The sequence below is a fragment of the Rhinoderma darwinii genome, chromosome 13 (genome assembly GCF_050947455.1).
Source record: "Rhinoderma darwinii isolate aRhiDar2 chromosome 13, aRhiDar2.hap1, whole genome shotgun sequence".
NCBI classification, from domain to species: domain Eukaryota; kingdom Metazoa; phylum Chordata; class Amphibia; order Anura; family Rhinodermatidae; genus Rhinoderma; species Rhinoderma darwinii.
In genome coordinates, this window is record NC_134699.1 from 54,188,396 (window position 1) to 54,260,484 (window position 72,089).

The 72,089-nt window shown below is 43.2% G+C and overlaps 1 protein-coding gene across 1 annotated transcript; it reads left to right on the forward strand.

Moving 5' to 3' along the window:
* The first annotated feature begins 4,349 nt into the window (after nt 1-4,349).
* NOTUM (notum, palmitoleoyl-protein carboxylesterase) lies at nt 4,350-39,032 on the forward strand. Its single transcript, XM_075846713.1, has 12 exons — nt 4,350-5,020; nt 21,066-21,384; nt 23,867-23,919; nt 28,156-28,251; nt 28,457-28,517; nt 28,633-28,691; nt 30,775-30,877; nt 31,328-31,519; nt 32,021-32,121; nt 33,982-34,129; nt 34,214-34,261; nt 38,284-39,032. Exons 2-12 carry the CDS (start codon nt 21,086-21,088, stop codon nt 38,582-38,584), a joined length of 1,461 nt encoding a protein of 486 aa, XP_075702828.1. The 5' UTR covers nt 4,350-5,020; nt 21,066-21,085; the 3' UTR covers nt 38,585-39,032.
* Nucleotides 39,033-72,089: the final 33,057 nt, after the last annotated feature.

Below are 72,089 nucleotides of genomic sequence, written 5' to 3' on the forward strand. Positions count from 1 at the left end.
TATGTTGCTCATGTCTCAAAATTGTGGGTGGATTGTTTCTGATTTTAAGAGAGAATACTCAGTCAGGCTTCGTTCACATCTGCGTCTGACTGAAACAAACGGAAACCATAGGTTTCCGATGGCATCGCCGTGGATTTCAATGGTGACGGATCCGGTGCCAATGGATTTAGTTTGTCTCAGTTGTGCAAGGACTCCGTCATATTGACGGAATGAATAGCACAGTTGACTACGGTATTCCATCAAAACGATGGAACCCTTGCAGAACTGAGACAAATGGAAACCATTGGCACCGGATCCGTCACCACTGAAATCAATGGTAATGCAAACGGAAACCTATGGTTTCGGTTTGTTCCCATCAGGGTCACATTCTGATGGGAAGCTCAGTCGGAACGGAAGCCTGACGTAGATGTGAACGAAGCTGTACCATACGGTGTATTCTCCACTATATTCTAAGGCCAACGAAAATAGTGGACAGACGGGTAGATTATTTCTAAAGTTAAGCACTGACCTAAAGATTCACTGTTAGTCAAACAATCCAATAGTGATGCAGTAGTACAAAAAAACTTCCCATGTTTCAAGTGCATTTTTACATTGACTGCAATTCTTGTGAAAGTCAAAAACATATAATGGGATGGGCCTTAGGACTTTTCCAAATAATGGATGTCAGATCCACTATATTTAATGGCTATTTCTAAACCCTTCAAAATTTGCTTGGGAAGATTTGGATCCTTTATGAAGGTACCTTGAAAAGTGAGCACCAGTTATATTAACGTTTGGGGTTAAGACAACCTTTATAGAGGTTTTTGCCTTTAAAAAGTTCTCTGAAGTATTTCAGTGGTATTATTGGAGGATAGCGAGTGGAACAACCATCGTTGATAACACTTTTGAAGTCAGTGGATTTTCCTATCAGATGCTGTAAAAGAGTTTTAGCAGTGGTGGTAAATCCTTTAATGGTAAGAAAGAAATATTAATGTATACTTCTAGTAGACAGGAACGTAAAGGGGTTGTCCAGGCAAAGGGAAGTTTTTTATACTGATGACCTATCCACAGGACAGGTCATCAGTATATGATATGTGGGGGTCCAATACCTGGATCCCGCACCGTTCAGTTGTTCTGGCTGCCTCCGGGCACAGATGTTATGCAGTGGTCGGTGCCGGAAACAGATGGCTCTGTAAACTGTATAGCGGTCCTGCTGCAGCTTTGCTCCTATTCACTTGAATAGGAGAAGAGCTGCAGTAATACAGCACCGCCGCTGTACTGTGACCAGAGCTAGTGACTGCCACATTCAATTGTATCTGCGTCCTCAGGACGCAGATACAATTGAATACTATGGTGGAGCAGGATGCTAGCTCCCTGCCCTGCTGTTCACTAGGCTACAAGCCACGTTGGGCTTGCAGCCTAAAAGACACTGGGACAGGATCCCTGCGCAGGCCGGCACAATGACGTCACTGGATCATGTCGGCCTATGCTAGGCTTCCATCTCAGCATCCCATAGGCTGCAAGCCTGACATGGCTGAGGAGCAGCTACGTTCGTGCGGGAACGGGGTGCTCGAGTACAAGTTTTTTTTTTATCTACAAGGGGGGGGGCTGTGTTGCACTATCTACAAGTGGGCTTTGTGTGGCACTATCTACAGGGGGGCTGTGTGTGGCACTATCTACATGGGGTGTGTGGCATTATCTACAGTGCTGTGTGTGGCACTATCTACAAGGGAGGCTGTGTGTGACACGGTCTACAAGGGGGGGCTTTGTGTGGCACGATCAACAAGGGGGGCTGTGTGTGGCACGATCTACAAGGGGGCCTGTGTGTGGTATAGTCTACAAGGGGGGTTTTGTGTGGCACTATCTACAAGATGAAGTGTGGCATGGTCTACAATGGGGTCTTTATGTGGTACGATCTACAAGGGGGCTGTGTGTGGCATTTTCTGCAAGGCGGGCTGTGTGTGGCACGATCTACAAGGGGAGGCTGTGTGTGGCACGATCTACAAGGGGGGCTGTGTGTGGCACGATCTACAAGGGGGGGCTGTGTGTGGCACGATCTACAAGGGGTGGCTGTGTGTGGCACGATCTACATGGGGAAGCTGTGTGTGGCACTATATATACGGCGGATGAGGAAGGGGTGAAGTGCTAAAAAAAAATTAAAATATCAGTGCTGAACAGTTACAATTTTCATAACCCTATAACTATACAGCCTAGCTGTATTTTTACATTGCACACAGAACTGAAAAATCATCATGGTCAGGTGGGTGGGGGGGGGGGGGGGCAGTGGTTGTAAAGTTTGCTATGGGGCCTAGTCTTTCCTAGTTATGCCTCTGCATAGAAATGCCATAGTTGGCATTCAGCGCTTGCTTTTTGAAGTCCTCCGAACGGGCAGATGAAAGATACATAACAAATCTTATAATATAAAAGGTGAAACATGTACTTTAGGTATTGGATTGGGTATTTCTTTGTCCTGATAATCAGTCAATAATGTGTCTGATCAGCTCAAACATACTGGAGCCTTCTCAAATAATGCTAGTCCTTCAAGGGCAATTCTGTCACTAGACCTACGGGTCTTCCGGAGTGGCGAAGAGATAAGCATATCACTACCCTCCTTATAAAAGTATGCTAGTATGGTCATCATGATTAATTGTGGCCCTGTGGGCCTTGCCCTAAGTAAAAATATAGAACCTTCCACACATACAGGCTTCCCCAAATTTCTTTGTTACGACGCAGCTAAGCAGATAAGAAATCCTGATGTGTTTTCTGTATCTCAATGATAATTTGCAGTCCCCACCATGACCCAAGTTATCACTCTTTGTATAAAATTCGCCCACTTATAAACAAACTTATTTTTGTATTCATATACCCCTAAGAAAAAAAAGTAATTATGGAGCCAGTCCCAGCAGGGACAGTAGATGGCTTTAAAAAAAGGCTTAGATAATTTCCTAGAACAAAAAAAAATCAGCTCCTATGTCAATGTTTAGAAATTTTGTTTCATCCCTTGGTTGAACTTGATGGACATGTGTCTTTTTTCAACCGAACTAACTATGTAACTGTATGGGGGCAGCTATGAGGGCATTATACTGCATGGGGGCATTATATTGTATGGGGGAATTAGAGGGAATTATACTGTATTGGGCATCTATGGGGGCATTATATTGTATCAGGCAGCTAAGGGTGGCATTATGCTGTATGGGGTAGCTATGTGGGCATTATTGTAATGTCGGGGTAGGGAGACAGACAGGTGAGCCCTAATCTACCCACCACTCAGTCCCTGCCTACTTGCACGGCCCGTCCTAGGCGACGGCGTACAACTGGGCGACGGTCCCTACGCTCAATAAGTGCACGACAGACAAACAGACAAGGGTACACAGAAGCTAAGGGAAATGGGGAAGTTGCCCACGGCAACACCGTGAGCAACAAGAGTAGTGAACGAGCCGAGTCAAACCAGGAGTGTACGAGGTACCAAACGCAGAGTAGGAGCGTAGTCAGTAAAGCCAGGGTCAATTTGAAGCAGAGGTCAATAGTACTAGCAGGAAGAGCAGAGCCAGGAAACAAGACAGAATCACAGGCAAAGGAAGAGCAGGAAATGAAAGTATAAATAGACTGAGGGCGGGAGCTAGAACCGTCTGGCCAGGCTGTGATAGGTTCTCCCACTCCTCAGCCTACCAGCCTGAGTGGTAGCAGATCGAGTCACTCTATCAGACCTAGGAGCAGATGCAGACGGATTAACCACGGGCGTCGACACAGAAGCTGTGTCTGGCAGATCCTTTACAATTATACTGTATGGGGGCATCTGTGGGCATTATACTGATCGACTATTCGTGCATTATACTGATCGACTATTCGTGCATTATACAGTGTGTGCGAATTAGAGGGCATTATACTGTATGGGGCATCTATGGGGCATTATACTGCATCGGGTAGCTAAGGGTGGCATTATGCAGTGTGGGGTAGCTATGGGGCATTATACTGTATAGGGCGAACTGTGCGGGCATTATACTGAGCGACTATGGGGGCATTATACTGCCTGGGAGCAGCTATTTGGCATTATACTGTCTAGGTGGCACTATGCGGTATAAGACTGTGTGGGGGGCAGCTATAGTGGCATTATACGATATGTGTGTGTGGGGTTCTAATGGGGCAGTATATTGCTGGGAGGCACTATGGGAGCATGATACTGTGTGGGCTGAACCGGGTGTGTATGGGCGGGGACAGGGTGAGGTATGGCTTAAAACGGAAAAAATTTGCATCGGTTGTCCCTCTTTGCGATTCTTGAAAGTTGGGAGGTATGCATGCAGCATCCCAGGGTCAGTGAGCGTGACCACCTGCAGCACCCAATTTCAGTGTGATCACCTGCAGCACCCCAGTCTCTCACAAGGCACCCTCACCCTCCTGTTCTATTAGATCAGTATTAGCTCTCCCTCCTCCCCCCTGCAGTCCTCCCCTTGTTTCCCGGGACGGATGTGGGACGCACTGATCTCATCTCCAGCTCTTCAGTCCTTTGAAACTTTTCATCTCCTCTCAAATTACTTCCCATTTACCCGCAAAAGACCAATAAGTGGCTGCACCCTGATGACTTTAACGGCTCCTTAATGAGGAAATGGCAGGAGGGGGAGGTCACAAAGGGTTAATTTAAAGCCCCCTCCTCCCTCCTTGCAGTTTGTAAATGTGTGGAAGTGCAGTGTGTGAGGCTCACAGTAGTTCTCCTGCTCCCTCCAGTCCTCACCTCCAGCTCCATCTACATTATATGATTATTCTTGAAGAGGGGATCACATCACTTTTCCTCCCACCTCAGCCCTGCATAGGTGGACTGCTTCAGAATCAGCACCAGGCTTTCTAGTATTGTCTCTCCTTCCATCTTCACCATCTTCTGGAATGTCACTGGCTGGATATTACCCTGTGTAGCTTCTCCTCTGCCAGCACCTGCCCTTCTCTGCCATTGCCTTGGATCTCACTTAAAGTATAACTCTGAATCAAGACTTAAAGGAGGACAAGAAGACCTCCCATAACACAAGTTTCAATATTTGCAATCCAATCGGTAAATATTATTCTTGTTATTATGTATCAGTACTGTCACTTCTACAAATTGTAGCACTGTTTAAAGAGGACCTGTTGATTTTATTAACCATGCGGTACACCCTACTGTGACTTAGGAGCTAGGCTTCTGCTTCAGGTAAGGGTTGTGGTCTGGAGATTACCCACAGTGTGTTGGCCATTGCTTTCCCTGCAGGGGGAACAGGAGTGTGGTCCAGCTATGATAGATTCTTTCTAAATCTGTCACTTTTATTGTCTTGACCTGTAACACTTTAAAATATTGTGACCCTTACAAAATACGTTACTTGCTATGATACAATCTTTTTTGTGTGACTTAACAATGTCAAGTCTATGCGCCATTTATTGGTGCTGTAAGGTGGTGTAAGTGTGCTATGTAACGGTGACCATTTCTGAAAGGTAGGTAGCTGTCCCACAAAGAGGTGTACTTCACATCATCCACTATATTTACTAACGATTTCCAATATTTCCATCGCACTTATGCTATATATATATATAGTATGATCTACAGGAGTTGCAGAAGCTAGTAGGAGTGAAGTAAGGGTCTAGGTAATTACAGAAAGGATGTTTTAGGTGCAATGATACCTTTTAGGCTCAGTTCACATGGAGTCGGAATCTGCGACTTTTTTTTTCCACGGGCGGCTTTTGGCCACTCGTGGGGAAAAAAAAGCGCCATTACCTTTTTCTCGCCGTGGTTGAATCAATGGGAGGCAGAAAAAACCTGCGATACTAGTCTCTGAGCTTTTTTTGCTGCGTTTTTTGCTCCCGGTCCGTGAATTAGGTTCAATGGCTGCAGGCGAAAAACATTGCAAAAGAAACATGGAAAATATGTGCAAGCAGTTCAAAATCTGGAATTCGGAGTTAGATTTTCTTTTTTCTGCCTGCAAAAAACAGTATATTTGTAAACAAGATGATTGATTTTTAGGACAGTTTTCACTCCTGGGCATTGACTGTATAGTATATGGTATTGTACGCCTACAGCCCTTTACTATATGCAAATCCTGGCACGTGAATTCAAACCTTACATGTACTGTCAATACCCACTGTAGAGCTATTATGGCACTCTTAGCATGCGCTTCCCAAACCCTCAAAGGGATCCTATACCTTCAGCAAACAAAACTGTTCAACAATGTGCTGTAGCTCTCAAACTTCAGAGCCAGTGTCAAAATCTGGTTACTGAGTGTTAGTTGTAGACTGTGGCTTCATGCTGTGGAGTCTTTACACCATCGCATCCATACAGGATACTACAAGGATGCACTGCATGGATAGAGATCAATATACATAGTTTATCCTTTTTTACGTTTTTAGTTTTCCCGCAATCGGATTTGGTCATATTTTACACTGAGCTTTTCATAATGCTCGTTCTCTTAACTCCTGCTTGAAAAAAGCAGAATACCCCTTTAAGTAAATAAAGATCGTAAGCTAATCGTGCACTTGGCTAATTCCAAATCACTGATCTTAGGGACTGTGGTTAAAGGGAAGGACAGTATATTTGTATGCCTCTCATATAGATGCGATACTTGTATAGAATCCTATGGCTGTTCCCCACATATGATCTAGATGAGTGTATGTAAATACTGCCCACCACATCCTACGGGCACATTTTACGATAGCCCCAAATAGCCTCATTTGTACTTCATATTGCTTATCACAAGTTTCCTGCCATGGATGACAAAAATGGATCTGTCTACAGGTGGATGTCCTTTGGCTACCTCTGGATTCTAGTTTGGATACCTTCTATTCAGGTATCTCCGTCTCCGCATAGTGCACAGAGTGGCACCTTCACATCTCTGCTCTATTGAATGTGCATATAGCAGAAACGATTACTCTTTTTTTTTTCGGGACCCAATCATTTACAGTGAGTCCTCATCAGCTAACATCTAGACCATCCCTTTAACTAATTCTGTGAAAGCTCCTAGCGGGAGGGTATTTATGTAGAAGGTACTGTAGTTTAATAACATTACCATTAAGGGCTCTTGCACACGACTGAGTGCCACTGGGGCCGTTGTTCATGGCATCTGAGTAGCACCCGATAGTTTTCATGGGCCTATCCACTTGAGTGGGTGAATCGGGTCCGTGAAATAGGATCTGACTCTCCGATATCTTTCCACGGATCATTGACGGGACTCAGGCAGCACACGCTGTCGTCTACATGAGTTCTAAGTGACCCTACCATGGAAGCTCCTTAGGGAAAAAAACTGTTTGGCATTTGGCATTGTTTTATCCCCTAACTATAAGGCCGAATTCAGACAGCCGTTAAAGCAACGGCCGTAACCCGGATCCGTGTATTTCAATGGGGCCGTTCACATGGCCGTTGTTTTAGCGGACCGTGTGAAGGGTCTTTGAAAATTAGAACATATCCTATTTTCTTCCGTTGTCACTGATCCCTCGATAGACTCAAGTCTATAGGGATCCGTGAAAACGGGACTCGCAGGTGTGCAATTCGGACGTGAAGAACGGCCGTTTTTCACGTCCAAGTTTGAACTCGTTCGTGTGAATCTGGTCTAAGGGCTCATTCAGACCAGCGTGATTCTCGTTCGTGTGCTGTGCGTTGAAACAACGCACAGCACACGGACCCATTGATTTCAGTGGGGCTATTCACACACGCGTAAGTTTTAAGTGCTTGCAAGTGCGTGAAAAACACATGCCACACGCAATGTTTACTAATGCAAAAACGCAACGCACATGGACAGATTTTTTACGCCCGTAAATCTGTCTCGTTTGTGTGAATATAGCCTAACTCAGACCTTCAGATCTGCTTTGATTTGCATAGTTAGTACGATTGAAAAAAGTACTTATGTCCAAGTTCAACCAAGGGATTTAATTACAAGACACAGGAAGCTTTGTGAACGCAGACAAAAAATATTCAGGAGGTTTCCTCTAATCTGACATGTAATTATATATACAGTAAATTTGTAATTGAGGTGGGGGCAGAACTGAGTAGGCAGGATGCCTGAGGCGTGGTGACAGTGACAGAGTGCTAACATCCCATACAAGTGCTTTGAAGTTGTACTGATGATGCCACGTGTGTGCCATGAAGGAGCCGCAAGGATTATTTGTGGCTGCTCCTCGGAGCTGGTGATGACATGAAGTGGCAGCAGACTGGAGTCTTGTAACAGTGGGGAACATCAGGATGCCATGTGGGGAGAGCGGCTGTCCCGTATGTGTAGTGGATGAGTTCTGGCAGGCGTAGTCTAGATCATGTGCTGTCACAGTGCGAGCAGACTCTTTGTCACCTGCCTCCCTTCACTGGGGTTACCATCAGTCACAACTGTGGCTTTCCAAGTCCATGTACTGTCTGGGAGCAAGAAAGACAACAGTTATTTGAAACCATGCACTCCAATCTGATCACGGTTATTGCAAAATAGTTCAGTATGATTACAGCTCAGAAGGTGACAAAAATAATGAAGTCTCTGTACATTGTCTGATTCAAGGCCCAAAATCGTTGTGAAAACCCAATTTGTTATTACAGATCCAAAGCTGGGTTCATGCATGATGACTACCATTTCAATTCAACTAATATTGTACAGTTATCGTTCTGTTTAGACGGCCAAAATGGTTGAATGAAGGGGATTAGATGATGACCTTTAATATGTATGGGATTAATACAAGTGTAGATTTAGAATGTTTGGTCATAGGATCACATTGTTAAGGCCCTTTTACACCGGCCAATGATCTGGCAAACGAGCGCTCATATCAATGCCCGATCATTGCCCCGTGTAAACAGTGCAACGATTAGCCAATGAACGAGCAAGCGCTCGTTCATCGGCTGATCGTATCGTTTACGCAGCAGAAAATATTATCATTGTCGGTAGCACATCTCCCTGAGATGTGCTGCCGACATGATAGTAATGCATTGGGACGAGCGATCGTAGTAACGATCGCTCGTCCCCATATATTACTGATCATAGATCCTTGTAAAAGGAGCAAACGAGTGCCGATCAACGAGCTGTCTCGTTGATCATCGCTTGTTGTTACGAACCAAAAATTGGCCAGTGTAAATGGACCCTTAATCTGAGGTTGCCAGAGAAGGCCTTTTGTTGGGATACTGAGATGTCCACCTGCAGATGGTTATAAAAGTGACGGACAAAATACTGTTTGTTTTTTTGTGGCCAGCTTATCTGTTTTCTATAACCTAATTCTCAGCTGATCAAGAACATTAGGCTAATGGCCAACAATACTTGAAATGCATTTGCCTTGTTTGTTCACCATGAAATGACTGTCATGTAGTAGGTGAAATGGACATAAATTCAGGTGCAGGGGCTGAGTTTCTTGATTCTCTTGTGTTGGCACACAACTCCAATATTTTCCGACCTGGCTATACATTAGGGATTTCAGACAGCCGTTTTATGAAAGACTTGTCATTCACAGTTGATCTGTGAAGGTTGTCGTTGTGGACGCTAATGCCATATGTTAAAATGACAAATCACCAATTTATATCTGCCTTGATCTGTGGCCTGGTCTGGGCTTCTATTGATTGGATGCAACACTGTCTTTGGCATGAACGACTACAAGACTGCACCGAGAAATGACCGAGAAAATCCATCATGGCCGATCAAGTTTGGTCAGTCGTGAAAAGGGTCGACAGTTGGCAGAAAATGTGGAAAATCATCCTTTCGGCTGTCCAAAATCTCTAGTGTATGTAAGTTACGTTGATCAGGGTCCGGTAGAAAATCCTCTAAACAAATGGTTCCCAGGACTTGGTAAATGGCCAGACCACTTCTGCATCTTTGCCCTTTGCATGTCCATGGTTCTGAATGACTATCTGTTACTCTAAGGGATTATTCAGACGAACGTGTGTAAACTCTGACGTGAAAAACAGCCGTTTTTCATGTACGAGTCGCACCCATGCGGGACAAGTTTTTATGGATCCCTCCTAGACTTGAATCTGTTGATGGGTCCGTGAAAACTGACAAAAATAGGACATGCCCTATTTTTTTCACAAGCCCTTCACATGGTCTGTTAAAACAACGGCCGTGTGAACAGCCCCATAGAAATACATGCAGCCTTGTGACGGCCGTCTTATGGCCGATTTATACGCTCCTCTGCCCATTACTACATTTATGCCTTATTCAATCGGGCAAAAGTTTGTGTCTGCACCCATTTGACAGCATACAGTACTGTAGGTTATTATGGGCACACTGCTGCGGCTAAGGGTAGCACTTCTGATCACAAAATGTAATGAATTTGCTTTTTTATTCCATATGTCATTTAAAGGGGCTTGACAGACTAAGTTGCACTTTAATTCACGTAGAGGTGGTGAAAATGTTCGGGCTTTTAGTTTTACACCTTTTTGGGGAGAATCTTTTTAAGTATTTGCTTCATTCTTTGCACGTGGACACAAGTACGAGGAATTACGCCGCATATTTAGCTTCACCACAATTTATTCCTGCAAAAGAATTTTCCTCAAAGACTACTTCTTTGCACTAATCATTCTGTTGCCCCCTACTGAAGATATGGGCCTCTGTTTACCCTTTCCTTTTCCCCCTTCCCCACACCCACTCCATAGACACTGCTTGTGGTTTGGCGAGAAAAAAAGAGGATGCCAAAAAAAGCTTAGATCAAAGAGGAGCGGCGACACCCAGAACCACAGAAAAGGAAGGGGTGTGGGTAGGAGGATGGAGGAGCGGGGAGTGAGAGAAGCAGGGTAGACATAGTGCGAGAGGGTACTGTGATTAGAGATGAGGAGGTTCTGAGCAGGGACAGAGGACGGAAAAGCTTCAGGAGACTAATTTAATATTTTTGCCCTTTTGCCTTTGTTATTTTATTGTTATTTTTATGGCAGTGTATTGTATGCAGAACTTGGTTGTTGCTTATTTTTTTTTAAAGGTGGTTCCCCAGATGTAGGTAAATAAGGTTTATTTAAAGCAAGTCTCCCTAGGACAATCCCCCTTAAATGAAAGGGTTTTCCATGTGATCATTGTTTGGCTTGTCAATGAGACAATGCGAGGAGTTTGGCTGCCGGAGCCTCTACCATGCCTGAGATTGAGGGTTTTTTTAACGGTTCCTACTATCAGGGTATGTCCACAATAGGCATAAACACTGTGGATTTTGAGTAACGAATTTCATTGCGGAAACTCCGCAGCGTATTGCAGCAGCAGAGTGGATGAGATTTAAACAAATCTCATCCATGCGCTGCGTAAAAAAAATATGCCAAAACTGTTATAAATTGACTTGCGGTACGTTTTTTTAATGTCTATTTATGCTGCGGAATCGCTGCTTCTCTGTTGTGGATTTTAAAACCTGCAACAAATAGCAGATGTTACTATTTTTGTGCGTGGAAAAGCTACGATTCTGCCGCAAAACATGCAACTCAGAAAACAATAAATCTTATACTTGCCTAGATCTCTCTGCTTCTGCGTCCAGCATGGCCTCCAGGGATGACGTTTCATCCCATGTGACTGCTGCACCCTATCAGAGGCTGCAGCCATCACGTAGGATGAAACGTCATCCCAGGAGGCTGGGCTGCTGGACATCAGAGGGACGTGTCTCCATGACTACGGGTAAGTATAGTTTTTTTTTTTTTTAACTTGCTATTTTCCCCAGTGGTCATTCCGCACGAAAAACTGCACCACAATTTGGTGCAGTTTTTCGGACAGAATTCCCTGTGGGGTCCAGACTGAATACGCTGTGTACTTGCACCCTTAGAGAGCTTACTGCGGGTGGGCAACATATATTACTCACATTTTATTAATGCCCTAATGAGACTGGTGTGGTGCCTGATGTGGTGTTGAGGACCATGGCTATGGCTAGCGTTTGTGTACATGCACTACATACATGAACTTGGAATTCCCTTTTAAATATGTACGCTGGGCCCCCTCCCCGCAGTAGTTCCGTTAGTCCCCAATATCTGGCGTCAAGGAGATTAAAACTTGCTATGTACTCCATGCACAAGATGTGTTTGATGGGCCTCTTTTCATATTGTCCAGGAATAAACTGAACCAAACCTGGACAAATCTTAGCCAGTTTGGGAGCCAACTCCAGATGTAAGGAGCCAGCAACTAAACTTTGTATGACTGGGTTCACACAACCTGGTTGTGGAGCAATTGTTGTACTGTCAAAGCCTCACGTTGGCACCCGCAATGTGCCCTCTGTGCTGGCAGCAAGCTATGTACGAGCCCATTGCCAGCTGATGCATGTAGCTTCCTGCATCGGCCTCTCCTAGCGGAGACTGATGTAGATCATTGTGTGACAACCACTGTACCTTGTCTATGCTCAACAGGATCAGTCTGTGACCGCTTGGAGATATGGAGCATTATCCTGTCCGTGACTACATTCAACTCCATGTATTCGGCACTGGGTGGAGGCATGTATTATAAAGTGCAAGAAGGAAACCCTGTTTGCTTTAATGACTGGGTTTTGCCCAGCACTGGGTTCAATTATTCCAATGGACACCAGTGGTCCTATACAACAGGGACCCATACGTGCTGCTGCTCTTGGCACTGGTCAGAGGATGCCCCTCTGTAACCACAAAATGCCCTAATAAGACTTTTTAAAAGGGGTTGTTTAAGACCAATCTTTTTTTACTCAATCCCGTAGAACCCTCATTTTAGTTAGTTTTTTTATGACCTAAGTCTATGACCTAATATTTCCTCAGGTTGTTGTTTGCTTTATATAGATTCCCCTTAATGGTGATCATTCAATGCTCACAATTTCCTAGAAAATAAACCGTTTAAATGAATTTTGCAGTGCACAGATCTGAAAAAGTCAGGGACACAAAGTCTTGCACCACAAGTATAAGTGAGGTTTGCTTTTTGCGTAGTGAGTAATGTACGGAATTTGAATAATTGAGGACGGTGATGTGTTTTGAATATGGATAAGGGGAATATTTTGCATTGTACATAGAGGAGACTGTGATTTGCTCAGTGATTAAGGGATGAAAGAAGATGGGAATTTGCATGGGAACTGTGATTTACATAGTAAAGGAACAGGAATTATTAAAATATTTTTATACCAGAAGAGATTAAAGGGGTTCTCCACTACTGGATAACTGATAACCTATCCACCAGATAGGTCATCAGTACACGATCTGTGGGGTTCCGACACCCGGACCCCACACCGTTAAGCCGCTCCAGCTGCCTCCGTGCACTGGACGTACATGCCGGAAGCAGTTGGCTCCAGCCACTGCATAGCGGTCGGCGCTGCAGTACTGCAACTTTGCTCCTATTCAGGTGAATAGCACCAAAAGAGAATGTGCCCCAATATATAACTGGTCAAAACCAAAGTCAACTTAAGCACCAATGCAAGCGTTCAGTGTTAAATGATGCAAACCTTTCAAATAAAATAGTTTTTTTATTGAGACATAATTAAAAATACAAATAGTAGCATCAAAGTAAAACTTAAAAAAGAGTCCACACAGTGAGGAAGTACTGAGTGGGCTACTGGCCATAACATCTATACCATAGTATAGTACATTGTAGATAGTCAGCAATGGTAAGTCAGGAGACAAGTTTAGAACTAATGAAATAGACCATCATAGTAGATAGACAGTAATAGCAAAGTAACCAAGAAATGAAAAACAAGTAACAAACCATGCAGCTACACAATGAGGGAAAGAGTAGCGATGTGCCAGGAGCCCACTTACACCCAACGCGTTTCGCCACCAGGCTTCCCCCCCCAGATTATAGCGTATTTCTGGGGGGCCCAGCAGGGGGACACTGTGCTATCCACGTATTGTCAAGGGCCCTTCTGGCAAGTAGGGGCTTTCCAAAGCGAGAACCCCTTTAATAAAGTTAGCAGGGGGTATGAAGTAGGCAGCACTTTTCATAGGGAACAGGAGTAAATATCGGACAATTGGCTGCGTTCCAAATATTAGTCAATATTCGATCAAAGTTTTGGAATTGCCCAGCCAGAGCCCAGACCTGAATCCCATTGAAAATCTGTGGCGTGACCTGAGGAGGGCTGTACACAGGAGATGCCCTCGCAAGTTGACAGATTTGGAGCACTTTTGCAAGGAAGAGTGGGCAACAATTGCCACGTCAAGATGTGCCATGCTGATAGACTTCTACCCAAAAAGACTGAATGCTGTCATAAAGTCGAAGGGTAATTCAACAAGTATTAGTTTAACGGTGTGCATATTTATGCAACCACATTATTTTTGTTCTTTATTTTTATTTTTCCCCCTCTAAATGATTTCAGTTTGTTTTTCAATACAATTGTAAAGATTATAGGTGACATTAAAGGTGGAAAAATTTAAGAAATTATTCATGTCGGACTGATTTTAACAGGTGTGTGTATGTGTATATGTGTATGTATGTATGTATATATATATATATATTTTTTAATTTTTTTTTTTTTTTTGCAATGAACAACCCCCCCTCCCCTTTTGACCATGATTCTTCATCAGATTGATGCATTCAGACTTCTAGCTTTTGTGGAACACTTTCTTCTGTGTGGGCTCTAGGAGGTGACGACCATTCAGAGTTTTAGTGAACCTTCCTAAATAAAAGTAGTTCTTAAAGATAATTACACAAATGGATCTCTCCATTACGACAGGCTCTGTTTGCTTTATGGATGCTAAAACATTCGTTTCAGAATGATAAACTTTTTTAAATAATAATAATTATAACCGAGAGAATAATGACCTTCCCTTCAGGATTTAATGGTCCTAAAAAAACCATAACAAAACAAAAGCACAGTCTAGAAACTTGCAGCCATAAAAAGGAGAAAGTAGAGTAAAATTGTGGAGGTAATCAGCATCCCACTGATCTGGCCATTGTTCTACAGAAAAGAACATTTTCTACTGGTCTTTGTGATACTACGGTATTCACTCGGTACAATGAAAAGGTTTTGTAATGTCTTATAGCAAGAGTACAGAAGAAACCTAAAATGGTATTGTAGGTTGTCCATGGTGGTCTAGAGGAGGTGTTCATAGTGAACTGGTTTAGTTGTGTCCACACTGAGGGCTTCTACAAACATGCGTCCACTTTACAGACTTAAAGAGGCTCTGTCACCAGATTTTGCAACCCCTATCTGCTATTGCAGCAGATAGGCGCTGCAATGTAGATTACAGTAACGTTTTTATTTTTAAAAAACGAGCATTTTTGGCCAAGTTATGATTATTTTCGTATTTATGCAAATGAGGCTTGCAAAAGTCCAAGTGGGCGTGTTTAAAAGTAAAAGTCCAAGTGGGCGTGTATTATGTGCGTACATCGGGGCGTGTTTACTACTTTTACTAGCTGGGCGTTCTGATGAGAAGTATCATCCACTTCTCTTCAGAACGCCCAGCTTCTGGCAGTGCAGATCTGTGACGTCACTCACAGGTCCTGCATCGTGTCGGCACCAGAGGCTACAGTTGATTCTGCAGCACCATAAGCATTTGCAGGTAAGTCGATGTAGCTACTTACCTGCAAACGCCGATGCTGCTGCAGAATCAACTGTAGCCTCTGGTGCCGACACGATGCAGGACCTGTGAGTGACGTCACAGATCTGCACTGCCAGAAGCTGGGCGTTGTGAAGAGAAGTGGATGATACTTCTATACACAACGCCCATCTAGTAAAAGTAGTAAACACGCCCCGATGTACGCACATAATACACGCCCAGTTGTACTTTTACTTTTCAACACGCCCAGTTGTACTTTTGCAAGCCTCATTTGCATAAATACGAAAATGGTCATAACTTGGCCAAAAATGCTCGTTTTTAAAAAATAAAAACGTTACTGTAATCTACATTGCAGCGCCTATCTGCTGCAATAGCAGATAGGGGTTGCAAAATCTGGTGACAGAGCCTCTTTAAGGCCCTATTACAGCGGCCAATTTTGGCCAGTGCAACAAGCGCCGATCAACTAGTCATCGTTTTTCGGCGCTCGTTTGTTCTGGTCACAAGGAGCTATGGATGGGGACCAGCGGGTGTTACTCTGATCGCTCGTCCTCATACATTATTATCATGTCGGCAGTTCGTCTCCCGGTTTACCAGGGAGATGTGCTGCCGATGACGATAATTCATCCGTGAATTTTTGCATCTTATGCTAAATAAAACTCTAATGTGATTTAAGTCCAGCTCAGAAAAAATTCTAGTTGTTGCGACCATAATACAGACCCAGAAATGCACCCATATTACTGCTGTCTGAAATGGATCTTCGTTAATCAGTGGAAAATTAAAAAACTAAGGGGAGAGATGAAGGATGGAGATTATCCGTAAATATAAATATTGGGAGAAGTAACTTGAAAGATGTTGACGAACAACTTAATGTGTGGTTTATATGCATTGGCAGGGTCACGTGTCCATCTTGGATTAAAACTGTTTGGCTCAATGCAATGGATGGCTGTCGACGACTTACAGTTGATAGTGGGATGTCTGAAGGGGAATGGGGTTAGGGTGGGTGAGTGATGTGATCCTGCAAATCAAAGGAAGTTTGTCCCAAAGGGTGCGTACAGATTTAAGGTCCTTTTACACCGGCCCTTTCTGGCCGTAACAACGAGCGCTAATCAACGAGACCGCTCGTTGATCGGCGCTCATTTGATCCATTCACAAGGAGCTATGTATGGGAACGACAGTTCGTTACTACGATCGCTCATCCCTATACATTTCTATCATGTTTACACAGGGAGATTTACTGCCGACAACAATTATATTTTAGGTTGCCGAAACTATACGATCAGCCGATGAATGAGCTTTTGCTCGAGCATCGGCTAATCGTTGCCCTGTTTACACAGGACGATCGGCAACGAGCGTTCTATGAATGCTCATTTGCCCAATAATTGGCCTGTGTAAAAGGGCCCTTGAAGTGGGATTGGATTGTTGCAGTGGACCACCTCGTGTAGGCCTAAATTCTAAGAAACGCTACCACTTAGCATTTTCTTTTAGAACTTCATGCATATGGCAAAGTTTCCATACACCGCCTCTACAGCAACACGCGCAGTCCCTATTCTTTATTATGGAGACATAGGCATCCTTCATGACAGCTAACTCTCAATGCTTCTTCGGTAGAACACCTTCATAATACTGCATAAGTTAAAACATGCCCAATTGTTTTTCATTTTTTTTTTCCTTGTGAATTCTAAATGAAACGTGGGAGAATTGCCATTGCATGAAATTGGACTTACACAGAGATACACAATGATCCCATACATTTCTATGTGTGTTGTATTATGGATCCATATAGCAAGATTCCGTTATACGGTACGTCCTTATGCATACATCCGTGAATTTTTGCATCTTATGCAAATTTTTACATTTTACTCCTATTTTTCCTTTTTGGAGGAGATTTTGTCCGTTTTATGATCTGCACCTCCATTCATGAGCATGTGGTCCATCAGGTCCCTGGGACACTGGATACATGTGACTCCCATAAACCGTGCTTGGATTCGCTGTCTCCACTATATAAAGAGGATGACTATATGTAAATTACTCCAATGAATTCCTCCACCACTCATTTGCTTCCAAGCTTAAAACCTTGGCACAGACTTCAAACGGCTATATTGCGGTGTTTTCCCGTCTACGTATTAAGTAAATCACTCTACTCCCAGAACTGTCTGCGACTGTCCCTACATGATTAAATACTAAACTCTAACTTCTCTCCTCACATGTCTGCACTTCTACACCAAAAAGTGAAAATTACCAACAATATATTAGCAGTGAGTTCTTTATACATGGCTATAAGTTCTCCTCTGTCTCGCTCGCCTTGGATTCCAAGATGCTGAGATATGAGGAGCTGTTTGGTTTTGTGGAGTCGAAACACCATGGAGCTGCTTTGGCTGTTCGACTGCTTGCATAAATTTGTTGTTGACCACAGTACCGCCTATATTTCAGACACCGTCAAAGGAACAGCAGCTCTATGGCCACCTGGCTCTTAGAGTCTATTTACACCTGTATTAGGTCTCGTACATGGATATTTTGCATCAGTATTTGTAAGCCAAAACCAGGAGTAGAACATAAATGAGAAAGTATAATGGAAATATTTCCACCTCTTCTGTGCATTGGCTTACAAATACTGATGCCGAATACTGACCAAAAGTATGCGAGTGTGAGGACTTAGAATTAAAGGGGTTGTCCAGTCCCTTAAAATTAATGGCCTATCCTCACTATAACCCATCAATATCTGATTGGTCGGGGTCCGACTCATTGGACAGGAGTTTTGAAGGGGCCGCGGTACTCGTACGAGTGCTGCTTCCCCTTCGTTCCTTGCCTGCTCGTACTGTGAATCACCGACAAGCTTGTAGCGGCGATTCAGAGTATTACAGCATTCTTCTATTCACGTCAATTCACTGTACGAGCAGATCAGGAATGAAGGGGAAGCAGTGCTTGTACAGGCGCTGCGGCCCCTTCAAAACATCTGATCGGTAGTGGTCCCGGGAGTCGGACCCCGACCGATCAGATATTGATGGCCTATCCTGAGGAGCATTCAAAGAGGAGAAAAATTCTGAAGTCAAAAAGCACTACTTCATCAATATAAATGGTCCTGAAACTTGCTGGTAATTCAGCCTTTAATGGGGTGACGCGTTTCGACACCAGACTGATGTCTTCAGACCTTATACATGATGTACGTTTATTTTGATGAAGTAGCGCTTTTGACTTCCGAATTTTTCTCCTCTTTGAATGCTAAACGACGCAGTGGTGCCTTGATGTCCCATGCTAAACGACGTGGTGGTGCCTTGATGTCCCACCGGATAGGAAGCAACAGCAACTACATCAGTCCTTTGCGCTTAATTAGTGTTGTGCCTGGATACCACGCGACTATCCGATTCCCAGGTCAGGGTTACTCTTACACCTGTGTCTATTTTCACCATTGTCTTTGGGATTTCTGCACCATGAGGCGCTTCTCTTTTTGATGTATTGCAGATTACAAGTATCCTGAGGACAGGCTATCAATTTTTAGGGACTGGACAACCCCTTCAATGTTCTTGCCTGTGCTCTTTGCCTCGAATCTTCCTGGTGAGCTATTCAAGTCTTCCATTACCTTATGCTTGTTTATTGGTTCATGCGTTCAACATTTCGTCTCTTGTTAGAGAGGTTGTATCACCACAGCTGATTTTGCTGGGGCAAGACGCGATATCCTCTGTTTAGGGAAAATGTGGTATTACATAGAAGCCATTCAAATGAATGGCTGCCCTTGTAAAATATGGACGGCCCGAGTCTGCCAAAGCTAGAGAGCCACTTCTTGTAAGCGTGATAATACAGCCTGATACATGCTAATGTAATGAGACAATTTACATAAGATCTTATGGAACACCATAGGATTTCATTCACACCTTGTAACTTATTTAGCACCTCATTCATACATTTTAGCACAGAGCTTTGTTCCGCTGCAGTTCTATTAAGTGGCATAGAACCGGGTCTAGGTGCACCAAGCATGCCCAGTATTTTAACCACGCATGTCGGAGGGGGTTTTTCGAGATCAACGAACAGACGATGTCCCTTCTTTTACTCCCTGGCACTGTTTTCAACAGTAAGTTATTAGTCCTTGTTGACCTATCGATCTCTCAGCAGGCACCACCATCGCACATGGAGTTGGTTTTGTTGATCTGTAAATACTGTAGTACAAGATTTTTGCTGAGCCTGCCCAATATATTTTATTACTTATACTGTAATTGTGATGCTAACTTAAAGGGGTTATGTGGGGGACCAAAAATTATCATCAGTGTACTCCCAGCAGTAAGTGAGTACACAGCTAATATACATTCCAGTCCCCCGACACGCTGATTCTGAGATTTTCATGGATTTTTATAGCGCTGCCGGGGAACCGGAGGTCTAGCTGCACAGCCTTCTTTGATGACGATACGACTTTTCGTCATGTGAGCGGCCCCGCTGTACTCTATGTAATCTATGTACTACTGCTACCGCTTATACATAAAGTACAGCGGGGCCGGTCACATGACGAAGAGTCGTTTCGTCATCAAAGAAGACTGTACAACAGGACTTCGGATCCCCCGGCAGCGCTATAAAATTCGGTGAAAATCTCATAATCAGCGCGACGGGGGATCGGAATGTATATTAGCGAGTGTATCACATACTGCAGGGAATACACTTATAATAATTTTTGGTCCCCACATAACCCATTTAAGTAAAAAAAAAAAGGACTTCTGTAAAATACATCTTTATATAAGTGGGCAGCTCTGAACTCATCACTTCACTATTTCTTAGTAACCGGAGTATTTTAATGAATTCTGCAGCTGCACTCGAAGAATCATTATGAGTTTAAAGTCGTCACTAAATTCCTTGTCTTGTAGAACTGAAGCTTTGTCACCCACTACTAATAGTCTGGACATAATGTCTGATATTCTTTTCTTCAAGATCAAAATGATCACTAATCTAAACAATGGCATTGCTTCATCTCTGCCTGGATCTATAATATTACCTTTAAAAGCTCTGAAAATTGAACCATATTAACCTAATTTTCTTCTAAGGGTGTCGAGCAGCCGACCATACATATTTGATGAGTGGAATATAGGGGCTGTTTATGACACATCGCGACCTTAAATCTTGACAATACTTATAGTTAATAGAGGGGGGGGGGGGGAACCAAGTTCAGGACTCTTATCTGTTAGCCAGAGTAGAGAGCAACCACTAAGAGTGTCTCTAGGTCTGGAGGACCTAGCATGTCCATATATCACATGGACATCCCATTAATTTCAGTAGTTCTGTGTAATGCTCCATTTCTCCTGCGGGGGTGCTTCAGGGGGACTTAAACGCTTGCTGTTTGCTTTCTTTACAGATTACAGCTGATTGATAGGGGTCTTGGCAATGGGATACCCTGTGATCAGCTTGGGGAACCCTTAAAAAAAAAAAAAAAAGGGCATAGTCATATCTGAAAGGAGCTTTCTGCTTTGGGAAAATTGAGTCTGATATTTCAGAATGTGTGACATTTGCTATTCACATTTTGGGAAGAAAAAAATTACTTTCAGACTTAAAAGATGGCAATCCAAATAAATCCCTGGATCAACGAACGGCCCATCTCCAGTAACCTAGTACATATAAATTGTAATATTATTAGTTTCCAGAAAGGCATGTAAAGTACTGTCAGTGGTTCTTGTACGAACACCGGATTAGTTAATTGAAAAGTGATTTAGTATTGTGTTTTTCTCTCTTACAGGGTGGCACTTAGTGCCTGGCATGGCTGGAGGCATCTGTATGACTTTCTTGCTCCTCCTCAGCATCGTTCCCGCAGGGAGCAGGAAGAGCTGGAGAAGACGTGGACAGCAGCTTGTACCCAACAGCCGTGAGCGAACTGAAGGCGAGAGCTTCCCATTGGATTTCACTGCTGTAGAGGGAAATATGGACAATTTCATGACTCAGATTAAGAACCTGGCGCAGTCTTTGTACCCATGCTCAGCACAGCGTTTAGATGAGGAGATGAAATTGCACCTTTTGAGCAATCAGTCGATCACCTGCAATGATGGAAGTCCAGCTGGGTAAGTATCTGGATAACAGGTGGAGGGAATTGTGTGGACCACTGAAATAGTCATATGGAGCATTAAATCAATGGGGGGGGGGGGGGGCGATTTTCTGCCTTTTTTTGGCGCTGATTCCGACACGATTTCCACGTCAAAGTCAGCGCCCAAAAAAACTGAACAAGGCCTAAGAGAAATAATGTTTTTTTGTGTTAAATGTTGTAGCCATTTTTTTCAAAATACTTCCTTCGGGTAAATCATATTGAAGACACACCCTTCCTTGTGCAGCAGGGTGTGCCTGCTTTATGGCAGCTGCAATGAATGGGAGTTAATTGTTACAAATGTATCAGTTCATTAATACAGTCTTCAGAAAGTGGAGTACGGCCCACTCCTCACAGAGACCAAGAGTTGCTGCATACAGTGTATAGCGTTGCTATCCTGCCTTATTTAGGCCTTCGGCAATACAATAGAGCTGTCATCTAGCCTGTATCTAGAGAACTGTAATATTTAAAGATCTTTTTTTTTTGTAGCGTAAATGTCACTTTCTGATGTGATTGAGGCCCAAATCATCAGGTTGTTTTTTTTTTTTTGTTTTTTTAAATTATATTTGCAACATAAATGTAGGATTCTTAACTGAAATTAAAATGTCTATTAAATGTATATGAAGTCTGTAAATATCGCGTATCGATGGGAACATGATCGGCTTGCATGTCATCATAATGATGGGGGTTCAAGATCTGGGATCCCAGGCTAGGCTTGTTTTGAGGTGAATGAAGGGTCTGCATATTTAAGGACTATGTAGGTTTCTGTGATTCCAACTAACTTCAATTAGTCTCCTAAAACCGAGCACCACGGCTCACTCCTCATCCTAGCTCACAGACCCTAATACTATGTGTTCTTGCAACTTGTTTGACACATCAGATCATACTATCATTTATATATATTTTCCCATTTGTAAAGCTTTTATATTATGTGGAATATAAGAAAATAAATATATATATATATATATATATATATATATATATACAGTCCAATAGTAGATGAACACAGCACTCCAATAGTCTCCAGAAAATCAGGCCATGTGCTCGTTGCCTGGGGGTGAATCAATTCCCCAACATCCAATAGAGAAAAACATAGACCACAGCAACGGCACCAGGACTTCAGAGTAGATGAAAGCAAAAGTGGATTTTATTCACCTCAATACACCAACGTTTCGGTTCAACAGGAGAAAGGTTCCTGTTGAACCGAAACGTTGCTGTATTGAGGTGAATAAAATCCACTTTTGCTTTCATCTACTCTGAAGTCCTGGTGCCGTTGCTGTGGTCTATGTTTCTCTCTCTCTCTCTCTCTCTCTCTCTCTCTCTCTCTCTCTCTCTCTATATATATATATATATATATATATATATATATATATATACATACATACATACATATATTAGGAGGTATTCTAGAAATGTAACAGAACTAGCCGAGCATGAAACATGATCTAATTTTCTAACCGTGTCTACTACAATTTGGTCCCTTATTGCTTGGCGACCTTGCGGGCCTTTGAATAACACCCTTTCAATAAGTGGGTCCATTAAATCAGAGGGTGTGTTAATAAGACATGGTTGTCAGAGGTCCACCCTGGCCGCATAGTGTTGTGGCTCATAGACGCTAATCCCTTCTGTACACTAACCCAAAACCCCTAGTTTTTGTAAAGAAGGAATGGATTATTGACTTCCATATGAAGATCTTTCATCCATGTAGATGTATGTACAAGAAGATGTGATAAACCTCATACTCAACCACCACACTCTGCTTTGGTCTATAGGAATGGAGATGTTTCAGATAGCACTAGTGTTCTTAGGTGCTCGAGATAGGGTCCCAACCCAGTTGAGATGTACAAGAAAAGTATTCGGCACACTCTTGGAAAGTGAAAAGAGTATTTTTATTTTCTGTCTTGCCAGTAGCTTATGTGCAACGTTTCGGTCACAAGACATTCGTCAGTTACTGAGCCGTACTGGGGACTGTGTAAGAGTTTAGCTGGCGCTGGAGTGTATAATGGCGGCTTACCGCTAAATGAAGCGCTTGGTCTATAGGAACCCAGAGGAGGATCTGTTATTTCAGTAGGATATATGTATTCCTGGAGAACCCCTTTAATGTGGTCTTGTAACCCCTTTAAGGCCCGTTTCCCTTTGCAGTTTACATTTGGTCTTTGTTTCATATGTTCAACTAAATGTATCTTACTCATATCCGTTTAAAATAAAGTTGTGTGATGGGTATATTGTATATTCTGCAAACATATTTTATTTGGCAAGAAATAAAGCCAAAGTTCTACAAATATAAGCTGTGTGTGGGGTGCATAAGGCCTGTCGGTGTCTGTCTCCTATCTGTATACAGAAATGCTTCAAAGTAAAGTGTATATTCCGTCACGCCATCTTTTTTTCTTTGATAAGTCTCCATTACCTCCTCTGTGCTCCCACCACCACCGACTAAGACTCCATTTATGTTTACTTTCTAGTTACTACCTAAAAGAGTCCAAAGGCAGCCGGCGGTGGCTCGTCTTCTTGGAAGGTAAAACTTTACTTTTATCTTTTTTTTTCCTCTTTACTGAAGATTTTGGGCCTTCTGCCCAAGCTAAGCAAGAGAAAATAAACAGAGTTTGCGGTCGGGAGTTGTAAGAACATAATTTGCCTCCAAAACACGTTCTTGAAGGCATGAGTGACTTGTGAGTGTGACCCGGAGTCAAGGGTTATGACCTGACTTGGAAAAGACTCCTTATCCTGAGTGTTTGTGTTTTACAATTAACACATATCTACATAAAAAATAACTAGCAACCTTTTTGTTTTGTGGGCTTTTTTTTTGCTTCGTTCTTACTACCTCTAAACTTTGGTTGGGTCTTCTCAAAGGGTTCTCCTATCAGTAATTTGCTTTTTAGAATTAATGTAAATTTCACCAGACTAGTTCTCATTATAAAATGCTATTTACTTGTACTATTTTTATATTTTTTATTATTCACTTCCAATGATCAGAGTATTCATATAAAAGGGTTTGCTTCATCTTCCTAGATGCATTCCATTGACAAGCAGGTGCACATCTGCCCTACATCCCCCTCGTGGTGACCAAGTAATACATGGTGATGCCAAGCCCTTCATATCAGATGTTCTTGCAGCAGTTCCCCATTCTGGCTAATACAGGAGGTCCCAAGACCTTCCTCTATGAAGCCCATTTACACTAAAGGCGTTGTCCTAATAGGATAACCCTCTTTTTTAATTTGTAAGATAATAAAACGTAGATATATTTTCACAAATTCTGCATTTTTCTTCTGAAATGTCAAGAACAGAGCTAGAGTGCAACTTTTTAGTTATGCGATTTGCGCAGCTGGAATCAAATAATTCAACCGTTTTGGTTTGATGTGCGCAACTTTTCCATGTTTGAGTCAAACCCGAAGCAAGTGAATGGCATGTGAAATCCAGCACTTTTGGTACCCACTCTTCCAGTGGCGGACAGAGATGGCAATGGGCCCCTGTGCAAGAACAGTATATGGGCCCCTTGGTCATCATAAATCACCCCCTTCTGTTTCTCTTACAATCTATCAGTCATTTTTAGCCGTAAAACTCATTAGCTCAGGCATTTGCAAGCAAACTAATAGACAGAAGAAGGCTGCTTTAAGGAGACAGTGGGCCCCCTTACCTACTAGGCCCCTGTGCAGCTGCACAGGTTGCACCAATGGTATGTCCGCCCCTGCATTCATCTCTACTGGAGGGCGGCTGCTTTTTGACACTACTTACAGCTGCAATTCTTGTGGGTTACCATGATGCTGTCAAATGTGGTGTATCTGTAACGTAGCACCAAAGTGATCTACAATAAAAGAATCCACGCATTCATCTTTGAGTTGTCCTTTTCTATCTTTTCGTTTCTTATTTACTATAGGTTTCCGTTTGCATCACTATTGAATTCCATGGTGACGGATCCGGTGCAAATGATTTCCGTTTGTCACAGTTGCTTAAGGGTTCCATCGTTTTGACGGAATCAATACCGTAGTCAACTGCACTATTCATTAAGTCAAAACTACGGAACCGTTACACAGCGGGGAAACACGGAAACCATTTCACCCTGGATCCGTCACCATTTGGAAACCTATGGTCTCCGCTTGAATTTCGTTCATGGGTTCCCCTGATGGAAAGCTCCAACGGAAGCCATAAACGGAGTCCCGACGCAGATGTGAACGAAGCCTTAGAAAATTTTAAATCAACACAGGATATCTACACAAGGACATCCCATTGTAGTATATACCTTTAAAACCCAATACACTGAGTGATTAAGTAAAGTCATCATCGTAGAAAAGCAAAGAAAGAAAAGGAGGAAATCCAGATACTCCCAGGAAAAAGGAAAGAACAGAAGGGAAAAAAAGGAGGGGATTGGGGACAGAGGGGAAGGAAAAAGTGTTCAAGGACAGGAAAGAGCGAAATAGGACCCACTTATACCATATAGGAATTGTATTCCGCTGAATTTTGGAAAGTGAACCAGTGATGCCACAATTTAAGAAACTTGCCATTCGTGCCTCTGAGAGAGCCAGTAAGATCCTCCATCCTCATAACTTCTTGGATCTTATTAAACCACATTGAAATCAAAGGAAAAGGGGTCTGTCTCCATAGAGCCGGTATGCAGCCCCTAGCGGCGTTCACCAGATGTCGAGCCACAGAACGTTTATATGTATTATGTGGGATGTTGCAAAGATGAAGCAGGAACATAGCAGGAGATTTTGGTGAGAGGAAATCGGTAGAGAGGGGAGGCTGACTCTATACCATCTGGAAAGGATCTTAAATCCTGCCTCCTGTATCATCCTAGAGACTGAAGATTTAGTGTGTGCAATCTATCCCTTTGCTCTGCCCTGAAAGAAATATGTAAGTCCCTCTCCCAATTAAGTATGTAGGTCGGGGCGAAGAACTTGTCGGAGAGATATCAAAACTCCATAAATGTAAGAGTATGGCGTACCGCTCCCGTCGCAAGACACAATGATTTGAAGGGGTTTTACTTCTGGAGTAGTCTGTGTGGTAAGGCAGAGACACAAAAGTGTCTCAGTTGGGCAATTTGCTATGGTCTAAGTATGTGAGCTTCCGTCACTGTCCGCAAAGTCTGAGTGGACATCCAGTCCCCAGCCTGTACAAAATGATGTGCACAAAATTAATTTGAGGAGGTCCAGGAGCCATCACTGGTTGGAACAATGGATTCCTCATTATGGGCTGTAAGGGGGATGGGAAATATCTGGTCTGGGAAAGATGGAAGGGGCTACTTTAAAGGTTGGGCCAAACGTGGGGTGCAAACGGACTGTCTGGTTTCCAAGCCATGGGGTCGCCTGAAGTTAGGTAGGGAGAAATGCTCATTCCAACAATACCCATTGCTTGGAAACGACATTTCTACACCAAGCCACAATCCTCACTAAATGAAATGCTTGATAAAAGGCTCCCAAATTGGAAAGTCCAATACTACCATTACACTTGGGGGCGAGAGAGACAGAAGTATGAGCTACCTGTGCCAATTTCCCTGTCCAGATGAACTTAATGAGCATTGAGGTCAAAGTCTTAAAAAACAGGTTGGGGATATGGACAAGTAGTGCTTGAAAGAAATACAGGATTCTGTGGAGGATGTTCATCTTAAAGATAGAACATCTCCTAAAACATGTGAAAATGGCCTTTGTTCAATTATTCAGATTCATTTTAATAGATTGCAGAAGAAGGGTATAGTTTATCTCGTAAAGGCAGGACAAATCCTCGAAGAGGAAAATGCCCAAGTATTTAAGAGAATCCCTGGCTCACCGGAAGGATAATGAGTGGTCAATATCTGCCACTAGGGATTGTGGGAGGGAGACGTTTAGTGCTTCGCATTTAAGGAATTTATTTTACATTTTGACAGAACGGAATACTTCTGTAACTCGGTGATTATATTAGAAAGGGAGATTCAAGGAGAAGAAAGGATGAAATGGAGGTCGTCTGCATAAGCTGCACTTGCGGGACATGAGGGGTTTTAAACAAAGGGTAAAAATGAAGCGAGAGAGAGGGCAGTCCTGTTGGGTACCGTTGGAAATGGAGAAGGGGGAGAAGTGACCCTACACAGACGGTGAGGACTACAGGCTAGAGATCCAGCTGATCATGTTGGCACCCTACCCATTATGTGTAAACGTCTCTAACATAAAGTTCCAATTGACCCTATTTCACGTCCGTTGATAATATGGGACATGGGTAGCCCCTCAGATATTGCGTGGTAAATCAAAATAATAGCCCTGGTAGTATTATCTCGTGCTTCCTTTGTGGGCATGAAGCCCACCTGGTCTCTGTGGATGATATGTTGTAGACATGGAGTCTAACCTTTCGAAAAATAGCTTGAGATGAACATTTAGCAACGATATGGGCCTATGGTTTTGCCATTGATAAGAATCTTTCCCCTCCTTTGGCAAAACTGTAATGTGAGCCCATAGGGTATCCTGGGGAAGGGAGAGACAAGATGTCAGAGTTAAACGCCGCCAAAAAATTGGAAAAAAGTGTAACCGTAAATGCCTTATGCCACAGGGTTTGTAGAGCCCTGAATAGAAAATTTGCTCTAGTGAAATTTGACAATCTGTCTTTTGGGTGACCATCGCTCCGGAGAATTCGAGGACTTGTATGGATGGGTGATTTTTATATAGGTGGCAATGCGCTTCAACGGTTATCAAAAATTACAGACAATAAAGTTCTTGCTTTATATCTGTTGTATAGTGTCTCTTCAACTTCCTTGCATGCTGATCTATCAAACTATCTGCTCCTTTTTAAGGTGGTTGGTACTGCATCAGCCGTGAAAACTGTGATCTCCGCTATGACACCATGAGAAGACTCATGAGCTCTAAAGGATGGCCGACCACTAAAAAAGGTGAGTGACCCTACACTGTGTATTGGGACTGGGATCCAATCATCCCAGCACGCAACTTTGTTTCCTTCTGTATTGTTCTATCCATGTAACTCCTATCATCATGTAATGTACACTTACTAGTCACCTCCGTGTTTTCCACGAAAATCATGCATGTAAGTTTGTGTGCCGATCATGTGTTTGTGTCAAGCTTCATTTCATGTTTCAGCTTCAGGAATTTTGTCAACTCAGCCCGAGGAGAATCCACATTGGTGGAATGCTAACATGGTGTAAGTATTACCTGCGCCTTTGTCCATCTTAATACATTCATAATAATAGTTTGTTATCCTCTAGATCTTTTTATGTGAGAATTTATACTCTCTATGATAATCCTTCCCTTTGCAGATTTATTCCGTACTGTTCTAGTGATGTCTGGAGTGGAGCTTCTCCTAAATCTGAAAAGAGTATGTACTACATAGAAGTAATGATTTCTATTTGCGTTTTACAGATGACCAGTTCCCTTTATTTAACCATTGTTTCCATTCTATGATATGGCCATCTCGGTGGCTCCGTGGTTAGCACTGGGTTCTAGTCAAGCAGGGGCAAATGCTGAATTTTTAAAGACGGAGGGGGGGGGGGGGGGGGGTTTCGAAACGCATACTTTTTAAACCAAGTTATTTTCGCCACGCTCCCGCTGCCCTCTGTTTTTTTTTTTTTTCTATGCTACGAAGATTGGTCTGTGCTTATCCACAAGCTCTTTGGATTTCTGGGAATTTATTTAAAAATTTGACAGGACGGCAACAAACAAAAAAAGGCTAGGCTAGTGGATATGTGCTGACCACTACCTGTAGCGTAAAAAAACAGCGTAGATAGTGCCACACTCACTTCCGCCCTGTAGATAGTGCCACAATCACTTCCCCCTGTAGATAGTGCCACACTCACTGCCCCTGTAGATGGTGCCACACTCACTTCCCCCTGTAGATAGTGCCACAATCACTTCCCCCTGTAGATAGTGCCACACTCACTGCCCCTGTAGATGGTGCCACACTCACTTCCGCCCTGTAGATAGTGCCACAATCACTTCCCCCTGTAGATAGTGCCACACTCACTGCCCCTGTAGATGGTGCCACACTCACTTCCCCCTGTAGATAGTGTAGCACGCTTAAACAAGCACTTACCTGTTCCCGTGCCATCCTTCTAGCGACGCAGACCTGGTCTCTTCTGACCAGGCCTGCTCCAGCAGAACGACGCAGGTGGCACGATGACGTAAGTGTGCCGCCTGCATCACAAGAAAAGCACCAAATGGCGGGGAAGGGAACTGATGGTTCCCTTGCCTGCGCTGTCAATTGTATCCGCATCCTAAGGACACGGACACATTTGAGTGCAATAGTACTCAAAACTACTAATGGGTAATTGTCTTTCTTTATAATTATCCCTGGTCAGTATTTGTGTGGTGTTGAGATAGGGAAAATAGATTGCGAGCGATTAATTTCTATAAAGGGCTCTGGAATAGGGCTGGGCAATTGTGACCTAAATCAAAATCCTGATTAATTGAACATATAACCTCAATTAAAATTATTTAAGCCACACCCCATTTTGCATGCCACGCTGCCTAATTGCTTGCTACGCCATTAAATTAATATTTATCCCCTTAGCCTGCTGTATACTACTGTATATAATATACCCCCTGACACTACCCCCAAGAATATATTGCCCCCATAGTGCTCCCCACACAGTATAATGCCCCTATAACTGCCTCCACACAGTATAATGCCCCCTTAGCTGCTCTCCCCACAGTATAATGCCCCCTATAACTGCCCTGCCTACAGTATAATGCCCCCATAACTGACTTCTATGCAGTATAATGCCCCCATAGCTGCACCCACACAGTATAAAGACCCTCATATCTGCCCCCACGCTGTATAATGCCTCCACTGCTGCCCCCAGTAGTGCCTGATAAAAATAATATACATTTTCTCCTAACCCTGTTTCAATGACGAGTGGAGGATATCCCTCTGGTCAGTGCAGCTCGTCGCGGGAAGGCGCGATGATGTTACTGCATCGCGTCCAGCAATACATAGTGAATGGTAGATTCGGGACCTTACGGTCCCCTGCACTACCATTGAATTCAACTTTATCTGCGTCCTGAAGATGCAGATACAGTTTAAACCAGGAGAAAAAAAATTAGAAAACCGAAATTCGCAAGATGACGTCGATTAATTGTGCTGAATTTCGATTATTTTTCCAGCCCTACTCTGGAATATGTTGGCCCTAGATAAGCAACTGGACAAAATTATGTATATATTAGTTTTCCCTACAGAGCAACTGCAAAGAAAGTAAATCATAGCTGCCGTTCCATAAACTTAGGAATCTATTGTTTACATGAATTAGGAATCCTCTGAAAAGCATGTCAGAGAGATGTCTCCACGTGCCTTTTACCTTCTAATGTAATGATGTCTCCCATATTAGGTAAATGTGCCCTAAAAGGATATTTGAGGAGATATTGCCAACCAAGTGATGTTTTTGTAACATTTTCTTCCATTTCAGGTGACTATGCTTTCATGGGATCACTTATTATACAAGAGGTTGTGAAGGAACTTCTGGGGAAAGGGCTGGACATGGCTAAAGTCCTTCTCTTAGCTGGAAGCAGGTGAGGGGGGTGGCAGATTTTGATGGTTGGTGGGAAAAGAAACTTTACACATATGTAACTAAATGCTTAAGGCCTGTCGAACTTTCCGTCGGGGGAAACCCTCAACGGAAAGGCAAACCGAAACCATAGCTTCCGTTTGCACCAGTATTTTGCTAACGGTTTCCGTTTGTCACCAATGTGGAATGGGTTCCGTTTTTTTAATGGAATCAATAGCGTAGTCGACTGCGCTATTGTCAAGCAACAAAAGGAACCCTTTCACAACGTTGATAAACGGAATCCATTAGCAAAGTACCTGTCACCATTGGGATCGATGGTGATGCAAACGGAAGCTATGGTTTCCGTTTACCTTTCGGTTGAGGTATTCCCCCGACAGAAATCTCAGACAGAACCCGTTAACAGACAGACAACGGTGATGTGAACATTGTAATATTTCTTATTTTTCTGCACTAGTGCTGGTGGAACAGGTGTTCTTCTAAATGTAGACTTGGTGGCTGAGCAATTGGAAGAAATGGGTTATCCTGGGATTCAAGTACGTGGTCTATCGGATTCTGGCTGGTTTCTCGATAATCAGCAATATAGGAGTACCGATTGCACAGATATTATCACATGTGCACCTACAGAGGCCATCCAGAGGGGAATCAGGTAATGGGTCAGTCCAGATGATCGGAACATGTATTAAGATGTAAAGGGTTTTCTTAGTGGCTACAGCGGTTTCATGGTAATTTATAGTATGAACTACCAAATTTGGGGGTCATAAACAAAAAACTATAAAGTTCAATGAAAGTATCCTTTTCTTCTAGAGAGGTGGTAATTTGTGGATTATTTCAACTATTGCCTGGAATCTTCCCTACCATTACTCTTTATTCCAGAGGAGCTATGTGTATTATGCTTTACATGTCTAACCAGAGGCATTGAGCCTGGGTGGATGATGCCCAACAGGCTGTCTCCGTCAGTAAATACCAACCAAAGTGCAATGGAAACCCTTAGTTTGTAAGCTTTCTATGGAACATCCTTCTAGTACATGTCTGCTAATATTCAAAACTCCTTATGTAGATTTTGGGTAGAAAATGTAAGTTCATAGTATCTCATTTTTGCTGTGACTTCTCTAAAAAAACGAACAACCAAAACCTTTCTGTATATCAGATACTGGAACGGGGTCGTCCCAGAGAGGTGTAAGCAACAGTTTAAAGAAGGTGAAGAATGGAACTGCTTCTTTGGCTACAAAATCTTCCCAACACTGAGAAGTAAGTAGTACAAAATCGGCTACAAAAATTGGAGAACAAGATCATAGGGATTCAGGTGGACCTGCCCGTTTTGTGCCTTCATCTGTATTTCATAATTTAAGGGTGCTGGTAATTTTTCTTTTAATGATGTTCTGGATGGTATAGAAAAATCTCCAGGCTGTTCTTGACAAAACAAAATTATATTGAATTTTTGAAGGTTACCTCCTGTTTTAACTGGGTGGAAGAATGGGCTAAAGTAAACACAGCATGACCCCTGATTATTGATGTTAAAACTTTTCACTTATTAAAAACTTTAAGGCCCTCGGTACACTGTCAAACAAAAAGTTAAGTAGTAGCACTCAATGCCAAGCAGCAGCTTCAAAAGCATATCAAATATTAGGGTGTATAAAAAGAGCTTACTTTGAGTAACATTGAAATTTGCTCCTTCGGGCTGGCCCAAGGTTAAGGAACCGTGGTAAAGTATATTTTGCATAGTGACTGTACAATGATCTGCTAGTTTTTCCTATGAGTTAAATGCACTGATGTCCTGAACACCGTGAAAGGAGTAGGTATTGATCACGGTCCATGGCAGGCTGAATTGGGTCCCAGATGCACATTCAGAATGAGGACAGGCAACATGTTGCCAGCTGGTTGACATCTGTGCACCAGACATGGACGATTCTATTTTTGTCTGCCTTTGAAATGCAATGTTGTCAACTAGATCACTCAAAGATGGAGAATGAGAATGCTCCCATCCATATTACCTATTAAAATGGAGAAAAAAAACTATAAAAATCAAGAATCGTGCATATGTGGTCTTGCTACTGGTAGTTTTCATTATGAAAGCCGAACGAACCTCTACATATGTGCTTTCTATCCTGTAAGGCCTGCAAATACTGTACAACTATAATAGTGAGTATATACACAGATCAGCCAAAACTTTAAAACCACTGACCGGTGAAGTGAATAACATTGCTTATCGCGTGACGATGGGATATATTAGTCAATGAGTGAACAGTAGCGCTGTGTTGCCGCAGACCGGTCAGCGTGCCCATTCCGACCTCTTTCCACAAACGAAAGCGCCTATAATTGGCATCAGAACTAGACCAAGCAGAAATGGAAGAAGGTGACCTGTCTGATGTGGCCTGTGTGCGCGTCTCTTCCTGGGAGGAGCTGCCACCAGGATGCATTATGGGAAGCAGACAAGCCGGCGGAGGCAGTGTGATGCTCTGGGTAATGTACCGCTGGGAAACCTTGGTCCTGGATTTCATGTGGTTGTTACTTTTAACGTACCACTTACCTAAACATTGTTGCAAAGTATACCCATTCGTAGTAATAGTCTTTCCTAATGGCCCTGGCCACTTTCAGCAGGATAATGCGTCCTGCCACACTACAAAAAAAATTTGGGAATGGTTTACGGAGCATGTCAGAGTTCAAGGTTCTTGACTTGGCCTCCAAATTCCCCAGAACTCTATCTGATCGAGCATCTTTGGAAAAACTCAGATCCATGGAGACCCCACTTTCCAACTTATAGGACTTAAAGGATCTTCCGCTAACCAACCAGATACCACAGGACACCTTCAGAGGTTTTGTGGAGTCCATACCTCGATGGGCCAAAATTGTTTTGGTGGCATGACAGGGACTTACACAATATTAGGCTTGTGGTTTTAAGGTTTTGGCTGATCATATATTATGTTTATCTCCTGGTATCCTTGAAACGACACTGTTTTATAGCCCCCAGTTGATATTTTTGGGGGGCCATTTAGTGGGTGCAGTTGTGTTCACTATTTCTCCTCTACCAAGACCTCTTGCAGATGCTGTAATCTAAAGTCAGTTTACCTGTTGACAGTTTTTTTTATTTTTTTATTTTTTTTATTGCAGGTCCTGTATTTGTGGTACAGTGGTTATTTGATGAGGCCCAGCTGACGGTGGACAATGTCCATTTGAGTGGGCAGCCAGTGCAGGAAAACCAGTGGAATTATATTCAGAATTTGGGTCGTGAGCTGCGCAACACCCTAAAGGATGTAGGGTAAGTATCCAAGAGTAGCTTGACCGCAGACGTGACCACTGTGCTGGTCTTCTGAGACGTTGACTGTGTTCTCTCTTCTTGTAGGGCTAGCTTCGCTCCCGCTTGTCTATCTCATGAAGTCATCACAAGAAAGTAAGTGGGTTCTTTGCTACATTCAAAGGGATTTCCAACAAACAACACTTATCACCTATCCACATGATCTACTATACTTAGCAAGAATAGTATGGTAGACACTCCGACCATTCATGTGCAGGTGTGAATGCAGCCTACCAGTCCTCAAACATATAGCAACATTTGGAAATGTTTACCATGAGAAGGATGTGAGCGCCACCTAGTGGTGGTGTTTGTAAGTGCTATGAAGTGTATCTTCCGTTTAGATGAAAAGAATAGGTATATTCTAAAGATCGAGATGTTCTCATTAAAAAAAAAAATGCCTGGGCTGTTCTATCTGAAAAGTTAGTAAGCGGCGGATCTGTTCAGTTTGCAATAGTTGTGACTGTGGTTGTGCAAAATAATAACACTGGTAATTTCATTATTTCTGGGTTGCATGTTCATGCAAAAAAGTTGCAGAAATGAAATCAAACTATTACTATAAAAACAGATTTTGTCTATATGCCCCAAATAATTGGCCTTCTTCGAGAGGGTGAAACGTTGCTGTGAGATGCTTGGTGAATATTTTCTTTCTTCTTTTTGGGGTGTTTTTGACCATTTTGCTATAGTCCGTGAGGAGAGGTCTCTTCTTTTGAAGTCCTGCACCGAGCGTGAGGTTATTTTTGCTACAGTGCTGCTCCATACATTTGTTTTTTTTATTATTCAGAAACAATGGTGTCATAACTATAGTTACCCCCCAAATAATAGTGCACCAAACAGTAAGGGGGAGTTCACACAGAGTTTTTTTGCAGGCAGAAAAATCTACCTCAAATACCTGTCTGGAATTTTGAGGCAGATTTTCACCTGCCTGGGCGCCCTTTGCCTCGTTTTTCATGGCATTTTTCAGCCGCGAAAAACTCTTTCTGCCTCCCATGTCAATGGGAGGTCAGAGATGTAAATGCCCAAAGATAGGGCATGTCGCTTCTTTGGGAGGCGTTTTTGGCTGTTTTTTGGCACGTTTTCCGACGCGGTTTCCACGTAAAAAAACGTGCCAAAAAACTCTGTGTGAACTCCCCCTAATAGTTCTCCACACAAAAATAGTGCCCCCCCACTGGTGGCATCAAAACAGTAATAGTTTTTGCTTACTGCACCTACACAGTAAGTTCCATCTTACATAGTTACATAGTACAGTTAAAAAGAGACATATGTCCAACTAATTTTTAACGAAGCAATGGGAGAAAGGAAAGGGATGGAAGAAACTATACAACTTTGTTTTATCCTTATTGACAGGAAGGTTTATTTAAATAAAAAAAAATACCCATTAGGTATTACTCAATCTGCCCTAAAAAGGAAAAATTTCCCTCCTGAGCCCAAGTGACGATCAGGCTGGATCAACATTAAACAAGAATTCTATACATTGACATAGGCCCTGATATTTTTTTATTCGAATAAATTATTTAAACCTTTTTTAAATCCATCTACTGTAGCTACTGTGACCAGCCCCTGCGGTTGGCTATTACACAGACTCATAGTTCTCAGAGTAAAGAAGACTTGTCACCTCTGCAGATTGAACTTTTTTTTTTTTTCTTCAGACGGAGGGAGTGCCCCCTTGTCTTTTGAGGGGATTTTACATATTTTGTATGGGCCATTCATATAGTTATACAAGTTAATCATGTCCCCCCTTAGTCGTCTCTTTTCAAGACTAAATATGTTTAATTATTTTAATTAAACTTAGATTCTCCATAATTCTTATTAGTTTAGTTGCTCTTCTTTGTATTTTTTTCAATTCCAGGGCATCCTTTCCATAAATTGGAGCCCAGAACTGAACTGCATATTCTAGATGAGGCCTCACTAATGCTTTGTAAAGTGGTAATATTACATCCCTGTCCCGCGAGTCCATGCCTCTTTTAATACACAACATTATCCAGCTGGCCTTAGAAGCAGCTGATTGACACTGCATGCTGTTATTTAGTCTATGATCTACAAGTACACCCGGATCCTTCTCAACAAGTGACTCTCCCAGTTTAGCTCCCTCTAGGACATATTATACATGCAGATTATTAGTATCTAGATGCATAAATTTACATTTATCCACCTTAAACCTAATTTGCCAAGTGGATGCCCAAACACTCATTATGTCCAAGTCGGCTTGTAATTTTATGAACATCTTCCCTAGACTGAACTATATTACATAGCTTGGTGTCAACTGCAAAAATAGAAACAGTCCCTTGGCACTATACCATTGCCCTCCACACATTTATCCCCCCCTACATTATAATAGTACCCCAACACAGCAAAGCACCTCTTTAGTGTCACTGTTTCCACATAGTAATAGTGCTCCCGCTGTCATTGGCATGGCGCAAACAGGCGTGACGACGTCATTCAATTGCGCCAGCCTGTGCCAATGTCCAAGCTCCTTTTAGTCTACATGCCTGAAGTGGAATGCGAATATACTTGAAAGTGGCACGGGTCTTACTTGAAGAGCAACCAGTTAGCCTAAAAAATGCTAGGACTCTAGCACCGTGACCCCTGGGATAACATAGCAGATTTCTATTTAGGCGGTTACAGATCTGAAACTGTTTTGAATTCGCTGTAAAAGTAAAATGGAGCCATACAGAAGAGAAAAAGCAGAATTAGTTGAGACCCTAAAGAGGACAGGAGCTTTAAATTTTGTGGTTTATGGAAAAAAAATCTGCTGTGCATAAATATAACCTTAAGGAACCATTCTCTGTTCCTTTAAATCTACATTTACCTTAAGATCAGGAAAATCTATACAGCACTGGAACCAAGCTCAGTACATAAATACAGAACCGGAACAAAGCTCAGTACATATATTCAGCGCCAGAACAATGCTCCGTACATAAATACAGCACCATGACCAAGCTTGGTACATAAATACAGCACCATAACCAAGCTTGGTACATATATACAGCACCATTACCAAGCTCAGTACATCTATACAGCACCATAACAAAGCTCAGTACATATATTCAGCACCAGAACAATGCTCCGTACATAAATACAACACCATGACCAAGCTTGGTACATAAATACAGCACCATAACCAAGCTTGGTACATATATACAGCACCATTACCAAGCTCAGTACATCTATAAAGCACCATAACAAAGCTCAGTACATATATGCAGCACCAGAACAAAGCTCAGTACACATATATACAGAGCCAAGTTCAGTACATAAATACAACACAGTACGGTACAGAGATCACTGCCCACAGGGCCCAGCAGACAGTATCACACATTATAGGCTCAGAAACAGGGCCCAGCAGACCGTATCCCACATGATAGGCTTAGATACAGCCTGTATCTAAGTCTATTATGTGTGATACAGTCTGCTGGAATCCTATATCTAATCCGGTCTTGTGGGATACTGTCTGCTGGGGCCCTGTATCCTACAGGGCCCCAGCAGACAGTATCCCCAATTTTAGGATTAGATACAGGGCCTAGCAAACGATATTCTCATACTTACCCTCGGCTTCCTTGCTCCTGAACCCGGTCCTCTTCTGCTCCGGGCGTGGCTCGGATCCTGATGCCATTCAGCATCACGATGTTGTCTGCAATGCACATAATGTTGCGTCGTCAGAACGGCCCGTAACGGATTCAGGAGTGGGGAGGGTAAGTATAATGTTATTATAGTAACAAAAACCTATAGACCCCACTTACTACAGTAGCTGTGAAGAGATGTGGGGCGGGGGGCCGCTTGCAATTGCCACTGCTGAGACCTCTATAGCCACGCCACTGGAGGCAAGGTATTGGGCCCCCTTTCAGTCTCATGCCCTGGGCACTTGCCTAGATTGCCCTTCTTATAATCTGGCTCTGCTGAACAGATATGTTGTTTCTGTGGTGGGGTGACGTGACCTGTCAGATCAGTTTTGGCGCCGCTTATAATAGGGGAAGCTTTTCTTTAACCCAACCATAGACCTTCAATAGTTCAAACTTTCAAGAGTCTTTGCACATAAAGTTTATTGTGTAATGTTGGCCTCTGCTGCTTTCGCTGTGTTATTGTCTGTGCTTTCCATAACAATATAACCTTTTTTTTTGTAGCCACTGGACAGAAGTACAGGTCCGTGGGACATCTCTACCCCGTGCACTGCATTGTTGGGATCGCAGTCTACAGGAAACAAATAAGAACAGCAAGACCCCCCTGAAGGGATGTCCCTTTCACTTAATGGACAGCTGCCCATGGCCACAGTGTAACCCCACCTGTCCCTCCATCCGAGACCACTTCACAGGACAGGAGATGACTGTGGTACAGTTTCTCATGCATCTTGGCTTTGATGTTCAAAAGATGGCAAGCCAACAAGGCATGGAGCCAAGCAAACTGCTGGGTGTGCTCAGTAGCTAGTTAGGGACTAGCTCTGTGTAAAATGGTGGGGGCTTGATATTTATGAGAAGGGTCTTTTAAGGGGAAAGGTCCTGACGATAATGAAATGCTTATCGTAAGAAGAAGTGACGTGGCCGGTCATCACATGATCACAGCTTAAGAGGATTTGGTAAGTGCAGCTTTAGAGCGGAGTCACAATCCAACTATAAAGACGTGGTATCATATGTCTGACCCCCATTCTCCACTGCAATATGGGGACGTCAACCCAAATGTGCTCTTCTCTATAGTGACTTTATTTCTCTAGAAGATAATTTTTAGATAATTTTTTTGTAAAATATATTTTTTTTTTTATAAAACTAAGCAAACAAACCTCATTCCTGGGGGAGCCATGTTATTTATTGGAGTTTGTAAATCCTATTTATGAATGAGGGCAGGAGAGCTGCCCTGTGTACAGTTGTAAATAGTACCTGCATGTCCTGTATCATGGAAACTATTCCCTCATTAATAATAAATGTTTCTATCCTGAGGGCCTGTGTAGTTCTTTCATTTCCTTGTATGTTTGTAACAAGCGCTCTCTATAATTTAATGGGTCACCTCTAGCCATGGTTTCGATTACGACCAAATCAGTATTTGCCGCTCTTGTCAACCTGTGTGGACAAGGGCATCCTCTGGATGCTCCGGTTTCCACCATTTCTTCCCTTCCAATGACATTGGGCCTAGAATTTGTGTAGAGAAAAAGATTGCCCCTCCCACTGCCCAAAGGGACTGATGTGAGGGAATATATTACATCTACAACACTAACTATAGGTCCTTGTACACCATCCCATTTTTGTCGTAACAACAAGCGCCGATCAACGGAGCTATGTATGAGGATGATCGCTCGCTACTCTGTTCGCTCGCTACTCTGTTCGCTCGCTACTCTGATCGCTCGCTACTCTGAACGCTCGCTACTCCAATTACTCGTCCCCATACGTTTCTATCGTGTCGACAGCACATCTCTCCGTTGTCGGCAGAACATCTCCCTATAAACAATAATACTTTCTGCTGCAAAAACGATACAATCAGCCAATGGACGAGCGTTTGCACACAGGGCAATGATCAGGAATGATCATTATGTGAACGCTTGTTATCCTAATAATTGGCCCGTGTAAAAGGATCTTATGTCAGTGATGTCTAAATAATGGAGTAAAAGATACCCCCCCACACACACCATTTTATCATATTAGCGTAATATCGTTATGCAAAATGAAGTTATTTTGTACCTAGGTTTAAACTGAGTAATGGACAGCAGGAAACCTGTAAGACCACCAGGAGATCTTCCAACGGGGGAGGTTTTGGCACAATAACAAGGTCCAGCCACTACAGAAGCCAGTGATATTCAGCGGAGGACAACTTCCCTTGCGGTTTGCTTGATAATGGGTTATAAGACAAAAAGGGGTTCAACTCCATCATTCCTCTTTGATGACGTCCTGTGCATTGTTTTCTTCCTCATAAATCTGCACCTAATACTAATGACAAAGTGAAATCTCTTTATAGAGATTTGAACTAATGTATAAAAAATAAAAAATTGAATCCCACACAAGTATTCAGACCTTATGCTATGACCCGCAAGTTGTGCTCAGGCGCCTTCTTCCATTGATCAGAATTGAGATTTACCTGTGACGTGATTTGGAAAGGCGCACACTTGTCTATAGAAGCCCCCACAGTTTACAGTGCATATCCGAGCTAAAATGAAGTCAAAGGAATTGTCTGTAGACAAGGAAGACCGGATTGTGTCGAGTTACAGATGTGGGGAAGGCTATAAAATCATGAACCTGATGGTCACTGTGACAGAGCTCCAGAGTTCTGCTGTGGAGATGGGAGAACCTTTTAGAAGGATAGTCCTCTCTGCAGTACTCCATCCACCAGGCCTTTATACCAGACTGGCTAGATGGAAGAGACAAAAACAGTAAAAGGACATGACCGCCTACTTGGAGTTTGCCAAAAAGCACAAAGGGGATGTTCTCACGGGTCGGATACAGTACGCAGTCTATCCGACCTAGAATTCGCAGGGAATTCTGGGCAAAAAACAACAAATTGTGGTGCAGATTTTCGCCTGGAAACTCCTCTGCGGAAAACGGTTCTAGAAAAAAAAAAAAGCCTATACTTACCCCACTGGGCGTTGTCATGGTGACACGTCCCTCTGTTATCCTTGCAGCCCGGCCTCCTGGGATGATGCTGCAAACTATATGACCGCTGCAGCAGTTACGTGGGGTGAAACCTCATCCCAGGAGGCCAGCTTCATGGAGAACAGAGGGACGCATCATTGTGACAATGCCAGGAGGGTAAGTATAGGCTCTTTTTTTTTTTTTGCTGATTTTACATTTTTGAGGTGGAAACGCAGCTCTTCCGCCGCAAAAATTGCAACATTTGCTTTTTGTTGCGGGTTTTACCTCCCGCTTGAATTCAATGGGGAAAACCTGCAAAAAACAGCACTGTTTCCGCAACCTTAATTTACATGCTGTGCATTTAAAGTCCGCACCACAAGTCAATTTACGAACATTGTCGCAGTTTTTTTTTTCTCTGCAGCGTGTGCATAAAATTTGTTTAAATCTTATCCACTTTGCTGCTACTGTAAATGCTGCAAACTTTCCGCACAGAAGTACATTGCGGAAATTCTACAGCGTTTACGCTACGTGGGAACCCGCCTTAAAAGAATTTCCGACTTTGAGAAACAAGATTCTTTAATCTGATGAAATAAAAATGTAATTATTTGACCTGAATGCTAAGCATCATGTCTGGAGGAAACCAGGCAACTCTCATTAACCGGCCACTACTATCCCTACATTGAAACATGGCGCACAAGAAAATGGCGATCGCATACTGCGAACACCAATGCCACCGAAACCACCAAATATAAATACATATGCATTACTGTTGAATCTACTTACAATAGTGCGTTTCTTAGCGCACATTTTGATCAAATTGTGTGAGTCCACCTGCCACGACAAGATGTCCCTAATGTTGCTCATACACTGAAACATGATTATGGTAACATCATGCTGTGGTGATGTTTTTAAGCTGCAGGAACTGGGAGATTAGTCCGGATGAAGGGAGAGTTGAATGGAGCAAAGTACAGAGATCCTTGATGAAAACCTGATCCAGAGCGCTGTGGACCTCAGACTGGGATGAAGATGCACCCTCCAACTGGACAACAACCATGAGCACACAGACAAAACCACGCAAATGTGGCTTCAGGACAAGTGTGTGAATGTCCTCGAGTGGCCTCAGCGAGACCTGGATTTATACCGAATGAAACAGCTCCGGAGAGACCTGAGAAGAGATGTGCAGCAACGCTGTCCATCTAACCTTGAGAAGATCTGCAGAAAACAATAAGAGAAAATCCCCAAATACACGTGTGACATGTCTTTTCAATAGCTAACATTAAGCCCCGCCTTAGTAATGGATACTGCCAATCAGCCAACGGTAGTAATAAAGTTTAAAAAAATACAAGTCAGAAGAACTTAGAAGGTTTAGAAAAATGAAGCCCAAGTTCACTTATGCCAGCTACACTGCCCCTATGACAGCCACAATGCCCCTTGACAACCACAGTGCACCCCTGCCAGTCACTATACTATTATTGTCCACTTTGCCAGTCACAATGCCTCCATTCTAGCTTCAAAGCCCCCATGCCAGCCACATTGCCCAGTGCCAGCCACTATGCTCTTCTAGCTATCCATCCAAGGCCAGCTCGCTCTTACCAGCTGCGGGCAGGATTTTTTTTACTTCTGATATGTCTCTTTAGTGTATGTATACCAGACTTTCTGACGCTGGTAACGATTTTTGTTACTTAGAAACGGACCTAATCGTCTGGTGTAGAAAAGTCACAAATGGGCCCAAATGTCGCAATTTGCACCTTTTGGCCTTTTTGTGCCACCCTCAACACTTTTGTGGATCAGGGTGTGGCTTCGGAAAACGAGGGCAGGGCCTCAGCGGCCGAAAAATGTATTACAATTTACACCAGAAAACTGGTGGGTCCCTACCTTGACCTCCCTGATCAGACTGTCCCCACATCCCCCAGACTCCATTGGATAGTTACTTTACAGAGGCTCTGTCACCACATTATAAGTGGCCTATATTGTACATGATGTGATCGGCGCTGTAATGTAGATTACAGCAGTGTTTTTTATTTAGAAAAACGATCATTTTTGACGGAGTTATGACCTATATTAGCTTTATGCTAATGACTTTCTTAATGGACAATTTGGCGTGTTTTACTTTTTGGCCAAGTGGGTGTTGTACAGAGGAGTGTATGACGCTGACCAATCAGCGACCAATCAGCGTCATACACTTCTCCCCCTTTCATTTACACAGCACATAGCGATATAGCTATATCACTATGTGCAGCCACATACACACACTATAACGTTACTGCAGTGTCCTGACAATGAATATACATTACCACCAGCCAGGACGTGATGTGTATTCAGAATCCTGTCACTTCTGTAGCGTTTCTGTGATATTTACAGCAAGGCAAGCGTAATCTCGCGAGATTACGATGTAACCTGTCATTTCAAACGAGATTATGTTTGCTATGCTGTAGTGCCGGGATTGTGTTAGCGAAGTGTCAGAATTCTGAATACACATCACGTCCTGGCTGGAGGTAATGTATATTCATTGTCAGGACACTTGAGTAACGTTACTGAGTGTTTATGTGGCTGCACATAGTGATATAGCTATATCGCTATGTGCAGTGTAAATGAATGGGGAGAAGTGTATGATGCTGATTGGTCAGCGTCATACACTTTTCTCCACAACGCCCACTTGACCAAAAAGTAAAACATGCCCAGTTGGTCATTAAGAAACTCATTAGCATAAAGCTAAAATAGGTCATAACTCTGTCAAAAATGATTGTTTTTCTAAATAAAAAACACTGCTGTAATCTACATTACAGCGCCGATCACATCGTGTACAAGATAGGCCACTTATAATGTGGTGACAGAGCCTCTTTAAAAAAACATATATATAAAAAAAAATTATTGCCACGTCACCGCTCTTCTTCTCCCCTCTGGGTCTCCTCAACACTTCAGAATTGCTCAGACAACATTCTGCTGCTGGGCAGGGTCCGGATGTTGTATGCGGTGCAACAGTGATAACGTTGAGTGCTGCGTCACATATAAGGCCCTGACAATGCTCAGTGTAGCATCTTGTATGAGCCGCATTGGAGTGATGACGGGACCCAGAGGGGTAGAAGTGGAGCGGTGAGGTGAGTATGTGTTTTATTTATTTATTTATTTACTTACACAGGGTAATGATCAGTTTATATGAACGCTCGTTTACCTGATCATTGGCTCGTTTAAAAGGGCCTAAACTGTGGTGAACAGGACATAAAGGGTATATAAGTTGGCACCCCTCAAGGGGGGAACAAAAAAGCTCAAAATAGAGTTTTACCCAAGGCCCGAAGTTATTATTTTTCTATATATTTTATTGCTTATTTGTCTTATTTGCTTATTTGTCTCTCTCTCTCTCTCTCTCTCTCTCTCTCTCTCTCTCTCTCTCTCTATATATATATTGTAGCAGTGCAGCTACTGGACAGTGCAGAAACTCAGGTTTTAAGCAACCAGGGAACATGTACAGCAGAGAGGGTTTTCTCTGCTGGTGCTTGGGCTGTCTCATGAGCCTGGTTAGGCTCCACCTGAGACGGCTCTTTATATCAGGTGTGTGCAGTTCACACAGGGCTCTCAGTCTGGGGAAGACAGGCATGCTAGCCTGTGAGTCACCACCGTGTGAGGTAAAGCTGTGAAGGTTTTGAGGTGCTGGGCACAAGGCTCAGTTTCACGTAGTGACGGACACTGAATGTGTTAGTTAGAGGCTGCACGGCCTAGGGTTTATTTTGGATGTTTATTGTTGTACCACTGACTGCTGTTGTGAAGACAATAAAGCTAGCTGCGGCTGGTTTAAACCTTTTTGGAGTGAACTTTCTATGTATGCCAACCATCTCACCTGGGAGATGGCGATCCTGTGAGCCCCAAGTTGTCACATAATATATAAATATATATATATATATATATATATATATATTGTAAAGGATCTGCCAGGCACAGCTTCGGGGTTAACGCCCATAGGTAATCAGTCTTCATCTGAGTCTATGTCTCTGAGACTGACTCCAGCTTCCACCACTCAGGCTGGCAGGCTTAGGAGTGGGAGAGCCTATCGCAGCCTGGCCAGACTCAGCTAGCTCCCGCCCTCTGTCTATTTATACCTGCCTTTCCTGTTCCTCCTTGCTTGTGATTCTTTCCGTGTGGTTTCCTGGCCCAGCTACGGCTCCTACTATTTGATCCTGCTCCATATTGACCCTGGCTTACTGACTACTCTCCTGCTCTGCGTTTGGTACCTCGTGCTCTCCTGTTTTGACTTGGCTCGTTCACCAATCTGGTTGCTCACGGTGTTGCCGTGGGCAACTGCCCCTTTCCCTTTGCTTTGTATTCCCTTGTATGTTTGTCTCGTGCACTTACTGAGCGTAGGGACCGCCGCCCAGTTGTACCCCGTCGCCTAGGGCGGGTCGTTGCAAGTAGGCAGGGACAGAGTGGCGGGTAGATTAGGGCTCACTTGTTCATTTCCCTACCCCCGTCGTTACATAATCACAAGCCCATACCTAGTCTACCCTGGTCCCTGTCACTACTATGGACCCCCTTGAGACCCTGGCTCAGCAAATGCAGGGTCTCTCCCTACAGTTCCAGGCCCTGGCTCAGAGGGTCAACCAGCCTGATGCTACCATGGTAGTCCCCCTCACTTCACCTCTTGAACCCCACCTCAAGTTGCCCGACCGGTTCTCAGGGGACCGGGGGGCTTTTCTCTCCTTTCGGGAGAGTTGTAGGCTTTACTTTCGCTTAAAGCCTCATTCCTCAGGTTCTGAGAACCAGCGGGTGGGTATAATTATGTCCCGGCTCCAGGAAGGGCCCCAAGAGTGGGCCTTCTCCTTGGCTCCTGACACCCCTGAACTTTCCTCCGTTGATCGTTTCTTTTCTGCTCTCGGACTCATTTATGACGAGACTGACAGGACTGCCTTTGTCGAGAGTCAGCTGGTGACCTTACGTCAGGGTAAGAGACCTGTTGAGGAGTATTGTTCTGACTTTAGGAAGTGGTGCGTAGCTTCTCGGTGGAATGACCCTGCCTTAAGGTGCCAGTTTAGGTTGTCGAATGCCCTGAAAGACCTGCTAGTTAGCTATCCCTCTTCTGACTCCCTAGACCAGGTTATGGCTTTAGCGGTACGACTTGACCGACGTCTCAGGGAACGACAACGTGAACGTTTATGTGTTTTCTCCTCCGACTCCCCCATGATGCCTTCCGAGGTTCCGTTGCTTCGTTCCTCCCCGGAAGACTCAGATGTACCTATGCAACTCGGGGCCTCCGTGTCCCCCCAACAACGTAGAGATTTCCGCAGGAAGAATGGTCTCTGCTTCTACTCTGGGGATGACAAGCATCAAGTGAAAAACTGTCCTAAGCGTAAGAATGCAGCCGGAAAACTTCCGCGCCTAAGTTATCATCGGGGAGGTCACTTGGGCGCACAGGTATTCCCCGTAAATATGAAACGTAATAAGATCTTGCTTCCCTTTCAGGTCTCTTTTGGTGGTAGGTCTGCTACCGGCAGTGCCTTCGTGGATTCAGGGTCCTCTGCTAATATCATGTCTGTGGAATTTGCTATGTCTCTTGCTATGCCTTTGATTGATTTGCTTAAACCTGTCCCGGTACTGGGTATCGACTCCACTCCTCTTGCTAATGGTTATTTTACACAGCATACCCCTGTTTTTGAACTCCTTGTTGGCTCCATGCATTTGGAGCAGTGCTCTGTACTGTTGATGCAGGGATTATCGTCCGATTTGGTTTTAGGCCTTCCCTGGTTGCAGTTTCATAATCCCACGTTTGACTGGAATACTGGGGAGCTTACCAAATGGGGTAATTAATGTTTGACGTCATGTTTTTCTGTTAATTCTATTTCTCCCCCTGAGGAGGTGAACACGCTACCTGAGTTTGTTCAGGACTTCGCTGATGTTTTCTCTAAGGAGGCCTCCGAAGTGTTACCTCCTCATAGAGAATACGATTGCGCTATCGAATTGGTACCAGGAGCTAAGCTTCCCAAGGGTAGGATATTTAATCTTTCTTGTCCTGAACGTGAAGCCATGAGAGAGTATATCCAGGAATGCCTGGCCAAGGGTTACATTCGCCCCTCTACTTCTCCGGTAGGTGCTGGCTTCTTCTTCGTAGGGAAGAAGGATGGTGGTCTTAGGCCATGCATTGACTACCGTAACCTGAATAAGGTCACTGTAAGGAACCAGTATCCCCTTCCTTTGATTCCTGATCTCTTTAATCAGGTTCAGGGGGCCCAATGGTTCTCTAAGTTTGATCTACGGGGGGCGTATAACCTTATCCGCATCAAAGAGGTGGATGAGTTGAAGACTGCGTTTAACACGCCCGAAGGTCATTTCGAATACCTCGTCATGCCCTTTGGGTTGTGTAATGCTCCGGTGGTCTTCCAGAATTTCATAAATGAGATTTTGAGAGATTACCTGGGGATATTTCTTGTAGTGTACCTTGATGACATACTGGTGTTTTCCAAGGACTGGTCCTCCCACATTGAGCATGTCAGGAAGGTGCTCCAGGTCCTTCGGGAAAACAAACTGTTTGCTAAAACCGAAAAATGTGTGTTTGGGGTACAGGAGATACCATTTTTGGGTCAAATCCTCACTCCTCATGAATTCCGCATGGACCCCGCCAAGGTTCAGGCTGTGGCGGAATGGGTCCAACCTGCCTCCCTGAAGGCGTTACAGTGTTTTTTGGGGTTCGCTAATTATTAGAGGACATTTATTGCTAACTTCTCGGTCATCGCTAAGCCTCTTACGGACCTCACTCGCAAAGGTGCTGATCTCCTCCACTGGCCTCCTGAGGCTGTCCAGGCTTTTGAGGTCCTTAAGAAGTGCTTTATCTCGGCCCTGGTGCTGGTTCAGCCCAACCAAATGGAGCCATTTATCGTGGAAGTTGACGCATCCGAGGTGGGAGTGGGGGCTGTCTTGTCCCAGGGTACCAGGTCCCTCACCCATCTCCGCCCCTGTGCCTACTTCTCCAGGAAGTTTTCGCCCACTGAGAGTAACTATGATATTGGCAACTGCGAACTCTTAGCCATTAAATGGGCATTTGAAGAGTGGCGCCACTTCCTGGAGGGGGCTAGGCACCAGGTAACGGTCCTTACCGACCACAAGAATCTGGTTTTCCTAGAATCTGCCCGGAGGCTAAACCCGAGACAAGCTCGATGGGCGCTATTTTTTACCAGATTCAACTTTTTGGTTACCTATAGGGCTGGGTCTAAAAATATTAAGGCCGATGCACTGTCGCGTAGCTTCATGGCCAGCCCTCCTTCGGAGGAAGATCCTGCTTGTATTTTGCCTCCCGGTATAATCATTTCTTCTATTGATTCTGATTTAGTCTCTGAAATTGCGGCTGATCAAGGTTCAGCTCCCGGGAACCTTCCTGAGGACAAGCTGTTTGTTCCCCTGCAATACCGGCTAAGGGTACTTAGGGAAAATCATGACTCCGCACTATCTGGTCATCCAGGCATCCTGGGTACCAAACACCTCATTGCCAGAAACTATTGGTGGCCTGGGTTGCCTAAAGACGTTAAGGCCTACGTCGCCGCTTGTGAGGTTTGTGCTAGGTCCAAGACTCCCAGGTCCCGACCAGCGGGCTTACTACGTTCGTTACCCATACCCCAGAGACCTTGGACACATATCTCCATGGATTTTATCACCGATTTGCCTCCATCCCAAGGCAAGTCGGTGGTGTGGGTGGTAGTAGACCACTTCAGTAAGATGTGCCACTTTGTGCCCCTCAAGAAACTACCCAACGCCAAGACGTTAGCTACCTTGTTTGTCAAACACATCCTGCGTCTCCATGGGGTCCCTGTCAATATTGTTTCGGACAGAGGGGTACAATTTGTTTCTTTGTTTTGGAGAGCCTTCTGTAAAAATTTGGAGATTGATCTGTCCTTCTCCCCTGCCTTCCATCCTGAAACCAATGGCCAAACAGAGAGGACTAATCAATCTCTAGAACAATATTTAAGGTGTTTTATCTCTGACTGTCAATATGATTGGGTCTCATTCATTCCCCTCGCTGAATTTTCCCTTAATAACCGGGTCAGTAACTCATCAGGGGTCTCCCCCTTTTTCTGTAATTTTGGGTTTAATCCACGGTTCTCCTCCGTTTCACCTGGTAGTTCCAACAATCCCGAGGTAGAGGTCGTTCATCGGGAACTGTGCACAGTCTGGGCCCAGGTTCAGAAGAACCTAGAGGCGTCCCAGAGCGTACAAAAAACTTAGGCTGATAGAAAACGTTCTGCTAACCCCTTGTTTATGGTCGGGGATCTGGTGTGGTTATCGTCTAGGAACTTGCGTCTTAAGGTCCCGTCGAAGAAGTTTGCTCCCCGGTTTATTGGGCCGTATAAGGTCATTGAAGTCCTCAATCCTGTCTCCTTCCGGCTGGAGTTACCCCCATCTTTTCGTATACACAACGTGTTTCATGCCTCCCTCCTTAAACGCTACTCCCCGTCCTTGGCTCCCTCGAGGAAACCTCCTGTTCCCGTTCTCACCCCTGAGGGGGTAGAATTCGAGGTGGCCAAGATTGTGGACAGCAAGATGGTCCAAGGCTCCCTCCAGTACCTGGTCCATTGGAGAGGATACGGGCCTGAGGAGAGGACTTGGGTACCCGCCCGGGATGTTCACGCTGGGGTATTGGTCAGGAAGTTCCACCTTCGTTTCCCCAATAAACCAGGTCCACTTAGAAAGGGTCCGGTGGCCCCTCATAAAAAGGGGGGTACTGTAAAGGATCTGCCAGGCACAGCTTCGGGGTTAATGCCCATAGGTAAGCAGTCTTCACCTGAGTCTATGTCTCTGAGACTGACTCCAGCTTCCACCACTCAGGCTGGCAGGCTTAGGAGTGGGAGAGCCTATCGCAGCCTGGCCAGACTCAGCTAGCTCCCGCCCTCTGTCTATTTATACCTGCCTTTCCTGTTCCTCCTTGCTTGTGATTCTTTCCGTGTGGTTTCCTGGCCCAGCTACAGCTCCTACTATTTGATCCTGCTCCATATTGACCCAGGCTTACTGACTACTCTCCTGCTCTGCGTTTGGTACCTCGTGCTCTCCTGGTTTGACTTGGCTCGTTCACCACTCTGGTTGCTCACGGTGTTGCCGTGGGCAACTGCCCCTTTCCTTTGTATTCCCTTGTATGTTTGTCTCGTGCACTTACTGAGCGTAGGGACCGCCGCCCAGTTGTACCCCGTCGCCTAGGGCGGGTCGTTGCAAGTAGGCAGGGACAGAGTGGCGGGTAGATTAGGGCTCACTTGTTCGTTTCCCTACCCCCGTCGTTACATATATATACAGTGAAGGAAATAAGTATTTGATCCCTTGCTGATTTTGTAAGTTTGCCCACTGTCAAAGTCATGAACAGTCTAGAATTTTTAGGCTAGGCTAATTTTACCAGTGAGAGATAGATTATATAAAAAAAAATAAAAAAAATCACATAGTCAAAATTATATATATTTATTTGCATTGTGCACAGAGAAATAAGTATTTGATCCCCTACCAACCATTAAGAGTTCAGCCTCCTCCAGACCAGTTACACGCTCCAAATCAACTTGGTGCCTGCATTAAAGACAGCTGTCTTACATGGTCACCTGTGTAAAAGACTCCTGTCCACAGACTCAATTAATCAGTCTGACTCTAACGTCTACAACATGGGCAAGACCAAAGAGCTTTCTAAGGATGTCAGGGACAAGATCATAGACCTGCACAAGGCTGGAATGGGCTACAAAACCATAAGTAAGACGCTGGGTGAGAAGGAGACAACTGTTGGTGCAATAGTAAGAAAATGGAAGACATACAAAATGACTGTCAATCGACATCGATCTGGGGCTCCATGCAAAATCTCACCTCGTGGGGTATCCTTGATCCTGAGGAAGGTGAGAGCTCAGCCGAAAACTACACGGGGGAACTTGTTAATGATCTCAAGGCAGCTGGGACCACAGTCACCAAGAAAACCATTGGTAACACATTACGCCGTAATGGATTAAAATCCTGCAGTGCCCGCAAGGTCCCCCTGCTCAAGAAGGCACATGTACAGGCCCGTCTGATGTTTGCAAATGAACATCTGGATGATTCTGAGAGTGATTGGGAGAAGGTGCTGTGGTCAGATGAGACTAAAATTGAGCTCTTTGGCATTAACTCAACTCGCCGTGTTTGGAGGAAGAGAAATGCTGCCTATGACCCAAAGAACACCGTCCCCACTGTCAAGCATGGAGGTGGAAACATTATGTTTTGGGGGTGTTTCTCTGCTAAGGGCACTGGACTACTTCACCGCATCAATGGGAGAATGGATGGAGCCATGTACCGTCAAATCCTGAGTGTCAACCTCCTTCCCTCCACCAGGACATTAAAAATGGCTCGTGGCTGGGTCTTCCAGCACGACAATGACCCGAAACATACAGCCAAGGCAACAAAGGAGTGGCTCAAAAAGAAGCACATTAAGGTCATGGAGTGGCCTAGCCAGTCTCCAGACCTTAATCCCATCAAAAACTTATGGAGGGAGCTGAAGATCCGAGTTGCCAAGCGACAGCCTCGAAATCTTAATGATTTACAGATGATCTGCAAAGAGGAGTGGTCCAAAATTCCATCTAACATGTGTGCAAACCTCATCATCAACTACAAAAAACATCTGACTGCTGTGCTTGCCAACAAGGGTTTTGCCACCAAGTATTAAGTCTTGTTTGCCAAAGGGATCAAATACTTATTTCTCTGTGCACAATGCAAATAAATATATATAATTTTGACAATGTGATTTTCTGTTTTTTTTATTTTTATATAATCTATCTCTCACTGGTAAAATTAACTTAGCCTAAAAATTCTAGACTGTTCATGACTTTGACAGTGGGCAAACTTACAAAATCAGCAAGGGATCAAATACTTATTTCCTTCACTGTATATATATATTTTCGTGGCAGAGCGGTGGGATATTGTAGAAATAATAATTTAGTCGTTTGCTAGACTTAGTATGTTGACTAAGCATAGAAAAGGGGCAGAGAGTAGCCCGAGCTGATCCCTGTCCAAAACTGAAAGTGCCTACAATGTACACATGAACACTATGCTTTCCTATCTAGTTAAAAATAAAAAGTATAGCGACGTATGCCTCCATGACGTATGCCAAAAGGTCATTGTTTTGGCATACATCTGGTTAATAGGGCTCTAGGGATACGCCAAATGCAAACCACAACCGTGGTGTGAACATAGCCTTATTTGTCATGCTTCTCAGGTATTTCACGTCATTATTTTTTTCCAGAGATCAGTTTTAGTTTCTACCACTAGAGGTCACTATGGACTAGTCTTTATATTTATCAATCTACACTACCTGGCCTAAAGTTTGTGGACACAAACTATCACATCTATCTGAACTTGTTGGACATTCCATTCCAAAACCATACCTCCCAACTGTCCCGGATTCAGTGGGACAGTCCCAGATTCCGGGTGGTGTCCCGCTGTCCCGGGCGACCAGTGGTATGTCCCAGTGTCAACTGTATCTGCTTCCTCAGGGAGCAGATACAGTTGAAACCAATGCTGAAGCAAGGAACCGTCAGCTCCCTGCTTCAGTTTAGTACAGAGCGGAGGATCGAAGGTAGCTCCTCCGCTCGTCGAGGACTCCCCAGGCACAGCGCTACTTTAAGTACTGAGCCTGGGGAAGCCCTTGGCATCACTGTTCATATATGGACAATGATATCGGGCTTACAACTATGGAGACCCCAGCCAGAGCAACGCACGCTGTCTGGCCAGGGACTCCTGTCCTGGGATAGCCGTGCATGCCACTGTCCATATATGTTTCCGCTCCAGGAGAAAAACCCTTGGTGCACCTGATGTCATTGTCTATATATGGACAGTGACATCAGTGGCTACTCCCAGAGCAGAATCCCCTGCCAGAGCATTGCCGAAACTCTGGCCAGATATTCTGCTTCTAGAGGGAACCCCTGATGTCACTGTCCATATATGGGGGCTCCCCCTGGAGTGGAATCCCTGGCCACAGCGTGGCCGATCCTCTGCCTGGGGATTCCGCTCCTAGAGGGAACTTGATGTCACTGTCCATACATGGACAGTGAGTTCAGGTGCCCCTCCTGGAGAGGAACCCCCTGCCATAGCAAGGCCGATGCTCTGGCTGGGGCTTCCGCTCCAAGAGGGAGCCACAATGGCTCTATATACAGTGGGATAGTGCTATTTTCAAGAGGGATGTAGCACTATCTACATGGGCACTCTAGCACTATGTAGGCACTATCCACATGGGCACTGTGTGTGGCACCAGCTACATGGACATTGTGGCACTATCTATGTAGGCACTGGCACTTTATATGTGGCCACTGGCACTAGAGAAAGCTAAGGAGGCATTATACTCTATGGGGGTAGCTAAGATGGCATTATACTGTATGGGGCAGCTATAGGGCATTATACTGTATGGGGGCACCTATGGGGGCATTATACTGTATGGGACAGCTATGGGGCATTATACTGTATGCGGGCAGCTACAGGGGCACTATACTATATGGGGCAGCGGTGGGGAATTGTACTGTATGGGGGCAGCTATTGGGGCATTATACTGTAAGGATGCAGCTATGGGGGCATCATGCTGTATGGGTGCAGCTATGGGGCCTTATACTGTATAGGGGCATCTGTATGTGTATTAAACTGTATGGGGGCATCTGTGTGAGCATTATACTAATGGGGCAGTTATGAGGCATTATAATGTCTGGGGGCACCTGTTTGGGCATTATACAGTATGGGGCAGCTATGGGGCATTTTACTGTATGGGGCAGCTATAGGGGCATGATGCTGTGTGGGGGCAGTTATTAGGGGAATTATACTGTATAGGGGAATTTGTTTGGGCATTATACTGTATGGAGGCATCTGTGTGGGCATTATACTGTATGGGGCATCTGTGTTGGCTTTATAATGTGTGGGGCAGCTATTTGGCATTATACTGTGTGGGAGTCAGTATGGGGAATTATACTGTGTGGGGGGCAGTTATGGGGGCATTGTAGTATGTGTGGGGTTCTATGGGGGCATTATACTGTGGGGAGGCACTATGGGAGCATTATACTGTGTGGACTGAACTGGGTCTGTATGGGCGGGGTTAGAGGCGTGTCTTAAAAGGAAAACAATTGCAATTGAAAGTTGGGAGGTATTCCAAAACCATGGCAACTAATATGGATTTGAGCCCCACTTTGTGGCTATAACTTCCTCCATTCATCTGAAAAGGCTTTCCACAAGACTTTGAAGTGTGTCTGTGGGAATTTGTGCCCATTCAACCAGAAGAACATTTGTGAGGTCAGACTCTGATGTTGGATGAGAAGGTCTGTCTCCCATTTCCGCATTCCAATTCATCCCAATGTGTACGATGGGGTTGAGGTCAGGGCTATTTGAGTTCCTCCACACCGAATTCGTCACCTTTTTTGCTGAACTACATTATAGTTGTCGAATGGAGAATCATTATTTTAATAGTCTCCTGTCGCACGATTCCCCTCCAATCCCTAGTGTCTTTATTTATACAAGGAAACACTGATTAACCCTCCGGCGACATATGACGTGACGTACAGTTACTTAATTGTCGCTAAGGACTTGACACAATCCAGCATGCAGTGACTATGTAAAGATGGCTGCTGTCCCGAACTACAGGCCATTTTTACTCATCGTTCAGAGGGCACTATTGCGCCCCCCCCGCATTGTCAATCACTGCGATTGGTTGGTCAAGTTTGCGTTAAAACCTTTCATCGGTACACAGGGCACAATGAAATGGTGGGGATTGGTGCTGTATAGGACAACACCAATCACTGCCATGTATTCATGGGGCGATGGTGGTGGTGCCATCTCGCCGATAGCTTCGATTAGTCGATTTGTACAGACCGACCAATCAAATTACTGGCGGCCGTTTCTAAATAATGGTCACCGCTCTGCCCGCCTCATTTTGTCTAGCCCATCTGTGCTGTGCCGACCTGTGATTTCCAGCGATATTGAGCTTGAGCTTCACTTGAGACTGCATCCATCTTCATCCGTCCTGTGTACTGTTGCTGCCCATCTTCTGTCCCTTTGCTGCCCATCTCCTGGCTGCCCCATCATCAGTCCCTGTACTTTGCTTGCTGCCCCTAAGCGTTGATCAGTGACATTACTAATCAGCATCTGGTCATTATTGGGGTGCAGGTTTTTTATTTTTTTTCTTTATCACGAATACCATCCACTAATTCCTGTTCCCCAAACATCTCCCTGCTGCTGTTCGAGTGCTGATCAGTGACACACATCACTTATCAGCGTCTGTATATTTTTGGGGGGTTCAGTTGGGGGGTGTCTTTTTTTTTGTAAACCTACATAATTTCCATGTGTGCATCCTGCAACCGCTGAGCGCTGATTGGTGACCATTATCACTGATTGGCATCTGTGCTCAATTTTTGGCATAGAATGTTTTTTTCTTTTGTCACTTTGGAAAATTTGTTCGTTCAGGTTTTTTTTTAATCTGAGTTGTTTTTCAGTTGTAGTCCAAATTTACAGTAGTATATTTAATATATACTACATTTTTTTTCCCCCCAATAAATAATTTATTAGTTTATTTGAACAAATTAAAAAATTGGTCCACTCACTACGGGTATGAAGTTGGACACCACGTTGATCGGTGCTTTCGGACAGATGATCTATGTCGGAGGTAGGCAAGGATCCAGGTATAATAAGAGACTGGTCCGGCACACGATGCAGTTAAAATTCAATACTGCTTTATTTGTAACAAATTCTCAAAATAAATAAATTAAAATCTGGATTTACTCCAAATTCACTGTAGTGTTTTATAATACAGTTTTTTTTCTTACATATTTTATTCTTCTAAATTTTATCTTCTTCTAAATTTTTATCTCCTTTTTTTCCTTTCTTCTTTTCTTCTCCTCTACTTTTATTAAATTTTTTTAATTTCCCTTTTTTCTTCTTCTATCCTTATAAAATGTATATATACACACGTGTAAAAGCACAATACATGCAGACCCCTGTGTAAAAATAGATTTTGTTTATATGTGTTCGAGCACTACTTAGGCTGGGTTCACACAACCTATTTTCAGACGTAAACGAGGCGTTTTATGCCTCGTTTTACGGCTGAAAATAGGGCTACAATACGTCGGCAAACATCTGCCCATTCATTTGAATGGGTTTGCCGACGTATTGTGCAGACGACCTGTAATTTACGCGTCGTCGTTTGACAGCTGTCAAACGACGACGCGTAAATTGACTGCCTCGGCAAAGAAGTGCAGGGCACTTCTTTGCAACGTAATTTGAGCCGTTCTTCATTGAACTCAATGAAGAGCAGCTCAAGATTTACGAGCGTCACAGACGCCTCGTATATTACGAGGAGGAGCATTTACGGCTGAAACGACGCAGCTGTTTTCTTCTGAAAACAGGCTGTCATTTCAGCCGTAAAAGCCAGCTAGCGTGTGAACATACCCTCACCCCTAAGTAAAAAAATAGAAATGTCCCAATCATATGATAGGGTCTATTCAGTCGAGAAAGCATTTGCCCTCCTGGCCTCAGAGACGGATGTGGCCAGCAAAGGAGAAGAGGATTATGCCCTCTTCCTCTTGTATTTCTCCCCACAAGGGCGCTCCAGGACAACAGCTGAGGCAACCCCCAGGTGATAAATCCCATTTGGAACCCACCCCCAAGAATTAGCCTCATATTTCTGATTTTATGGACTGCTCAGAAATTCAGCTTGAGACTGTAGGCCTCACAGAAATAAGTTTTTTAAAAAAAATATTTTTTCTGTGAGGATTTTGTGAATTTAAAACTCAAATTTCGCATGAACATGAGTATTCAGACCCTTTGCTATAACACTTGACATTTAGCTCTGGGGGCCTCCAATTTCTCTAGATCATATTTGAAATGTTTCTACACCTTGATTGGAGTCCACCCGGGGTAAATTCATTTGAGACTGCAAGTAAAGTATTTGGCACTAAACCCTGCTTGCTCTGTTTTACCTTTCTCCAGAACATTCCTGTAGGGTCTTCTACCATCCACACCCCACTATTACATGCTCATCTCCAGGATAAACAATTGATCAAGCATGTTATAATCCCATATGTTGAACCATACTCTTGCTGGGGAGATGTCACTGCCAAAGGTTTTTCCACCAAATTTGAATCAACCCTGGCTATAAATGCCCAAAATGGGAATATCCATTTTAATTCGGTTGTCCCACTAAAACAACCTCTGTCCATATCCCTATTTAGGTTTATGAACCTCACTCAGGACCCCATCCATAAGCCTGTAGGTTACAATGCAATCATATATTATATGGTTGCCCAATTATTTGCATGGGTGCCACCCAATACCTCATTTCCCTTGCAGAAGGAGATATGTGCAGCCAACCAATGCTTTCCCATGCAATGTGACAGCTGGTCCTCATTTACAGATGGGACAAAACAAACACCAACCCCATACAGATGTTGCCTATACTTGGCCCAGTGCCGCAAGGCAACAATGATAGCAACTGAGCCTCCATACTGCCCAACCATAACAGAGTTATCTGTCAATCATTAGGTTGATCGATAATGTTGTCCTGTAAAGAGACTTCCGAAGGCTGCCATTATTCCATAGTAATGTTTTTGCGAACCAATTTTTTTAATAATTCAGTTTCAATGTTAAAAAGGAAGCGGTAGATATATTCTTATATAGGTGTTGTCTTACGTCTTCACAGCTCTGGGTCCTGTTAACAAGGTTACATTTGCACCTTCTTAATCAGGTCAATATAATGATTGTGAGTGACATAACCATAGTTTATCACGATGAACTATATTCTGTTGCTGCATACACGCCACTAACCTAGATACGTGCTTCTTGCCGTATTACAGTGTTCCCAATATAGTGGATTAAGCTAACACTATATGAAATCAATATCTTTTTACTAGAATATTTGAATTATTGGACGCACATTGAATTTTAACACTTGTATTACCAGTGGCAATTGCCATGGCTAATAAAAGCCTAGAATACATGAAATATGTATTTTATATAACCCCATAACCATATATTTTATGATAGAATTTTTTTGGGGGAATATATATATATATATATATATATATATATATATATATATATATATATATATAGAATCAAAATCTTAGGTCTCTACAGTATATCTACATTTTTAGAAAAAAATAACTTTTTTTCAGAAATTTACAAAGTAAAATAGACCGGAAGCCTTACTGTGCTCTTGGTCTGACAGCCGGAGAGAGAGACCCTAAGGGCTTATTCACACAGCAGGGATAATCGGGCAGGTGCCGGACATTTTTTTTTTAACGGACCATGTGAACGGCCCTTGAAAAAAATACGACATGTCCTATTTTTGCCCGTTTTCCTGGATCCCTCAAAAGACTCAAGCCTTTGAGAGATCCGTGAATACGGGTCCCGCACAGGTGCAAATCGGACGTTTTTGACTGCCGATTTGACACCCGTTTGTGTGAATACGGCCTAAGAAAATCATGACCCTCTGGAAAACATGAATGCTGACAACAAACTTACAGTAAACACAAATAAAGCAAGCAAAGAATCAGTCACGGCTTTCCGATGCAGGAGAATCTGTCAACACAAGCACACGAGCAAACACGAGGAAGGCAAAGTCCATACAAGTGTTAATTACTGTACGCCTGTCCCTGACTGTCTATACAAGTGTGAGTTACTGTACGCCTGTCCCTGACTGTCTATACAAGTGTGAGTTACTGTACGCCTGTCCCTGACTGTCCATACTAGTGTTAATTACTGTACGCCTGTCCCTGACTGTCTATACAAGTGTGAGTTACTGTATGTCTGTCCCTGACTGTCTATACTAGTGTTAATTACTGTACGCCTGTCCCTGACTGTCTATACAAGTATGAGTTACTGTACGCCTGACCCTGACTGTCTATACTAGTGTTAATTACTGTACGCCTGTCCCTGACTGTCCATACAAGTGTTAGTTACTGTATGCCTGTCCCCGACTGTCTATACAAGTGTTAGTTACTGTATGCCTGTCCCTGACTGTCTATACTAGTGTTAATTACTGTATGCCTGACCCTGACTGTCTATACAAGTGTTAGTTACTGTACGCCTGTCCCTGACTGTCTATACAAGTGTTAGTTACTGTATGCCTGTCCCTGACTGTCTATACTAGTGTTAATTACTGTATGCCTGACCCTGACTGTCTATACTAGTGTTATTTACTGTACGCCTGTCCCTGACTGTCTATACAAGTGTTAATTACTGTACGCCTGCCGCTGACTGTCTATACAAGTGCTAATTACTGTACGCCTGTCCCTGACTGTCTATACAAGTGTTAGTTACTGTACGCCTGTCCCTGACTGTCTATACAAGTGTTAGTTACTGTACGCCTGTCCCTGACTGTCTATACAAGTGTTAGTTACTGTACGCCTGTCCCTGACTGTCCATACTAGTGTTAATTACTGTACGCCTGTCCCTGACTGTCTACACAAGTGTTAGTTACTGTATGCCTGTCCCCAACTGTCTATACAAGTGTTAATTACTGTATGCCTGTCCCTGACTGTCTATACTAGTATTAATTACTGTACGCCTGTCCCTGACTGTCTATACTAGTGTTAGTTACTGTACGCCTGACCCTGACTGTCTATACAAGTGTTAATTACTGTACGCCTGTCCCTGACTATCTATACAAGTGTTAGTTACTGTACGCCTGTCCCTGACTGTCTATACAAGTGTTAATTACTGTACGCCTGTCTCTGACTGTCTATACTAGTGTTAATTACTGTACGCCTGTCCCTGACTGTCTATACAAGTGTTAATTACTGTACGCCTGTCCCTGACTATCTATACAAGTGTTAGTTACTGTACGCCTGTCCCTGACTGTCTATACAAGTGTTAGTTACTGTACGCCTGTCCCTGACTGTCTATACAAGTGTTAGTTACTGTACGCCTGTCCCTGACTGTCCATACTAGTGTTAATTACTGTACGCCTGTCCCTGACTGTCTACACAAGTGTTAGTTACTGTATGCCTGTCCCCGACTGTCTATACAAGTGTTAATTACTGTATGCCTGTCCCTGACTGTCTATACTAGTATTAATTACTGTACGCCTGTCCCTGACTGTCTATACTAGTGTTAGTTACTGTACGCCTGACCCTGACTGTCTATACAAGTGTTAATTACTGTACGCCTGTCTCTGACTGTCTATACTAGTGTTAATTACTGTACGCCTGTCCCTGACTGTCTATACTAGTGTTAGTTACTGTACGCCTGTACCTGACTGTCTATACTAGTGTTAGTTACTGTACGCCTGTACCTGACTATCTATACAAGTGTTAGTTACTGTACGCCTGTCCCTGACTGTCTATACAAGTGTTAATTACTGTACGCCTGTCTCTGACTGTCTATACTAGTGTTAATTACTGTACGCCTGTCCCTGACTGTCTATACAAGTGTTAATTACTGTACGCCTGTCCCTGACTGTCTATACAAGTGTTAGTTAATGTACGCCTGTCCCTGACTGTCTATACAAGTGTTAGTTACTGTACGCCTGTCCCTGACTGTCTATACAAGTGTTAATTACTGTACGCCTGTATCTGACTGTCTATACTAGTGTTAATTACTGTACGCCTGTCCCCGACTGTCTATACAAGTGTTAATTACTGTATGCCTGTCCCTGACTGTCTATACTAGTGTTACTTACTGTACGCCTGTCCCTGACTGTCTATACTAGTGTTAGTTACTGTACGCCTGTCCCTGACTGTCTATACAAGTGTTAGTTAATGTACGCCTGTCCCTGACTGTCTATACAAGTGTTAGTTACTGTACGCCTGTCCCTGACTGTCTATACAAGTGTTAATTACTGTACGCCTGTCCCTGACTATCTATACAAGTGTTAGTTACTGTACGCCTGTCCCTGACTGTCTATACAAGTGTTAATTACTGTACGCCTGTCTCTGACTGTCTATACTAGTTTTAATTACTGTACGCCTGTCCCCGACTGTCTATACAAGTGTTAATTACTGTATGCCTGTCCCTGACTGTCTATACTAGTGTTACTTACTGTACGCCTGTCCCTGACTGTCTATACTAGTGTTAGTTACTGTACGCCTGTCCCTGACTGTCTATACAAGTGTTAGTTAATGTACGCCTGTCCCTGACTGTCTATACAAGTGTTAATTACTGTACGCCTGTACCTGACTGTCTATACAAGTGTTAGTTACTGTACGCCTGTCCCTGACTGTCTATACAAGTGTTATTTACTGTACGCCTGTCACTGACTGTCTATACAAGTGTTAGTTACTGTACGCCTGTCCCTGACTGTCTATACAAGTGTTAGTTACTGTATGCCTGTCCCTGATTGTCTATACAAGTGTTATTTACTGTATGCCTGTCCCTGACTGTCTATACAAGTGTTAGTTACTGTACGCCTGACCCTGACTGTCTATACAAGTGTTAGTTACTGTACGCCTGTACCTGACTGTCTATACAAGTGTTAGTTACTGTACGCCTGTCCCTGACTGTCTATACAAGTGTTATTTACTTTACGCCTGTCCCTGACTGTCTATACAAGTGTTAGTTACTGTATGCCTGTCCCTGACTGTCTATACAAGTGTTATTTACTGTACGCCTGTCCCTGACTGTCTATACAAGTGTTAGTTACTGTATGCCTGTCCCTGACTGTCTATACAAGTGTTATTTACTGTACGCCTGTCCCTGACTGTCTATACAAGTGTTAGTTACTGTACGCCTGACCCTGACTGTCTATACAAGTGTTAGTTACTGTACGCCTGTCCCTGACTGTCTATACAAGTGTTAGTTACTTTATGCCTGTCCCTAATCTCCTGTATGAGTGTGAAGCTTGGCAAATGTTACAGATTTCATATGGCCGTTTTCTGAACGACTTGACGTCCATGTTTGGTTTGTGAAGGTTATAATTTTGGACTACAAATCCATAGGTTAAAACTACAAATGGCCAAATGATATCTGATTTGACTTGTGACCTGGTCTGGGCTTTTATAGATGGAATGCAGATCTGTCATTTGGCGTGAAAGACTTTACAAGACTGTACCCGACAACGACCGTAAATAAATCCTTTTCAACTAACCAAAATCTCTACTGTATGGCCAGCTTTAGTGACTTAAGGCCCTTTTACACGGGCCAATTATCGGGCAAAGGGATGTTCATATGAACGCTTGTTCCCGATCATTGCCCTGTGTAAACAGGTCAACGATCAGCCAATGAAGGAGCAAATGCCTGTTCATCGGCTGATCGCATAGTTTATGAGACTGAAAATATTATCGTTGTCGGTAGCACATCTTCCTGGGTATACAGGGAGACATGCTGCCAACACGATAGAAATGTATGTGGGTGAGCAATCGGAGTAACGACCGCTCGTCCCCAAACATAGCCTTGTCGATCAATGAGCTGTTTCGCAGATCAACACTCATCTACACAGCCTATTTTCCTGGCTGTTGCTTTGTTGTGCTGGGAGATAAGCCATTGCCCGACACTTATTGTCTCCCTCTCCACATTCAAATAGATGCATGCCAAGAATGAGGAAATAGCTGTAGGTCGAACAAGTTCTTGTCTGATAGCTGTCTTATGTGTAGCCAACTTTGAGTTGAAAAAAATATTTTACATTTTTTTTGCTTCTTTTATTTCATTAGGGAACGATTTTCAGCTTTCATATCAAAAATGTCATTTATTTGTATTTTTAATTAGGATAGACAAGATACGCTTGTATCTGTGAATAAATTGCATCTCATTTTGAAGCACAAATTAGAGTATATATATATATACCCTAATTTGTGCTTCTAAATGAGATGCAACTTATCATATATATATATATATATATATATATATATACCCTAATTTGTGCTTCTAAATGAGATGCAACTTATTATATATATATATATATATATATATATATATATATATATATATACCCTAATTTGTGCTTCTAAATGAGATGCAACTTATTATATATATATATATATATATTTATATATATATATATATATATATATATATATTGAAAAGGAAATCTTGGTAATGTCTTTTATTTGAAAAGATTCAGACCACTGGTATTTTATTAAATGTCTTAACAGTCCATTAAAAATAGTCAGGAACTATCCAAATACCTGCTAAACACTTTATCTCATCATTGGATAATTAGAAGATACATTGTATAAAGGGGCTGCCTCATGACAGACATTTATGGCATATCCACAGGATAGATAAGGGTCCCACCTCTGGGATCCACACCTATATCCCAAACAGGGGCCCCCTGACCCTGTCCGCCACATCCAGACGAGTAATCAGTGCGGAAATAGCCGAGCTCGCAGTCCGATGCTGTTTCCGTATCTTTTCCGAACACTTCTAGTTACAGAAACAGCTTAACATAGCCGGCTTGGGGGATATGTGCAGGCTCCACAGGAAGGACCTACATCTATCAGTCATTTATGGCATATCCTGTGGATATGCCATAAATGTCTGTCGTGAGAAAACACCTTTAAAACTTTTAGCGGGGCTCCCATGATGGGTAACTGGTAAGGCAACTTAGTACACAGGTACCCATATTGGACTAATCTACTACTACTAAAGGTGAGATCACTGTAACATAAAGGGGTTATGCACATAACTGTATTGGGACTCCTATTACAGATGTAATAGGCTTCTGTGGGATTCTACTGTAACTCTCCATGTCTCCGATTTCATACACAGGCATACAGAGGATTTTTCTGTCAGATTTTGTATGGATACCATTTCCAGAAAGTATTCTCCTCTAGAATCATTGCTTCTTATTCTATGTGTGCTGCCATTCAGCCTCCGGCATATGGCTTTTTTTCTGTGCGTGAGGCTAAAGCATGCAAGCATATACTGGGGAGGTGTGTGGATAAAAGCACAAGTCTACGAGTTCCGTCAGGTTGTTAAAAATTCTATTCTATTGCTTCTTTGCAATATATGTCTCCTCGAAAGCTGAGTGAAAAATCAATATTGTAACTACTTCAGCTCCCATGTTGGTTGCTTTATTTATTTATTTAATTTATTTTATTTTTTTTAACTATTTAGTTAGTTCTATATTTATGTATTTAGTTTCTCCACATTTTTAGTCATTACATTTTTACATCTTTGGGCATTTTTAGACATAGTGTATTTCTGTGTCAGGGAAAGCTTTCTGACAATTAACTCGGCCTCCATTACAGCTCACATTGGGTTGTCACACAGGTCTCCTAGAGTTCTGAATTAAAAATCTGCCTTTATATAGTAATACATAGCCCATATTACTGCATAACTAGGCAGACTTGTATCCAGGGCTCTTTGAAAAAGGTACAGGTAGTACTTATTTCTCTCCAGATATCAGCCGATCGCTGAATGTCCCAGCAAAGATACATTCTGTGATGAGTTTATTTTTAAAGGACTCTTTGAACAAAACTGGACAGCCTCTTTAATATTAACCTCTTCATGCCGCCAATATGTAGATTCTCGTCCTAGCCGCATATGCCCCTGTGTAGCCAGGACGTGAATCTACAGTCCTCTGCTTCAGCTGGCGTAGTGCTGAGGAGAGTGCTCTGACGCCAGCAGTGTGAGTGCCCCCGGACAGTTAATGGGTTCCATTGGACACCGCCGGCTGCCGACGGAACCCATTAACTTTAATAGGTTCCGTCGGCTTTCCGTCGGGGTGTCCGTGATTTTACCCCAGCAACCTGCTTTCAGACAGCCGAACCAATTGGTTCGGCTTCTGAGCATGTGATCACCCTGAGGCCTTATTCACACGAGCGTATTTCACGTCCGTGTTACGCGCGTGAAAATAACGCACGTCACACGGACCTATGCAAGTCAATGGGGCCATTCAGACATTCCGTGTTTTTCACGCAGCGTGTGTTCGCTGCGTGAAACTTACTGCATGTCCTATACTTGTGCGTTTTTTGCGCATCACGCACCCACTGAAGTCAGTGGGTGCATGAAAATCATGGACAGCACACGGACGCACATCCTTGTGCTGTGCGTGATTCACGCAACAGTTGCTAAAGGAATGATTTTGAAAAAGAAAAACACCTACTTCAGTTTATTTTGCTGATGTGAAACGCGTGACATACTGATGACATATGCACGTAAAAAACGCAGACACGCACCATACATTGATGTAACACGGAACTGCAACGCAGGAAAAGCGTTGCGTTTTTTACACGCACAAAATGGACACGTTCGTGTGAATAAGGCCTGATTAACGAATCATGGTCATCTCTGAAAAGTTTGTTTGTACACAAATTTTTCCCGATTGTCATCTCCTTTCAGAGAGAATGAGACTGATTGAGAGAAGGCATATATACACACACACACACACACACACACACACACACACACACACACACACACACACACACACACACACACACACACACACACACACACACACACACACATATTTACAAAGTATATAGAAAGTATGTACTTTGTATTCCCATGACCTCTTAGTGTTAGAATAGGCAGGCAGGAATAGTAGGTAAGGCTCTGTTCACACCTGTGTTATGTCATTCCGTTGTTCTGTCCCGTCAGTGGAGCAGAGCGATGGGAATAACGAAACCAACGGACACCGCCTGTTGCCGACGGAACCCATTAACTTTAATAGGTTCCATCGGCTTTCCGTCGGGGTGCCCATGATTTTACCGGACACAATAGAACAGCGTACTGCACTATTTTCTCCGGTAAACCCTGACGGAACAGCGACCGAGGCCCCGAACGGAGCCTCCGGCGCAGATGTAAAAAGAGCCTTAGTTAGATAAAACTCTATAAAAAATGGTTAGGTTATCTAAGATAGTTCAAAAGTTATAACTGTGTAAAAGAAAGTATGCCAAAACTTGAAATTTAGGCCTGGTTATTGAGGCATCGATGACCCTTGGTCCTGAAAGGGTTAAATATGACTCTATAGTATAAAATATAGTGTTAGTGGGTCTAAGTACTATTTCTATATTATACTAAACATAGTTTTGTTTTTTTTTTCAATGGAAAAACTATCTGATAATAACTTTTGGGTTTTTGATTATTTTTTGTGTCGATTCTTCCCCGCTGTTTGCACAAAGCCAAAGTGGATATACCAAGGACCAGCACATGTGTCAGACGTCTCTGTCAGGTAAACTTCTCACCATTTTCACACTTTAATTTCCCCTCCGTCCTTTAGAAAATACAAAACATATTAAGCGCTTTATGGGCTGCACAAAAGAGGCTGGCATTGCTTTAGAAAAAGGGCATAAAAGACGACTGAATTGAAAGTATGTGAGTTCCTAAAATAAGGTCCTCCAGTAGACCTACTTGAGCCGAGAGGTCTGAAATAACCAAGATGAGCTGGTCGAGCATTCTCCAAGTAGCTGTAGTAATCAATAGATCTCTCGTAAGCCACATAATGAGCAGATGTCTGTAAAATCAAGCGAGATTAGGTTACCATGGCTGCAGCGCGTTTCAATTTAATGTCATGTTGAATTAGATTGCCTTTCCTTTTACCTTTTTATGCAGTGGAGAGAAGTGTGCACAAGCCGAGGCAGCGACAGGCTGCTCTCTCATTTTATCTATCTTTGTGTACGGTATGTATGAAGTGTTGTGAGCAAAAAGTTTGTTAGGAGGACACGAACATAAGCAAAATTCTGTAAGGCTCCATGCACACGACAGTATTCTTCATCAGTAATTACGGACAGTAACTACGGACCCAATCATTTCTATTGGCCGCACACACCTTTCAGTATTTTTACTGATGGGTGTCCGTGCTGAAAAAATTATAGAACCCATCCTTAGGCTTCATGCACCTGACCTGTAATTACGGGCACGGCCGGCCACGGACAGCCGGACGTTTTTACGAGCCATGCTCCCATTATAAAGCATCGGCGCACGGTGCGTAAAATTAAAAAATAGGACATGTCCTATTTTTCTCAGCAGGTTTCTACGGCACGGACACCCTCCCACAGACATACCGGAAGGTTTCTGTCGGCCATAGAAATGAATGGGTCCGTAATTTTGGCAAGGACTCTCCCATGGAAGTCTATAGGAGCTGCAGTAAATACGGACGGCTACGGATGTGCTTCCGTAAACCATCCGTATTTACGAAAGCATTGCTAGGCAACATGTTGATGACATCATTTGCAACCTCCTTTTTGTACGAATCCGTATATACAGATGGAATACAGATGCAATACGGACCGTATTTACAGACACCCTTCCGTATATACGGATGCCTACTGATCTGTTTTTACGGACAGTATTTCGGGATAGTTGAAAATACTGTGGTGTGCATGGGGTCTCACTAATGTGTTAAGGGAGGCTACTGGGTCATGAGTAGTGATGAGTGATTCAATCTACCTAATTTACAAATCTGCCCAATCTACTAGCCCATAGAAGACATACTGATTTTCTATTATTATTGTCTTCAATTCACCCAAAGTATTAATAAAATGCATAGAAAAAGGACAAATAAATAAAATGGTGCAATACTTGCGGGAGTTGCGGTAGAGCGCATATTTGTTATCAATATCAAACAACTTTTGCAGACACAGGCATAGCTTAGAAATATCGGAATATAATTTATAAGAACTTGACAAAAGAGGATGACTCAATTGATTACAATGAGTAACATAGTGTTACGATTTGCTGCAGGACTGCTGCTAATCTATGATTTCTGTTATCTCTGTGTTTGGTTGTTGCTAGGCAATATCTTTGGTCTTAGTCTGGATTTGGTATTCGTTTAGCTTTGCCTGGTGAATTAAGAAAGGGTATTTTTGGGCCTATATATACACTTCAGGCCTGGATTACTCAGGTGATGGTTATACTGTTTCTGGCATGTGCTAAACTCTTTTCCGAATCTTGTTGATGACTTTGTTCTAGTCTATGTGTTTGTTTGTACTGTGGGACCTGTTGGTCCTCTGAGATATCTAATTTTTGTATAGTGGTTTCATGTCTATCCTGGGTTTAGTAATTCCACTGGTTTGTTTGCCTTTACTGTGCGTTTGATCTGCTGCCAAACTGTTGTCTTACCTTGCTGTGGGATAGTATTCAGATAGGTTCATTGCCATTTCTCTGCCCAAGCGTCCAACTTTTCCAGATCCATTTGTAATAGAATACTGTCCTCCGTGTTAATTACTGTACTTTACATATTTTAGTATCATCTGGAAAAACTGAGATTTTACAGTGTAAGTACTTAGTAGTTAGTTAATATACATACAAGAATTATAGGGTTTAAATTCATGCCTTAGAATGTAAAATAAATTTTCAAACCACAATAAATATTATTCATTTTATTAAATGCAAAAAATTGCATGTCCAGAATGGAACTAATGCGCTGCCCTCTTTCTGTATCTATTTTTCCATAACCTTTAGAAATGTTCTAGGTTGTAAAACAATTGATTGTCTCTCCCAATCAGATGATTAAGTGACTTGTTGAAAAGAGTAGGAAACGTCAGACTGCATTGAATTACCATCAACCTCAGTAATTAGCGCACACCCCGGTGTCTTTTATTTACAGTTCTCAATCAGGGACACAACCAGCAAAGGTTGATTTCTTTCAATTACCATGTCCAAATGGTAAGAGAGAATTTTTAACCACTTCAACTCCTTGTTCTACACCTTAAAGGGCCATAGTGGAAATATTTACTGTAATTCTGTTCTGTCCATGTACAGTCAGATACATCGGTGGTTGTCAATCATTTATGATGGGTGTGTGAAGTGGTAGGGACAAGCAGGGGACCAGTGGGCTTATGAGTACAGTGGACTTATAATTATACTGTATTCTTTTTCTTGGTTATTTTACAAATGGCACAATGTTAGGCTAGTGAGACCTGTCCTGATAATATGCTTCCCTTAAAAGATTACAATATCCAGGTGATACTTCTTTCAATTGTATCTGTAACTCCTGAACACAGATACAGCTCCATACTGCTTGCACTCAAGCAATTTTGAAGATCACAGAATTTATCCAGGAGAAACTCAGTGACCTTTAAGGCTGGGTTCCCACGGGTCGGATACGCTGTGTAAAAATCACACAGCGTATCCGACATGGAACCCGCAGCACCTTATAATATATAATTTTAACAATGTGATTTTCAGTTTTTTTTTTATATAATCTATCTCTCACTGGTAAAATTAACCTAGCCTAAAAATTCTAGACTGTTCATGTCTTTGACAGTGGGCAAACTTACAAAATCAGCAAGGGATCAAATACTTATTTCCTTCACTGTATATATATATATATATATATATATATATATATATATATATATATATATATATATATATATATATGAGCACTCTCTGGTTAGCACTTTAAATATGGGATACTTTCTGGGGTGCGCTGTTTATGAGGCTACCCTAAGGCAGGCGTAATTTAAGGGGAATCTCCTTTTATAAAGCCACCTAGCAGGTACTATACAGCATATAGTGCCACCTGTCAGGCTCTTTTTTGGCAACTGGCTGGCAGGAACTTGTTGTGGGGGCAACTTGGCAGTCATTGCTATGAGATCACTGTTATAGGTCACTACAGTTTGCATTATAAAGGGTTACTGTGACATCTAAGACATTTGCGCATGTATACGCTACCAGTGATTGGTGGTTTGTGTTTCTGCAGAGGGTAGTTATGTGTTGTAAGAGAGGATGCAGATGTGCAAGGAAGTGGAGTCAAAAATGTTCATATAGCAAACTGCAGCGAGAAGCTTCATGAGGGACTGTGCCAGGAAAAGAAGCAAGTCAAAGTGAAGAACTACAATCAGGGAAGACGTCAACTGTGAGTCATTGGATTTAATTGTTGTTTATTGTGGATTAGGGTTATCCAAGCACTTTTTTGCTTTGTTTTTAGAACACTGTATGGTGGTATTATTTTCAGATTCATTAAACACATTATACTCTTACCTATAGATCTAAGTATCTTTGATGTGGTGGTGGTGGGGCAATTGTTTTGGGATAAGGGATAAGACGTGGCTAAAACCTTGAATAAAACAAAAAAACATCTCTCACTCTACTCCTCCTTGGCTATTTCCTCATTATTGGGTTAACCTGTGCTTCACCACAAAGGGTAACTTTTATGTCTAGACTGCTGTTATGAACATCCACCTCTCGCTATCTCTTCAAAAAAGGGCTCAGCAAATCGCTGAAGTGTGTCTGATAGGAATTGGCCCCACAGTTGCAGAAATATAGATGTTCACGCTAAGGGCTCATTCAAACGAGCGTGTGTCATGTCTGTGTGATGGACATTAAAACAAAGGTTGTCACATGGACTCATGTATTTCAATGGGGCCGTTTACACGACCGTTGTTTCAACGGAGCGTGTGAAGGGTCCATGAAAAAATAGGACACATCCTATTTTACTGCATTTCACTTATTCCTCAATAGACTCTAGTCTATGGGGGATCCGTGACAACGCGTCCCGCACGAGTGCACCTCGGACGTGATAAACGTTAGTTTTTCAAGTCCGAGGTTGCTGACGCTCATCTGAATGTAGCCTACAGGTGCACTCTTCTTCTTGCAGCCCCTAATAATTCAGTAGGTACAAAGGTCTGGGACCGTAGACTGGGCACACAAAGTGCCTACTAGGTTATCCATTTATGGGCATCTTGTAGATACTCCTGATTTAAAAGCACCAGTCCTATTTTGAAAGTGAAACAATAGAAGTTGTGACCAAAGAGATGTTGTTTTATATGTTATGACTGAAGACACATTTTATAGACTAGAGTCACTAGTCAGGTATGATGACCTTATTCTAGTGCTTTCCTATAAAGTAAATACGAATTCAGCAATGAAATTTACATTTCCAAACACAGCCCTGTTTTCTGACAACTTAAGGTATGTGCACACGACAACGCCAAATACGTCTGAAATTATATATTTATACACGGTATATATGACTTTTGTTTCCTGTTGTTAGTGAAACGAGTAAGAACATGTAAGTAAATATATTACAGAGATCCTGTAAAGATTATTTGCAGAACTGAGAGGCTCTGGTTGATGAATATTTCGACACAATACAAAGCAAAGTACTTAGGTACAGTATGTGTACCTGAAGTAATGTTGTTTTGGGTAGAGGCCCTATTACACCGGCCAATGATTGGGCAAATGAGCGTTCATATGAACGCTCGTTCCCAATCACTGGCCTGTGTAATCAGGGTAACGATTATCCGATGAACAAGGAGACGCTCGTTTATCAGCTGATCTGCTCTTTTATGCAGCATTAAAAATCATCGTTGTCGGCAGCACATCTTCCTGTGTAATCAGGGAGATGTGCTGCCGACATGATGAAAATGTATGGGGACGAGCGATTGGAGTAACCATTGCTCGTCCTTAAACATAAGCATTCATTGCTCCACGTGAAAGGAGCAAACAAGTCTCATTGATCGGCGTTCGTTTATACTGCCCACGTCGTGCCGTGTAATAGACCCTAAGTCTGTGATTTGGTAATGAGACACGTGTTATTCAGACTCTCTCTAGAAGTTAGAAGTGATTTTTACCGACTCCATCCTTACCCGTTAGTACGAGGTATTATACAGCTGACGCTCGCGGCATATGGAGCAGGCTGAGTCTGTGAAAACCGCTTTGTATTCCCACCCTTCCTACAGTTAAACCAAATGTCAGTAAGGGGTAAAAGGGTTTGTAAAACAAAGCCTGATAACAGCTGAACGTCGGGGTTGAGAGTGGCCAGCTTCATTTTAAAAACTCAAATAAATAGCCATCAATGTAAGGCATGGACAGACCCGGGTCCACCATAGCTGGAGCTGCTCTTACAAAGCAGCTCTTCGTTCTACTGGCTAGGCATATGAGAACTCGGCTCCACTCATGGATGGTTTTCTTTGATGGAGATGCGACCTTAGAAGCTTATCTCTTACCCAATCACTTATCCTTTTCGGGATGCACAGGAACCAGCTGCAGGACAACCTGTGATAAACTTATTCTTAGGGGACTCCTTTAGCAAAAAGGGATTGTCGGCAAAAAATTATCCAATTTGAATTAGATTTATAGGAAAGAGTTATGATTAGCAGCAGCACTGATTACTGTTATCTCTGTGTGTGGAAGTTGTAGGCAATGGCTTTGGTCTGAATCTGGATTTGGTTATCATTTAGCTTTTTCTGGTTGATTAGGGCAGAGTACTTTTCTTATGCCTATATATACTTCAGGCCTGGATTACTCAGGGGCTGGTTACACTGTTTCTAGCATGTGCTAACGCTTTTCAGATTCTTGTTTGTGACTTTGTTCTTTGTTTGTCTATATGTTTGTTTGTACGGTGGGACCTGTTGGTGCTCTGAGAGATCTAGTTTTTGTATAGCGGTTTTGTGTGTATCCTGGGATCAGTAGTTCCACTGGTTTGGTCGCCTTTCCTGTGCATTTGGTCTGCTGCCAAGCTGTTGTCTTGCCTTGCTGTGTGATAATATTCAGATAGGGTCAGTGAGTGCTGTAAGTCTGGTCCACTGTCTATTCGTCTGTTAACTGCTTGC

Coding starts and splice junctions, on each gene's coding strand:
- NOTUM (XM_075846713.1), top strand. CDS start 21,086: ATGGCTGGAGGCATCTGTATGACTTTCTTGCTCCTCCTCAGCATCGTT. Junction 32,122..33,981: donor AATCTTCCCAACACTGAGAA/GTAAGTAGTACA, acceptor TTTTTATTGCAG/GTCCTGTATTTGTGGTACAG. Junction 34,130..34,213: donor AACACCCTAAAGGATGTAGG/GTAAGTATCCAA, acceptor CTCTTCTTGTAG/GGCTAGCTTCGCTCCCGCTT.